The sequence below is a fragment of the Gossypium hirsutum genome, chromosome D08 (genome assembly GCF_007990345.1).
Source record: "Gossypium hirsutum isolate 1008001.06 chromosome D08, Gossypium_hirsutum_v2.1, whole genome shotgun sequence".
Lineage (NCBI taxonomy): Eukaryota > Viridiplantae > Streptophyta > Magnoliopsida > Malvales > Malvaceae > Gossypium > Gossypium hirsutum.
Genome location: NC_053444.1, coordinates 50,835,545 through 50,907,633, shown reverse-complemented (window position 1 = coordinate 50,907,633; position 72,089 = coordinate 50,835,545). Strand labels below are relative to the sequence as shown.

General features: G+C 33.1%; 5 protein-coding genes and 1 non-coding gene across 29 annotated transcripts in view; 1 reads left to right on the top strand and 5 right to left on the bottom strand.

Moving 5' to 3' along the window:
* LOC107900892 (AT-hook motif nuclear-localized protein 9) overlaps positions 1-1,746 on the top strand; it is a 3,935-nt gene extending 2,189 nt beyond the window's left edge. For all 23 annotated transcript variants that reach the window (XM_016826655.2, XM_016826667.2, XM_016826662.2 and 20 more), the window contains 4 exons: positions 26-93; positions 574-705; positions 889-1,050; positions 1,171-1,746. In XM_016826655.2, coding sequence (XP_016682144.1) covers positions 26-93; positions 574-705; positions 889-1,050; positions 1,171-1,401 — 593 coding nt within the window. In that variant the 3' untranslated portion in view covers positions 1,402-1,746. The remainder of the gene's footprint in view (positions 1-25; positions 94-573; positions 706-888; positions 1,051-1,170) is intronic.
* A 775-nt stretch (positions 1,747-2,521) lies between these two features.
* On the bottom strand, positions 2,522-6,684 carry LOC107900891 (FT-interacting protein 3). 2 transcript variants are annotated; one of them, XM_016826652.2, is made up of 3 exons: positions 6,464-6,684; positions 6,324-6,378; positions 2,522-5,758 (listed from the first exon to the last, which is right to left on the bottom strand). In XM_016826652.2, exon 3 carries the CDS (start codon positions 5,682-5,684, stop codon positions 2,709-2,711), a length of 2,976 nt encoding a protein of 991 aa, XP_016682141.2. In that variant the 5' UTR covers positions 5,685-5,758; positions 6,324-6,378; positions 6,464-6,684; the 3' UTR covers positions 2,522-2,708. The 2 variants fall into 2 exon arrangements, with proteins under 2 accessions (XP_016682141.2, XP_016682142.2); XM_016826653.2 differs by lacking the exon at positions 6,324-6,378.
* A 43,885-nt stretch (positions 6,685-50,569) lies between these two features.
* On the bottom strand, positions 50,570-52,266 carry LOC107899912 (60S ribosomal protein L28-1; the record flags this gene model as incomplete). Its single annotated transcript, XM_016825649.2, has 3 exons — positions 50,570-50,863; positions 51,467-51,630; positions 52,119-52,266. Coding segments are annotated over 3 exons (453 nt in total), but the record flags the coding sequence as incomplete, so codon positions are not given.
* On the bottom strand, positions 51,115-51,204 carry LOC121220650 (small nucleolar RNA R24). Its single transcript, XR_005917869.1, has one exon. It is a non-coding gene; the product is annotated as a small nucleolar RNA R24 (small nucleolar RNA).
* Positions 52,267-54,032: 1,766 nt separating the features above from the next.
* Positions 54,033-62,882, bottom strand: LOC107900894 (O-glucosyltransferase rumi homolog). The gene is made up of 6 exons (XM_016826670.2): positions 62,337-62,882; positions 61,708-62,261; positions 61,423-61,615; positions 55,023-55,087; positions 54,568-54,778; positions 54,033-54,486 (listed from the first exon to the last, which is right to left on the bottom strand). Exons 1-6 carry the CDS (start codon positions 62,589-62,591, stop codon positions 54,133-54,135), a joined length of 1,632 nt encoding a protein of 543 aa, XP_016682159.1. The 5' UTR covers positions 62,592-62,882; the 3' UTR covers positions 54,033-54,132.
* A 7,410-nt stretch (positions 62,883-70,292) lies between these two features.
* LOC107900895 (transcription factor MYB17) overlaps positions 70,293-72,089 on the bottom strand; it is a 2,658-nt gene continuing 861 nt past the window's right edge. The window contains exons 1-3 of the mRNA XM_041098283.1: positions 72,078-72,089; positions 71,674-71,803; positions 70,293-71,271 (exon numbers count right to left, since the gene is read on the bottom strand). The exon at positions 72,078-72,089 is cut by the window's right edge and continues 861 nt beyond it. Of these exons, the coding sequence (XP_040954217.1) occupies positions 70,644-71,271; positions 71,674-71,803; positions 72,078-72,089 (770 nt within the window). The 3' untranslated portion in view covers positions 70,293-70,643. The remainder of the gene's footprint in view (positions 71,272-71,673; positions 71,804-72,077) is intronic.

Genomic DNA, 72,089 nt, shown 5'->3' with positions numbered 1-72,089 from the left:
TGCAAATATCTAATTGTTTTGATAGGTGACTGGCTGTCCGGTTCAGCTGGGATGGGTTTTACTCCACATGTCATCACCGTTGCAGTAGGAGAAGTATGTTATTTTCTTTTCTTGATTTTATAAATTGGTACCTGGGTTTACAGCCACTAAGTTAAATACATGTGAAATCAGGATTCAGTGCCGTGTCTGGCAGCAGCCAACAGGCAATCTGTACTGTGATATGCATTTGCTTGGAAGTGACCCAGATTTGTTCATTTTAAAGTATGATGATGATGCAGATCTAGTAGACGTAGCTAGAAAATATATGAAAATATATTATGAACAGTAGTTTCCTTTGTTTCACTACCTCTTCTCATAAAATTGAAATGAAGTTTGGCATTTATAAGGAACTAACAGAGGCATAAAAGTGCATTAAGGTGTTTTCTTTTTTCTGTAATGAAAGTCGATATTGTGTTCTGAAGCATTTTTTGAGGTATAAATTCTTTAAATGTGGTACAATATTGTTCGGCAGGTTATCGTATAACCAGAAGAAAGTTCCTTTGCCTTTAAACTTTTTAAAACTTTTTCGTGCAGGACATTGCAACAAAGATAATGTCATTTTCACAGCAAGGGCCTAGAGCAGTATGCATTTTGTCAGCCAACGGGGCTGTCTCTACTGTAACTCTTCTTCAGCCATCATCTTCAGGTGGCACTGTTACATATGAGGTTTGGGCACTCAATAACCCGGTTCTCAATTTCTTGTTTTTTCTACAGGAAACACACTTGGATTGCATATATTACCTATATTTGCTATTCAATATTCCGACATTTTAGATCTTTTTCCCTCTTGGAAACTCTTTTGAAAAGAATGTATATATATTTTTTCTTGTCTGGTTTTGATATCTGTAGGGGCGATTCGAGATATTATGTCTATCAGGCTCTTACCTGCTGATCAGCAACAATGGCTCTTGCAGCCGAAGTGGTGCTCTTAGTGTTTCCCTTGCCACTCCTGATGGCCGCGTCATTGGTGGAGGTGTCGGAGGGATGCTTATTGCAGCAAGCCCAGTTCAGGTAACTCTGCAGTTGCTGTGATATCTATGGTTTATAATAATTTTCTTTTCTAAGTTACCTATAATTAATTCAACTTGTCATTGAACTTCTGTTTGAATCATCCTTTTATGAATGAACTAGGTGATTGTCGGAAGTTTTCAATGGGGTGGTCCAAAGGCAAAGAACAAGAAACCGGAAGGTCAAGAATGTCTAAATGACTCGGATAATCAGAGTGTCGACAATCTAGTATCTCCGTCTGGCATTTCACCGAGTCAAAATCTGATTCCACCTTCACCAGCAGGTGTATGGCCTGGTTCACGAACAATGGATATGCGTAACACTCATGTTGACATCGATCTAATGCGCGGTTGACTCGTTTCCTCTAATAGTTTCACAAGCAATGTACAAAGTTTGCTGCTACAGGCAGCCTGATTTTCAGCTTGATTTTACTCGTCGACAAGAGCGGCGGTTTGGTCCGATATTTGTAGCTTTGATAGACAGTTAGAACTCACGATTTCTACTGATCCCATCGGTACCATTTCATTTCTCCCATTTGAACCAGTTTTAAGTTAGACATGCTTCAGTCCTCTTTATAGGCAGCCATGGTTTTTAGTTATCTCTATTTTATTTTTCGACATTATTGACATTTATGTACCACGATCTTGTCGGCTTTAAGCCTCTACGAGGCGTTACAATATATAAAAGAAATGTTCTCCACAGGATACCATGTATATAATTTAAAAAAGAGTTGTACAAATGCCGCAATATTACAAAGCAAAGCATATCACTTTAACAATTTATAATTAATAAATTCCGACCTCAAATTTTTCATGCTCGAATCTAAAAAGAATAATATCATAAGAGGTCTAATAATTTATAAAATTTCACTTTAGCCCATCTTAAAATAGTAACTTGGAAGTTTAATCTTTAGATTTCCAACGTAGTCCTTAAAATTTATCAACTTTAAAATTATGTTTAAAAATAGCATGCTATTTAATATTTTTAATTTAAATTAAAAATTATTTCAAGAATTTAAAAATTGAAGTATTGAAATGCAATTATTTTTAAGATATGAAAAATAGAATTTAAGATTTAAATGCAATTTTAAGATGAAACTTAAATAGAAGATGCAATTTGGAGGTATGGACTATGAAATTTGAAAAAATTCAGGGATCATTTTATGAGAATATTACTTTTAACCTCTGGCATCCAACTTTGAAGGTGGGTTAGAATTTGGAGGTCGACCATAAAATCGAATTCTCAACAAAACATCTATTTTGCTAAATAATTGAAACCATTTAGTTTGTTAAATATTTTTCTATTTCATATATACGAAAAATTTGAAACTGACTCGATTTTTATGTATATTTATATTTGAACATGCTCCGGTTTTAGAAAATTAAAAAAAAAAAACAGAAAAAAGAAAAAATCACGTCTATAAGATCGGAATTTTTTGCCAGAGGATAGTGCAGAACTCATAAACAGGTCATCATTGTAACAAATATGGTTGCATTTCCTTGCATACAGTAGCCAAACTAGGGATTTTATATCGGCTAACATTGGATGCATAAAGATAAAGTAGTACTTACATTCACCAAAACATGTCAGGCAACAGCTGCAATCGATGTTTTTACAACCCGAAGTTAAGTCCACAGTTCCCAGAAAACCCCACAACCTATTTACAGCATACTATCTGTCCTTGCAGGCAGACGACGGAAGAAATTGATCGGTGCCGAAGGTGTCTTGTGGCGAAACCTGGGATGCCTCATAACATAAAACCCAGCAAGAAGAGCAATCATCTGAAAAGGTGTGACATACAAAACAATGGCAGCCACCAGACATAATAACACAAATATTGTTGTGGCACGAGGATCCCGCCAGCTTAGGAGTGCCTGAAGCCGCTCGCCTTGTGTAGCTATGTCACCAACAACAGTCTGAATTCGCCCTGCAACACTCCTCAAACGATCATACCTCATCCGAACTATATCTGAGCTTTTCGATGCAGGAAAGGACTCAAATTCTTCATCTAGCTCATCAGGAGAAACTGCATCGGCACAAGAAAGACTAGTGTTCATATGAGGAGGGTACCTTGGTCGATAACGATAGTTCCAAACCCCTATAAGGAACATGTATAAGAAAACCGTTGGTAAAATCAGCTCTGGGAAACAAACTAGCATTGCGAATAGGATATGAACCGGCACTGTTGTAATAGGGTTCTTCCACGTGCAAACTTCACCGAACCAATTTCCAGCCGAAAATAACCCCGAGAAGACTGATGTCAGTCGCAAAAAGTTTGCCTTGCTGCGCCTCATGCTCCAAAGGTGAGCATTTGCATCGGACATATATTCGACTACTTCTCTCCTGAGAGGAGGTTCAGCCCGACCAAGCCGAGCTGCCACGATATTCACGGCCTGATGTCGCAGAATGTCTTGCTGTATCACGCTCAACGGCCTTTTGTAGTGCATCTTTGGCAGAAGAGGACGCGAGTACTGAGACATCATATTAACCATCGATGTCGATGAAAATCGTATTGCTAAATGGAGTTCACCCAATTTCTTGACACCAGAAGGGTGAAGAACCAGCAGCGGGTAACAGTGTGTGTAAACACGACCAGTTTCCAGTGTAGATATGCGAATCCGTACCTTTCCGATTTTGTTATCTCTGGTATTATCGGAACCTCCAATCTGAGAGTTATCAAAGACACCCACAGTGAGAACCGTGGCTGTATCATAAACTTCCCAGGTGTACTGCTCATTATATTTCGGATTCAAGCTATTTACTATGGTTCGAGTTCGAACCCATTTATGGCCATACTTAGCAACACAATATGTATCAGATGCACCTTTTCCGTCCCTAGTTTTCATTGGCTGGAGCCCGTCGGCATTCAAAATTCCGAGTTCTAAAACACCAATTGACGATTTCCAGAGCTGCTTTGCTGTTGGCCGGAGATCACTGCTATACTGAGTTGATTCATCAAGAACATGGTATCCTCCATCAAGACAAACACAAACATGGAGCCTACTATGAAATTTATCCTTCTTTGCACGATCACTGTCCATGGCATCGGATAAAGATTTCTCCAGGTTGTACCACCGGGTACGGACAAAGCGATCATCAGCACGCCTATCAATGGAGTTCAATGCTATTACAGTCCTTCCAATGGTCTCATCCTTATTAGGACCTGCATGATCTTCAACTGTAAAAGTCAGATGATCTTCGAAGGGTTCGGCAGCAACAAACATAAACTCTTCGTTCCAGATTGGATTCATATTTCGAGTTTGGACTGGTTTTGTCTTTAAGATCTGGTTACCAATCTGAACCTTAACATATGCATCAGGAAACCTGCTCTTGTCAGCTGGAACAAGGTCTTGAGCCTCGATAACATTGACACGGACATACCACAGTCTCGGAGAGTGATAAACTTTTGAGCGGATATATGTCGGGGAAACTGAAGTGCTATCACCTGGAGCAATAGCATCCGAATGCCAAGCATCGGGAAAAGCCTCATCAGCCTGTGTGCCATACCAAACTGCAAGCATCAGTTCTCCTTTCTTTTTCTCTCCTTTCTTATCTTCTAACCGATACCATTCCGGAGCCAACGGACTATCAGGTGGAACCCTTGTAGGAACCTCGTGGAGATCAATGCGCACAAACCCAACAGAGTCATCTTTCACTAAAGCCTTATCCTTCACAACAACTTCTAGCACAGATGACTGCACTGTTTCCCTTGAAAAGGCAAACACCTGATTCCATTCTGGATTTTGTTTCTTTTCATAATGCTTCGTGATTCCTTTGTAGTTTCCTACTTTCACTTCAACATACGGATCGAGGCTGCCTGTCGCATCTTTTGAAGGAAGATCTCGGGCTTTCACCACTCGTATGAAAAGGAATCTCATCTGCTCAACAAGGTCATAGGTGCTGGTTGGTCTGTCTCCTCGTATGACTCGGCCTCCAACAATTCGTCCTCCTCCAAGAAATGGACTTGTCTCTTTAAGAGCATAATCAAATGGTTGAGATGATGAACCCGGGAACATGTTGACAGCTTTCAATGCCTGTGGTCCGGATTTCATCTCATGTACTCCATAATTCATTTGTTGTTGGGGTGGTGCTGGGGTAACTTTTTGCTGCTGCTGTTGTGGCTGCTTTGCATTTGGAAGATGAAAAAATGTGTGTCTTTTACCATTTTTCTCTTTGGGAATTGACTTCGGGACTACATCCGGATCCATGGCTGGAAGTGGATTCGAGGGTTTTATCGTAGGATCATCAGTAACAAACACTTTCAAACCAAGCTCTCCTTTCGCACGGGAGAGAATGCTTCGTTTCTCAAGAGGGTAGTGCAAAACAACCGCATCCGAGTAATTCACGAACGATGGTGCAGTGAGTCGAACCTTCCCAAGACAAGTCTTCGCGTTGTTTGCTTTGTTATGGTTGTAAACAAAAGCTTCAAGTGGGAGGCTGGACAACTTGTTTGGATCCGATACGTTGAAATAGAAACTCTCGTTCCATACCGGACTGAGATCTTTCTCTTTAGTAGTGGTCCGGCATCTCTGGCCATCAAACTCGAGCTCCACAAAGGGACAGAATGATCCCCGTCCATCTTTGGCTAACAGGTCATGCGCCCCCACCACCTCCACCCCCAACTTGAGACTACTCATAGTTTGTATCAATCAAAGCGGAACCGGAAATCACTTTATTGACTATCGGTAATTGGAGTCGATCAAAATAATACCTGAAATAAAAAGATGAATTTCAGTCCCTCCATGAACAAAAAAGCAAGCAATATCGAAAGGATTTGAGCACTGAAAATGCAAAAAGGCGCAAAACACAACAAATGAAAACAACAAGAACCCAGTATAATGAGAACTAGCATGAAACTGCAATGAATTTTGTTATATATAAATAACTATTTTTTTCAATTTAAATTATCCAAATTCTTGCCAACCAAGCAGTATATAATCTGTAATTTTATCATGTAAAATTATGAAAAACGAAAGTTGAGATTCCAGCCAGAGATTAAAAAGGGGAAATAATTCCATGAATTTTTTTCTCATACTAAAGCAAGATTCTGAGAGAAAGATACCATACTTTTGGTTCACATCAGAATATATATATACACACACAGAATCTTTTTGATCCTTTTACAAGATAAAAGCTCAGTCTATGTTTCCTTCTGGGAAACAATTACTGGGTTTTTTTTTTTTGGTTATTTAAGAAACTTATAGCAAAAACTTTCCTCTATGAAAAGCGTCAATTTTTTTTTAAGTTTGAAGAAAGAAAAGGAAGAATCAACTTACTTTTTTCAGGTTTCAAAGAACACCCAACAATCAGATATCAAGAGTAGAAAAAACCCTGAATACACAATAAAAATAAAATAAAATAATCGAACAAGAAGAAAAGGATTTAAGGGAATTTAAAGAGATTAACAACAACTGACCTCTGTTTTAAAAGCTGAAAGCTCTGTTAGGAAAGTGAAAGGAAGCTTGAAAGGACTGTATATGATAGCATCTATGAAACTTAGGAGAGAAGGAGATTAATTTAAAAAATTAGAAATAAAATACAGTTGACCGAGAGAATATTAGAGAGCCGTCTAAAACGAGTAAAATGAAATTTTTTTTTTTTGGAAGATGATGAAGAAAAATTAAAGAAAATCAAAACGAAATAAGAAGGGATTCACTGCTTAAATTTAATTATCAGTTTCCAACTTTCCCTTTTGGTTAAATTTCACGAAAGTCCCTGTAACATTTCGGGAAATTTAGTTTATGTGCTAAAATTTGCTCATTTTTAACCTCTTTGCTTTTTCAAAATGTGTATTTGTTAATTTTATTAAATAATTTCACTTGGATTATTTTTTAAAATATATGTGCTGCAGCATATATACTTTTGCATTTTTTATTTTAGTTTTGGATAAATATTATACAGTTTTCTCTTTTCTTTAAACGTGTAAAAAAATTGTTACCATATAAAAAATATCAAAATTTATATGCCAAATCATCATATTTTTTTAAAATTAAACCATTCCAAAGTATCTGACAAAATTAACAAAAAATAACCACCTATTTCGAAAATATAGGATCAGAAAGGATCAATTTACAATAGAAGGACTAAAAATGAAAAATGGTATAAAACAGGGACTTTCAAGAAATATCGACCTTTTCTTGCACTTCTAATCTTATACGACAAAGATACGGGTGTTGACGTTTTTTTTTTACAATTTCAACACTCTTGAATGTGCTCGTTAATGGCACGCGCTGTACTTTATTGACACGTGTGGTAATTATTTTCAAATTGCGTGTGGATGTCGTCTTTAGTTGACTGTTCTTTAATTTAATTTTGCGTGTTTTTCAAATTATTTTGACAACTTAACTGAAAATTAGATGATTGGTGGAAAAAAGAAACAGTAATTAAAATACGAAATGAAAAGTGAAACTCTTGGTCTCATTACGGTTAGAAATTAAGATGTTTTATTAAATTTTAGAGGTATAGTTAGGTATCAATTAAAAATAATTTATGAATAGGCCAGATAAATGGTTTTAGAATTTCTAATGTATTGCTTTTTATTAATAAAAATTATAAAAAAATTTTGAATTTTATTGTGGGCTTTCCTCCTCCATTCATTTTCCAGATTTTATTTCTGTGATCAACAGGAAATTAAAAAGCAAAATAGAATAAAAAGACCAAGAAAATAAAGCAAAACTTTTTGGTCCAAGGACTCATCCTAGACTAGTATTCATGCTTTCCTTATTCCAAAAAAAAAAAAAAAACTATTTACAGTAAAAGATGAAAACAAATTTGAAATTCGTAACTTAGTATTCTATCAAAAGAAATTCCTAAATTAGTCAAACTTGATTTTATATGTACAAAACAACTTAAATGAGTAAAATTGTTCTCATGTAAAATTAATTAGGGACTTTTTTTTTTTGCATATTTAAATATGTACAGAATAGTTGAATGAGGGTTTAATTATAATTTTTTATATGTATTTGGTCGATAAAATGTAATTATATCGTAATTTGTTATGTCATATTTGTAGTACAAATTATAATTATACAATTATATAATTCATATAAAAAATTATTAGTATGATAAAAAAATAATTTTAAACATGTAACAAAAATTAAAATCAAATTATCATATGTATTATGCCAATATAAAAAAATAGTTGATATACGATTACTAATAAAAATAGCAAGAAAATAAACATTATATATAAATTTATCTAACTGTTCTAGTGCATATTTGTTGGATTATTCTTTTTTTAATATTTAACATGTGCTCCTTATTATCATTTCAACTTGAATCTACATCATTAAGATTATCAAGATTTCCTTATTTCAAATACTATTTGCTAGAGTTGAGTGACTCGAAGCCTTGTTAAAATAAAATAAAGTGGTAAAATAAAATAAAAGTAAAATCCATATAGAACTATACTTTTTATTATTATTTTACATTGATTAGAATAACATTTTTCAACCTTACTACACTTCATCTATTTGACATTGATTAGAATAATGTTTTTCAACCTATAAATAAACTCCTTTTGTATCATTCGAATTCGACATTAGTGAATTTCTTCTCCTCTACCTGTGGTTCTTTTCCCGAAAGGGTTTCCACGTAAAATCTGTGTGTTCTTATTTTTTCTTTCTTTTTTTTTATTTTGCGATCGTTCTATATTTCCATTATCGATGTTAGTTCTACAAACTAGTATCAGAGCTTTTTGGGTTGCTTGTCTCGATCACGGTAATGGTGACAATGAAGTATGATATTCCGCTGTTGGATCGCAATACCAAATTTACATTGTGGCAGGTAAATATACAGGTAGTTCTTGAGCTAATAGATTTTGAGGATGTCCTATTAGGATTAGATAAGATGCCTTCAATATTAACAGATGAATAGAAGAGAAGTAAAGATCGAAAGGTTTTAATGCAATTACAATTGCATCTGTCGAATGAAATTTTATAGGGCATGTTGAAGGAGAAGACCGTCGTTGTATTATGGAAGAAGCTTGAGCAACTATGTTTGTCGAAAACCCTAATTAGTAAGTTGCATATGAAGCGGCGTCTTTATGCTCATCGTTTGGAGGAAGGTGCATTTGTACACTAACACTTAACCGTGTTTAAAGAAATTATCTCAGACCTAGAGGTCATAGAGGTTCAGTATGATAAAGAAGATTTATGGTTAATTCTACTTTGTTTGTTGCCCCCCATCTTATTCAAACTTTAGAGATACAATTTTGTATAGTTGAGAATCTTTCATAGTTGATGAAGTCTATGCTTTCTTAACCTCGAATGACAAGATGAAACATCTTGTGGTTGGATTTGACTCTTAGGGAGGGGGTCTCATTATTTATGGGAGACAAGAACGAAATGATGATGATAATCGTGAGAGGACACAGGAACAAAATCATCGCAGTAAATCTAAGAGGAGATCGAGATTTTCAAATAGAGGTAAAACCTATAACTTCTACAAGAAGAAAGGACACATTAAGTCTAAGTGCTATAAGTTGCATAATAAGATCAAAAGGGAGGTTGTGAATCAAAAGGGAAAACAATTAGAACAATCCGGTGAAGTTGATGTAGCAGAAAACTACAGTGATGGTGAACTTCTCGTTGCTTCTGTCAACAAATATAAAGTGAGTGAGGAGTAGATCCTCGATTTTGGTTGTATGTTCCATATGAGTCCTAATCAAAATTGGTTTACAACATACGAAACTGTGTCTGAATGTGTTATTTTGATAGGAAATAATGCTTAATGTAAAATCGCAGGTATTGGCACGATCAAAATTAATATGTTCAGTGGAATTGTCAGAACAGTTGCTGGCATACAACATGTACTAGAATTGAAGAGGAATTTGATTTCGTTAAGTACTTTTAATTCAAAAGGGCACAAGAACATAACTGAAAGTGGAGTTCTGAAGATTAGTAAGGGCTTCCTCATTGTGATGAAAGGGCAGAGAAAGACTGCCAAGTTATATGTGTTGTAAGGTTCAGCTGTTACTGGTGATGCAACCATTATTTCCTCTTCCTTGTTAGATGATGATGTTACTAGACTTTGGCATATGCGTCTAGGGCATATGAGTGAGAACGACATAGCAAAATTAAGCAAAAGATAACTTCTTGATGGAAAAGGCATTAGTAAATTGAAGTTCTGCGAGCACTGTATTTTTGGGAAGCAAAAGAGAGTTCGGTTCACTAGAGGAATCCATAACACGAAGGGAACGCTGGAATATTCATTCTGATATTTAAGAACCATCTAAAGTGCCTTCGAGGGGTGGAGCTAATTATATGTTGATCATTGATGATTTTTCCAAAAAAGTTTGGGCATTTTTCTTAAATCAAAAAAGTGATATGTTGTCCATGTTTAAGAATTGGAAAACTATGATTGAGAAGCATACAGGAAAATAGATAAAACACCTCCGCACAGATAATGGTTTGGAATTATGTTCTGATGAGTTGAATGAATTATACAAATCAGAAGGGATCATGAGACATTTAACAGTTCATCACACTCCACAGCAAAACAGTATTGCAGAACGAATGAATAGAAAAATCATGGAAAAGGTTCGACGCATGTTAGCGAATGCTCATTTACTGAAGTTGTTTTAGGCTAAAACGACCTCTACAACATGTTTTTTGATTAATTAATCTCTTTCTATTGCCGTTGAGAAAAAAAACTCCAAAAGAGGTATGATCTAATACTCCTACTGATTATTCTGATTTTAAGATTTTTTGGTGTCCCGCGTATGTTCGTGTTGATAATGGGAAATTAGAGCCTAGATCTATTAAATGTATTTTTCTTGGTTATAAGGCTGATGTTAAAGGATATAAGTTATGGTGTCCTGAAATGATGAAAGTTGTAATTAGTAGAGATGTTATTTTTGATAAAACTGCTATGCTGCTTAACTTACCTCTTAAAGACTCTTTCAATAAATACCAGAAAATTTCAAACACACATGTGAAGCAGGTGGAGCTTTAGATTGGTTCAGGATCTACAACAGAGTATACTTATCAGGTTAAAACAAAAACTCAGAATAGAGTTGCTTCTTTACTACAGTCAGCACCACAATATTCTATTACCAAGAACAGACCTAGAAGAGAAATTAAACCTTCAAAGAGGTACACTGAGGCTGATCTAGTTGCTTATGCTTTAAACGTGGCTAAAGTTATAGATACAAATCAAGAGCCATCTACTTATTCCGAGGTAGTTAGCGTGAAGATTCAAAAACGCGGATAATTATCATGGAAGAAGAGATGGAATCGCTACATAAGAACAAAACATGGGATCTAGTGAAGCTTCCTAAAGGTAAAAAGGTTGTTTGTTGTAAATGGGTATTCAAGAAGAAAGAATGGACTCTAGGAGTTGAATAACCCAGATATAAAGAAAAGCTGGTTGTTAAAGATTACAGTCAGATTCTATGTGTTGACTTCATAGATGTGTTTTCTCCAGTTGTGAAGTATAGTGTGATTTAAGCTTTGCTTGGAAATGTGGTCATGTATGATTTGGAACTTAAGCAGTTAGATGTAAAAATAATGTTATTGTATGGAGAACTTGAGGAAGATATTTACATGCAACAACTAGAGGGTTTTACAGTCTCAGAAAAGGAGGACTATGTTTGTTTACTAAAAAAGTCCCTTTATGGCTTGAAACAGTCACCAAGGCAGTGGTATAAGATGTTTGATTATTTTATGACTACTCATGATTTCAAAAGAAGCAGCTTTGACAGTTGTATTTATTTTAAGAAAAACAATGATGGTTCTTTTGTGTATCTACTCCTCTATATTGATGACATGTTGATAGCAGCCAAAGATTAAGGAGAGATAAGAAATGTCAAAACCCAATTTAGTAAAAAAATTGAGATGAAGGATTTGAGAGTAGCAAAGAAGATACTTGGGATGAAGATTCTCAGAGATTGAAAAACATGTAAATTGTACCTAAGTCAGAAAGGGTACATTGAGAAAGTTCTTTACAAGTTCAATATGCAGAATGCCAAGCTTGTTAGTACTCTATTAGTAGCCCACTTCAGACTTTCATCGGCTTTGTCTCCACAATTAGATGACAACATGTCACGTGTTCCATATTCTACTGCAGTGGGATCTCTCATGTATGCTATGATTTGTTCACGTCCAAATTTATCATATACAGTTAGTGCAGTTAGTAGATACATGGAGAATCCCAGCAAAGAACACTGGGAAGCGGTTTAGTGGATTTTCAAATACTTACGAGGTACGACTGATGTTTGCTTACAGTTTGGAAGAACTAGAGATAGAGTCATTGGGTATGTTGATTCTGATTTTGTTGGAGACCTTGATAAAATAAGATCTCTCACAAGGTATGTCTTTATTATTGGGGGTTGCACAATCAGTTGGAAAGCCACTTTGCAAACTACAATTGTTTTTTCTTCTACTGAAGCTGAGTACATGGCGATTATTAAGGCTTGTAAAAAAGCTATTTTATTAAAGGGACTCTTTGGTGAACTCAGTAAAGACCTTCAGATCAGTACAATGTTTTGTGATAGTTAGAGTGCCATCTTCCTTACGAAAGATCAAATGTTTCATGAGAGAACAAAGCACATTGATGTTCGGTATCATTTTGTGTGTGATATTATTGCTCGTAGAGATATTGTTGTGAGCAAAGTTAGTACTCATGAAAATTCTGTAGATATGATGACTAAGTCACTTCCTATAACCAAGTTTGAGCATTGTTTGGACTTGTTTAGTGTTCATTGTTGAAGAACACCCTTTAAGGGGTTTCATGGAAGAGGTGGAAAACTTGTTCATTAAGAGTTCATGGTTAAGAACTTATTCATTGAGAATTCGTGTCAGGGTGGAGATTGTTAGAGTTGAGTGACTCAAATCCTTGTTAAAATAAAATACAGTGGTAAAATAAAATAAAAGTAAAATCCATATAGAACTATACTTCTTTTATTTTACATTGATTAGAATAAGGTTTTTCAACCTTACTACACTTCATCTATTTGACATTGATTAGAATATTGTTTTTTCAACCTATAAATAGATGTAGTCTAAACTCCTCTTGTATCATTCGAATTCGACATTAGTGAATTTTCTTCTCTTCTGCCTGTGGTTTTTTCCCCGAAAGGGTTTTCATGTAAAATCTGTGTGTTTTTATTTTTCTTTCTTTTTTTGATTTGCGATCATTCTATATTGTCATTATCAACGTTAGTTCTACACTCTTCGAAGTATGGATCATCTCAATTCCACCCAGGATTGAAGTTATGAAATATGCAAAATGCTAGTACGATCCAACTTTTTTTTATGTTATACTAAAGTGATGTTGTTAATATAGAAATACATTTTTAAAATGAAAAATGTCTTCTCAATCACATTTTGAAGCATTGAATGTTTCACATTAAAGAGTCTACTAGCTGTTTGTAGTCCTTTTGTTTAGTGTCATTCTCTCAAATGGTATTATACCTATGATATTGTGTAAGAAAATTTTTTCTATTTACATAACTAGTAACAACCTTATAATATTTGTGTTAACAGTTCAAATAGCTTGTATCTTTAATAAATTATAAAAACTATATAAACTTAATTCGGAGAAAGACTTAGGCTAGGTTATATCCCTTTTTATAACGCGTAAATTAAGTAAAAATAATATAAAAATTATAATACATAACATTTATAGAAAAACTTTTATAAATTGTCCAAAACTTTTATAACCTTTCTTATAAATAATATAACTTTTTTACCATGACTTTAAAAAGTTATTTTTTTTAAATAAGTTATGATAAGAAAAAACCTATAACAAAATTTAATGAATAAGTATATTGTTTTTATAATATATAGCATGGACATATAAATAAGTTATGTTCATACTTCTTGACCATAGCTTTTTATAAATATATATTATAACATGTAAATTATTTTTTATAATAAACTTTTTGGCCATAAATTTAGAATTTTTTTAGAATTTTTATAATAACATGTGAGCCACACGGGCTAGACATACAGCAATGTGCCAGCCCGTGTCGATTTCGCAATTCGCTTCCAAAATACATGAAAAAACACTATTTTTAGGCTTTCTGAGCATTCTAAGGTCTATAAATACAAAATAGAAAAAGAGCTATGGGAGCCATCGGAGAATATTGAAAAAAGCAACTCGAAGAATACCATTAGAGTTAACTTTGAAGTAGATTTTCATCAAGATCGAAGACCTTCTTTTAATTTCTTTTGAAGTTTTCATGAGTTTCTTTGTTTCTTGTGGTTTTCTTAAATTTGAGATGTTTTTATTTAGAATTATGAACTAATTCCCTAGATACCTAGGGAAGATACACCCTATGATGAATTCTATTATTTGATTTCTGTTTTACATGATAAATACTTGATTCTTATTCTCAATTATGTGTGCTCATTTCTTATTTTAGTTCTTGGATATTAATTCATGTTTAATGTGCTTAAATCAGAGGAGCAAAAGTCCCTGTTTAAGAGTAGATCTAGCATAATTGAGTGGAGTTGCATGTAGTCCTAGAAATAGGATGACATAAATCTACCGGATTAGAGCCAAATCTAATAGGGGAATCCATAAATCGAGTTAATGCGATAATAGGGGTTTTAATTAGAAAGAAAATTTAATTAATTAACCTAGAGTCAGTTGCTCTTACTCTCGAAAAAGATATTAGCATAATTTAGGGATTTCTACGGATCAAGACACCAAGTGAATAAATCGTTTAAATTCAGATTCATAATAATAGATGAAGTTTAGGCAGATTCTTTCTTGGGTATTGTCTCTCTCATTGGTTATTATTCGATTATTTTCCTGATTCATTCTTTGTTGCATTCTTAGTTAAATTAGTTTAGTAATTTTAGTTTAAAACCCATCACTCCAAATTGTCGGCTAAATAATAGAAAAACAATAATTACTAATACTTTTAGTCCTCGTGGATACGATATCTCTACTCACCATAACTATACTATTTATCGATAGGTGCACTTGCTTTTGTTGTATTTTTAGTTAGTTTCGTGATACATTAAAAATATAAGAAATTTTGTACATAAGCATCTCAAACAGTCATGCATATAATAATTCTTTACAATTTGTATAAAAATAATTTCTAAAATTGGATTTGAGTGTAATTACGTGTATAATTACTCAAATTCTCACCCTTCTCTTAAGAATTGGAAAATATAATTGAGACGCTCCAATTACACCAAATTCAATGAAACTTACCAATTACAATAATTACTCAAACATATTATTCTTGTATAATTACAAACAATTTTATTCATATCCAATTATTAAACCACTATTCAAAACACTACGGTAATTCCTAAAAATCTGTTACAATATTAGAATTAATACTCAGAAGTTTCAAATCTAATTAACAGCGCATGTGTTAGGTGGTTTGATCAAATTAGGTTCCATATTTTCATTATGTTCGGTTTGGTGAGAATTGAGAAATAAGAAAGAAGGATGGAAATGACTAACTCCTAACTTTATTTTATATATTATTAATAAATTTAAAAGTTTTTCATACATTTTGAAGTAGAAAAATAATAATTTATTGTTCTTCTTCCAAAATCAGGGCATTATTAGTTATGTTTGTTTTTAATCAAGGTAGATTAACAATTTATATATAAATTATTTATAGTAATAACCAAAATATGGTTTCACTATATGATTGAATAATAAAATTCAAAACAATGATAATTTAAACAAAATGTAAACAGTTTTGGGAAAAAAAACTGCACCAGATTATTTTATTTTAAAAAAATTAAATTACTTATTTTAATTTTATTAATAAATTAAATTTCTATAATAATTTTTTATTTATAATTTTAAATAATTAAATTGGTATATGATTATTTCGTAATATAAAATCTTTTGAGAGTTTAACAATATATATATATATATATATGTATTTGAAGATAAAAATGATTAATTATACATAAATAATTAAAGCAATTTACATAATTCTTTTATCTAATTAAACCAGAGCTTTATTTTATTGACTAAATTAATAGGTGACAAGTAGTTTATAAATAATTTCATTATTTATTTCATAATTCTTTTTCTTTTTCTTTCTCCCGGGGACATAAGTTTGTACTGTATGCATTTATATTAGTAAATTACCTTATAGATTCAAATTAATTCCCAAGAAGGACTAATTAATCCTTCAATTTAATTTACATTTGAATAAGTTGACTTAATTATTGGTGAAGTTATTGAGACATTTTTATATTCTTTTAAAAGTATAATTTAGAATGTCATCTCTCAACTTTACAAAATTGTGAAGCAAGTCTCTCTATTTTAATTTATCAAAATATGGTCCTCGTACTTTATAAAAATTAACAATTTAATCTAGTTATAGATAAACACACGAATTTGAACTACTGTTTTTACTAATTTATTGTATATAAATTGTTGAGTTTCTAATTTTTTTTTCATATAAATGGTTGAACTATTGATTTTCGGGTCAATAATTTAACGATAAAGATTTAATAAAGTTACCTAATTGAATTGACTTCTTAATATAAAATTATGACAAATTAAAGTAAAGGGATTAACTTCTTAGTTTTCATAGAATAGATGGATGACATTCATAATTTGAAAAAAAGAGTCTAATCATAAATTTCATTATTCTACTTTATGAAAATTGAGAAGTTAGTTTCTCTACTTTAATTTATCATAATTTAATTATTATACTTTATGAAAACATAGAAGTTACTCCATTTGTTGGTAAACACGGGAACTTAAATCATTGATTTTTGATAATTCGTTGAGTACAAAATGCTAACTTGCTAGCTTTTGCTAATTTATTATATATAAATTGTCGAATTACTAATTTATAGGTCAATAAAGTTTAACAATATTACTTAACTGGACTAATTTTTTAATATTCATAAAATATAGAAAAAATATTATAACAAAATAAAATAAAGAGACTAATTTTTCAATTTTTATAAAGTGGAAGGATAAATTTTAAAATTAGATAAAAAAGTTTGCACCATACAACGTGACAAACTGACAACGGACTTCTAATTAACCCATTAATTTCCCCCCAAAAGATCTCTTATCCCCTACCTTGCTTTCTTTGTCTTTTCTTTCCCCTAGAAAATTTGTAAGGAAAAAAAAAAAAGAAGAGATACCGACCAAACCAATTGTGACGCCAGGCTCCATCATCATTGAACAAAATGTATTTCCCAAACCTTTCTCTTTCAATTATCTTTTATAATACTGTTGTTAATGAAAAGGACGGGTGTCGAAACCACTTTTTTATATACTTTGGAAAATGAGGATCGAATTTAAAATAAAAGGGGAGTCGCCACCGACCTTTTATTAAGGTGCGATCGGTTCACCATTAAAAATAAATTTTAGGTCTGCGAGATTTGAGAAAATAGGTCCGGGAGTCGGTTACGTACGAGGAAGGGTTAGCACCCTCGTAACGCCCAAAATTAGTACCGAATTGAATGTTTAATGTCTTAATGTCGAAACTTTGAAAAGATTTTAAAATACTATCTTTGAAGTTTAAATTTGAGTAAACCAAATTGAATAATAAGACAGACTCATTGTGAAAAATAAATTGCTGCACTCAGTGAGTTAAGGTGCAACAATTCGATCTTTGGAATTAAATGTGTACCCTTTTTAAGAAAATCATGTATTCGAAGAAGGATATTCGATTATTTAAGTCAATCGGGAAGTCCGAACCCAATAAGTTAGGGGTCAATTTTCTCGAAATTCTTAAACATCGAACATTGCCTTTACTTTAAAATTGAGATAAAAAAATGTCGTATCCAGTAAGTTAGGATCCAACATTTTGAAATCTTAAGAATTTTATTGTAGAAACCATGAGGTTTTTTATTACCATAGAGATGTTTAATTACCCGAATTCATCAGAAAAATTGAAGCCCAGTAAGTTAGGGCACAATTCTCTCGTGAATTATGAATGTCGAGTATTATAACATCTAAAAGGGACTTCGAAACTTGAACCATATTAAACGCAAAATTTTAATGAAAGAAACTCAATGGAATAATGTTCAATATTAAGTAGTCATTTGTAAACAAAATGCAATCTAATGATCTACGACTAATTAACAAATACAAACAAATAATACAATACACCCAAGAGCAATTCCTACATCATATATATTATGTTAACATTTAAAAACTAATAAATTTAAAGTCCATCAAAACATTAAATAAATTAATGCACATGAAAATGTACAATTTTTTAAAATAGTTTAAGATGTATGAAAAAAGGGATTATAATTCAAATAAATTGAAAATAAATATTATATATAAGAATTTGAAATAAATCACAATTGTAGTTAAAAAGTTGTCAAATGGAATAATAATACCCGAATAAATAAAAAATATCACAATTAATTTAAAAAATAACATATATTTATTAATTTAAATAAATAATATTTATAAAAAAAGGGTAATGACATATAATACATAAAATGAAATAAATGAAATACACTAAGGAGTTTTTGGAATAAATTATGTATGTTTTAAGTATAAGTAGAAAATACAATAATAAAATCAATAATATACATTCATACGCAAGATAAACATATTTGATATAAATTATATATACATATGTATATAAAATAGGATTATACTCAAAAGTATATGAATAAACATTTAAAAACGTATTATGAAATATATAAATAATAATTAACATCAAATATGTGCTAATCTATTAGAATATAAAAATAAAATAACAATGTGTAATGAAATAAAATAATGTATGTGCGTATATATGTAAAAATAAGCAACTATGTATGTCAAGAAAATATTAATAACAATAATAACAATAGTAAAATAACAAATTAAATGATCCTTAGCAATAATAATAAACAGAGGACGAAATTGTTAATAAAGCAGTAATGTAGGGGATAAATCTAAAACAAATAAAAGAATGGGTCCAAATCGCAAAGCGCGAATGACATGGGGGACCAAAAGGGGAATATTCCCCACCCTCCAAAACGCGGCGTTGAACGCTGGACCAAAATGAAATAAAAACAGAATATGAGACCAAATAAAAAAAAAAGAAAACACTTGAGTCGAAAGCACTAGAAAAGGGAAGGGGTTGGACGCGCAAATATCCCTCCCTACGCGAGAACACGCGGATCTAGCCGCGTCTGGGTCGGGTCATCGGGTCACGGCTTAAACGGAACCGTTTCAGGGCCATTGAATCCGGCCCGAACAGTGTCGTTTCACGAGTTCCCATTTAACCCACACTAAAGGTATATTACCCTAAGCAGAAAAGAAAATAAACCTAAAGAAAATAAACCTCTCCACTCAAACGGCGCGCCGCTTCATTCAGCACCCTGCCTCCAGCCCAGACTCCGATTGCGGCGGAGTGAGCTGAGATGCGATGCTCCCACCTCCAAGGTAAGTATTCCCTCTCCTTTTCTCTCTCACCCCCTTTCTTACAATAATAAAAAACGAATCTCCCTAAAAAATCGAGAATATCACTGAAAAAATATCACCTTTTCAAAAACTTTTCTTTTGATTTCTCTTTGAATCCTTTCTGTATACACTGTGTTTCTCCTTTTTTTGGTATCCCCCAATCACCCCTTACAACATTTTTTTATGGCCTTTTATCGTCCGCTTTTACAAAGTGAAAAGAAAAAGAAAAAATAAAAGAAAAATGTTCCCCCCAAAATCCCCTTTGTTGCTCCCTATTCTGCTATCCTTCTCTGTGTATTTTCGTGTGTATTTTACAGGTACAAGGGCAGAGACCAACATGGCGTGTACGGAGGCCAAAACGAGCAGTGGTGGCGCATGTGCGAAGGCGCGCACCCTGGCAGAGGCTCGGCACGTGGGGACGAAGGCCCTGGGCGGTTACGGCGTGGAGGCTGCTAGGGTTTAGGTTTAGGGCTTTGGTTATTGGGCTGAGATGTATTGGGTAATTCGAGTTTGATTTTGGGTAGTGGGTTGTGTTTAGTTTGGGCCTAATGTAAAAGGACTATTTTGGACACTTAATTTTGGTTTTATATTTATTGCTTATTTATCTTTGATTTGGGCCGGGTAAATTTGGGCTATTACAACGTGGATAATGGAAATAATTTTTTTGATAAATGAGATGAAATTGATAAAGAACTATTCTAATAGTTAAATTTTTAATTGCATGAAGATAATTTAAAATAATCATACGCATAAGAAATCGATTCCAATATACATTGACAATTATATCGGTGTTCTTTTTATTTTTATCTTGCCATAAAAGTTTTGTTGAATTGAAATTAGTGCTAAAGAACACATAAAATCCTTGATATACCATAAAAATCATTAGGGGTCCTAGTATTAGACAAAAGGCTAGGATTGACATGCCTTCCAACTCTATCTAAAGCATCATCATAGTGATTTCCTTCTCGAAAGGTATGCTAGAGACGATTGCTTAGAAATTGCATCAACAAAGTCCTGCAATCATGAATTAGAGGTCTGAGGAAAACATTATCAAAGATGAATGATTTAAAAGATCAATAATAGACTTGGCATCAAGTTCAACAATAACATTAGTAATATTCATTTTTTGCGCAAGAAAAAAGCTATCACAAAGAGCACAGAGTTCAGCCATAATGTTGGTAGTTTTTCCAAGGTAATGATGACATCAAGCAATCCAATAAACATTATGATCTCATATAATAACTCCTGAGCCTATAAGACCTAGATTACCCAAGGAGGAGCCATCATAGTTGACTTTGCACCAACCATGCCCGGGGGGTCCATTTGATTTGAAAAGAGGAGGGATAACCTTAGAATTTAGATCCATTTTAAAGAGAAAAATATTCCAAAAAAAAGGGAAATAATTTTGGATTTGATATCATCCCCATTCATAGGACTGTCAAAGATGATTGCATTTCTAGCAATCTAAATGTTACTTAGGATGAAGGCAGATAAAGTAGGCCAAGGGATGCGGTGGTTGTGGAAGGTCAATTTCAAGGTCAAATTCTTTTTAAACCAGATTGAAAAAGAAAGTAAAGCAAGGCTCGTCGCTAAGGGGGGAAAAGGAAGAGGCTCTAGAGATGATAAGTAAAGGAATAATCTCTAAGAATGTGTTCAATGGTGTCAGGGTGATTGTTGCAAAATGAAAAATTAATGTTAATTTTCGTACCTCTAGAATAAAGGAAATAGTGGGTAGGAAGAAAAAACCAACAACTTCCTAGAAGAAGAAAGAAGCTTTAGAGGAAGTTTTACTTTCCAAATCCACATCCAATCCCTTAAGCAGGTTGGGGAGGGTTGATAAGGTTTGAAGCAATAAGTTAAGTCGATTTGACAGAAAAAAACCATTCGAGGAAGTGTTCCAACACAAGGTATTAGGACCATCAAGCAATATGGATAATAGATGCGAAATAATACTATCCCAAAAGAAATTAGAGATTTCAAATGACAAAGAACACGAATTAGATTTGAAATCTTTGATCGAGAATTTTTTTTCACCTGGCATAAGGGGGCCATGAATAAGAGAACGAATAGAACTGAAACCCGTTCAACCATTATGCCAAAAACTAACTCAGAAGCCATCTTTAATGATCTATTGAATACCTTTCTCAATAATATGTTGCACACTTTTTAGGCCTTTTCAGGTAACAGAGGAATTAAGTTTAGAGTTTTCATTTCGAAAGTACTTCCCATAAAGAATTTGAGTCCATAATTCAGAGTTAGAATGAATAAGCCGACAAAAAAATTTAGCAAGATGAGTTTGGTTTTGAGCTTTCATTTGGCGAATTCTAAGTCCCTCATCTTTTCAGTATTGCATGAAATTGGAGGAGATAGATGTCGTAGTAGATTTTATAAGAACAAGTCTTTTGGAAAAGGAAAGGAGATTTGGTTTCTATCCAACAAGTTTTTAACAATTTTATTTGAAATTGAAAACATAATCCTTTTTGTTAGCTCTTTTATGGTGGATTGGATAACCAAGATAATGATCAAGGTTATAAGTTTCTTGAAAGCTTAATAGATTTGTGATCTAAGATCTTCTGGAGCTAGAAGTATTTGGTGAGAAATATTTTTTTTATTTTTGAAGACTAATTTTTTGTCCATATTCTCCACAGTAGGAGTTTAGGATTTCTCTAATAGTATTATTTGATTCTTTGTTTACTCGAGCAAAGAGTATAATATTGTTTGCAAAGAACACATGAGAGAGATTGAGACTGGCTCGAAAGCATTTGAGGGGAAACCATTTCTTTTTGGAAGTAGTCATGATGAATAAGATGATAAAGATATTCCATACAAAGGATAAAGATAAATGGAGATAATGAGTCTCCTTGATGAATTCCTCTAGTAGAAGTGAAACTGTTTAATTTTTCTCTATTGACAAGAATGGACATGGTAACGGAAGAGGTACAACTCATGATGAGATTAATCCATAGCGTTGGGAAATTGAAAAAAGAGTAAGACATTTTCTAATGAAGTCTCACTCCAAACGGTCAAAGGCTTTTTCAAGGTCAATTTTAAGAGCCATAGATCCTTGTTTTCCTTTCTTAGGTCTCATAGAGTGAATTGCTTATTGGGCAATGACAGTATTATCAAAGTCTTGCTTACTAGGGATGAAGCTAACCTGAAGGTGTGAAACTAATTAGTCAATAAATAGGTGAAGGGAAATGATCTTTTTAACTAACTAATATGTAGTATTACAAAGACTAATTGGTTTGAACTAGGTGATGAAAAAGGCCTTTGGGCATTTCGGGATAAGAGTATCATTAAAACCTTTGGGCATGTTGCATGAATCGAAGATTTTCATGACCGAAGCACAAAGTTTGGGGTGGATAATATCCTAACTCTTTTGGAAGAATATTGGGAGAAAACCATATAGGCCACGATCTTTAAGTGGTTTGAAAGACCATAGTGTTTTCTTAATCTCATGAATAGTGATCAGATAGCAAAGCTCTTGAATATTATCTTGCGAAATGAAGGGTCAAAGTGAGGGACTAGGACCAATGAGCCAATCATTTTTGTTCTTTTCAGTTGTGTAGATGGAAATAAAATGAGAATTTATCAACTTTGCAATACTGAAAGGGTTAAAGATGTTATTTCCAACTTGGTCAACAAGGTTGGTAATACAATTATTATTTTTCTTTATGATAACACTTTAGAATAACGTATTTTTATGTATTAATTATGTATTTATTCTGAGTATGATCTTGCTAATTTGAGCTATTTATGATCTTTTATCTCATAGGGACTAAATTTGAGGCAAAAGTGAAATTAAGGGCCAAAAGCGTGAATTTAGAGATAAAATAGGCCAATGTGCGACACAAGGAAAAGTTGGTGCCAAAAGTGCAAGCATGGAGGACACAAGGGTTGAAATGCAAAAAGAAGAGATTTTATTCTATTAAACTCTATTTTAATTATATTAGGATAATTAATATTGAGATAATTATTAAGGATTATTTTTAGGATTTTATTTTATCTTTATTTATCTTCAATTAAATGTTTTTATCTTTTAGGAATTTAAGTAGGATTAGACTATCTCCCCTAGCACTATAAATAGGGGGTGAAGTGACTCAAAAGGGGATCCCATCTTTTCCTGTAAATACTCTCTCCTCAAAAGTTTAGGCTTTTGTTCTTCTCATATTTCTTTTTAATAAAATCTTTATTTTTTATTTATTTATTTTCTTTTCTACCACAACCATGAGCCACTAAACCCATCTAGCCGAAGGTTGTCAAAAATCCCCAAAAGAGTTCATGAGGCTTAGAATTCACATTTAGCCTCATCGCTGAGTATTCATCGTTTCTCCGCACTATGGGGCTGACGCTTCCGTCCATGTCCCTTAAGAAGTAAGCTTTTCAACATATGCAAAGACCGCCGCTTTGTAAGTTTTTGAAAGGTTGCACAGTCGGTTCGTTAGCTTACTGCGTCAGAGGTTGGCGAGCCCAAGAGACAAAATGGCATGGGATTCGCCATTGAAAAGCGTTGATTTAGCATAAGACGATCCTACAGAAGCGATTGTTGGCTAGAGTCAGGTTCCACCACATCGTAAGTCTAAATCCATGGAGCTGGTGGTCGTAGGCGTCCTCTTCCACTATAACTGGCTTATTTGGTTTGGGAAGGATCATCTAAAAGTCGAGGATTGAACCCAAGGCGGAACGAGACAACTGGAGGCTGGAATCTCCCATAAGAATTTCCTTTCTCTCAATTCTATTTTTAATTTCTCTAATTTTTGATTCAATATTCTTAAATTTGTTTTTATTTTATTTTTCGTTTTCAAATCCAAACATTTAATTCTGTTATTTTTTTATTTTATTTTTTTCAGGCACGCAAGTTGTCTTGGGCAAGACTCTGCCTAGGATTTCACGGAACAAGATATTTTGCAAGTCCAGTCCCTGAGGATTTGACCCTACTTCCCTTTTACTATTCTTTTTCATTATTTATTAGGGATAGGATATTTTTGGTGCTTTCAACGACTGCATCAAATTTTGGCGCTGTTGCCGGGGACTGGCAACGTACTAATCTTATTTTTTGTTTATTATGACCAGATCTGCTCTAGGTACTCTTGCGTTCAATTCAAAAATTGAGAAGACTGCTAGAGCCAATCGTAAAGAGAAAAAGTTAAGGAAAAAGCAGTCAGCGGTGGTTGGAACTCAAAGTAACCCACCGCCATAAATAGAAGTCTACGACGAAGCTGAGTCTAGGGTTAACGAAAACCCAAATCGAACACTTGAAAGCAAAAAAGTAGAAGTCGACTCACCAGAAGAAGTGCTTAACGCTAGGGTTAACGAAAACCCAAATCTAGCACACCAACCAATGGCTTAAACGATTCGGCAACTGGCCGAAGCTCCGACAGAACAACCGCCATTGTGCATCGCGTATCCTACTATGGATACTGATTTTGAGTTGAAGTTAGGTTTAATCCAGTTATTGCCAACTTTTCGTGGGTTACAAAATGAAAATCCCCACAAGCATTTGAAAGAATTTCATATGGTTTGTCTTAGCAAGAAACCTCAGGGGGTAACTGAGGATCAGATTAAATTGCGTTCTTTCCCTTTCTCCCTAGCAGATTTCGCTAAGGAATGGTTATTTTATTTACCCCGTAGATCTATTACAATTTGGGCTGATCTATCTCGTTTATTTCTGACAGATTTTTTCTAGCGTCTCGAGCAGCTGAGCTAAGAAGAGAGATCGTTGGAATAAGGCAAAAAGAAGCTGAGTCCCTTTACGATTATTGGGAGCGATTTAAAAAGTTGTGTGCAAGCTGTCTACAACATGGTATAACAGAGCAATCTCTCCTCCAATACTTTTACGAAGGTTTGAAGCCCATGGAGATGAATATGGTAGACGCTGCTAGTGGAGGAGCATTGGTCAACATGACTCCCCAACAAGCGACAGACTTGATCTCTACGATGGCTGCAAATTCTCAGCAGTTTCGAGCTAATACTGAACCCCCTAGAAGGGTTCACCAGCTAAGTAATTCAACCTTAGAGGATAAAGTTGATAGACTTACTAATATGATGAACTCTCTTATTGCAGAAAAAGTGAAGACAACTTGATTATGCGGAATATGTGCTACACCTGATCATGCAACTGATGCATGTCCCAGTTTGTATGATGATACCACGGCCCATCTGGATGCTGTGGGAAATTTTCTTGGGCCGCTACAAAGGCAGTATGACCCCTATGCTAATACTTACAACCCAAGGTGGAGGGACCATCCTAACTTAAGTTATGGGGTCAATCCACGAAACAACCAGCCATACCAAAATCGGTTTTTGCAATAGCCGCAAGGTTTAGGTAATTTTCTAGAAACCATGGTCAATAAGTTAGCAACTAATGTTCTTGATTTTCAACAGCAAAATCTTAATTTCCAAAAAGAGATGTAGGATTTCCAACAGAAAATCGAGGCGTCCATCAGAGAGTTGACCACATCGATTGAGAAATTGACCTCTCAAGGGAAGCTGCCGTCACAAACAGAACCAAACCCTAGACAAAATGCAAATGCAGTGACGTTACGAAGCGGAAAGGTACTGGAATCGATTCTTGACAGGAATCTTGCCCAAGAAATTGCCCAGGAAAAAACTAAAAAAGACGAACAGGTTCGACCGAAGCCTCCATTGCCTAAAATTCAACCTCCATTTCCAGAACGATTCAACCAGTGTCGAAGAGGTAAAAAGGACAAGGAAATCCTTGAAACATTTAGGAATGTCGAGATCAACATTCCACTGTTGGACGCCATCAAGCAAATACCACGATATGCCAAATTTCTTAAAGAGCTTTGCACCAACAAGCGAAAATTAACAGGTAATGAAAGGGTGAATGTTGGTGAGAATGTATCTGCAGTGTTACAGCGGAAAATGCCAGTAAAATGCAAGGATAGGGGCATGTTTGCAATACCATGCAAAATAGGCCATCTAGGAATTAAGAAGGCTATATGTGATCTAGGGGCTTCTATAAATGTAATGCCGTATTCTATTTATGAATCACTTAACGCAGGTTTTTTGACAAAAACAGGTGTTATAATTCAATTGGCGGACAGGTCTGTTGTGCATCCAGAAGGAGTTCTTGAGGATGTTTTGGTAAAAGCTAACGAGCTTATTTTCCCTGTAGATTTTTATGTGATCAAAATGGAGGAGGATAGCACTCTTGGATCTTCAGATCTCCTGTTGGGTCGACCATTCCTTAGTACAGCAAGTACTAAAATTGATGTTCGAAGTGGAACTCTTACGATGGAGTTTGATGGGGAGATCGTAAGTTTAATGTCTACAACGCCATTAGCCATCCAAGCGAAATCTTGAGCGTAAATCATATTTACATAATTGACACTTTGGTGGAAGAAAATTTTGAGTCAATTTGTGGAGATAATTCTGAACTTGATGAAATTGAATTTGTTAATGAATTATTATCTCCAAATACTAAACTGTTACATTCTGTTATACAGGCACCAGAGTTGGAGTTAGAACCCCCAAGAAAGGCTAGGAAATTAGACATCCAAGAGTTAGAAGAAATTCGCAATGATGCCTACAAAAATGCTCACATTTATAAAGACAAAACAGAATTGTTTCACGATAAGAGAATAGCTTAGAAGCATTTTTCGGTAGGATAAAAAGTTTTACTTTATAACTCCGTGTTAAAGTTATTCCCAAGTAAGCTTCGATCACGATGGCAAGGACCTTTTATTGTTACTAAAGTGTTCACACATGGAGCAATTGAAATAGAGAGTGAAGAATTTAGAAAGTGGTTCGTAGTCAATGGCCAGTGGTTGAAGCCATTTTATGAGAATTTTCAAGCCCACACGGTTAAGAAAATCCATTTGGAACCACCATAGAACCAATAACGAGGTCGAGCTAACGACGTTAAACAAGCGCTTGTTGGGAGGCAACCCAATTTTTATTTTTATTTTTTTACTTTATTTTATTTTATTTTACTTATTTGGATATTAATATTTTTTTCTTCTTTTGCTTAGATAAAATAGAGTGAAAATACGAAGAAAACCGTTGAGTAACGCTTAGAGCGCATTAAGGCCTGACTTGAAACCTTTGGCCAGTAACTAACTAAGCTCATTGCCATCATTTGCGATCGACAGTAACAACCCGGGGAGTTTTTCTAAACTTTTCTACCTATTTATTTCTTTTCGTCCACATTGAGGACAATGTGCTTTCAGTAGGGGGAGATACTCTTCGTTATTACTATCATTTTCTGCTGTGATTTTGGTTATTGTTGCTGGTGTTGCTGCTTGAGGCTTTTTTTTGTCCATACTTCTTTTTGGAATCTCCTGCCTCTTTTCATGCCCAAGATTTTTACCAAGAATTGCCTACTATTTGACCTACAAGCATGATTCTTGTTTTCTGAGAAAATTACGAATTTTCTATAATTGATGCCATCTCCACTTTTTTATTCTTATTAGACTAAAAATAATTGTGATTCATAAAGTTAACTTTATCTTGCTTTTCGTAAAATTGATCAAGTTTAAATACAAAGTGGACACTTAATATGTTTGCATGCTAAAATATGTTGATGACTATTAAGGTAAATACTGAAACTTATTTTTGACACTTGATTATTATTATTTCTCTAAAGTCCTCATAAAAAAGTTATTATTAATGCCGTTTAATGTTTCTGTGGTTATGAGTGCAGCTTAAAAACGTGACTGACTGAGTAACCGGGGTAGGGTGCTTGGGTTGTCATCCTATTTCGCGTCAAAAGGTTGTGTGACGTGTTAGATAAAACTCCGCTAACCGGAATTAATCTTTAAGAACATGTTGGGCTGAGTAACCGGGGTGGGGTGCGTGGCTGTCATCTCTCTTCGCGTCAAAAGGTTCGATGTGTTCTTAAGAAAAAATTATAATAAATTAGGAGTCTGCTGGGCTGAGTAACCGGGGTGGGGTGCTTGGCTGTCATCTCTCTTCGCGTCAAAAGGTTCGATGTGTTCTTAAGAAAAAATTATAATAAATTAGGAGTCTGCTGGGCTGAGTAACTGGGGTGGGGTGCTTGGCTGTCATCTCTCTTCGCGTCAAAAGGTTCAGTATATTCCTAAAGCACAAAAAAAAAGAAAAAAAATAATTTGGGGACTAAAGGAGGAAACAAATAGGGTGTCTTTGTAGGTTTGGTAATTTACCTAATTTTCATTAAATAATTCAAGTCGATTCTAATTTTTGTGTGTATTAATTGGAAAACTTTTTCTATTTTACTTAAAGCAAGCTTAGGGTTTTCTTTATTTTCATATGCATTTTTGACTGATTTCTATAAAACTTTGGAAATGGTATTTCTTTTATGGCAGAATCTAACTTTCACAGTAGATAAGAACCATACTTGAAGGCAAGCATGGGCTAAGTAGGGGGATTTGATAACACTCTAGAATAACGTATTTTTATGTATTAATTATGTATTTATTATAATTATGATCCTGCTAATTTGAGCTATTTATGATCTTTTATCTCATAGGGACTAAATTTGAGGCAAAAGTGAAATTAAGGGCCAAAAGCGTGAATTTAAAGATAAAATGGGCCAATGTGTGACACAAGGAAAAGTTGGTGCCAAAAGTGCAAGCATGGAGGACACAAGGGTTGAAATGCAAAAAGAAGAGATTTTATTCTATTAAACTCTATTTTAATTATATTAGGATAATTAATATTGAGATAATTATTAATGATTATTTTTAGGATTTTATTTTATCTTTATTTATCTTCAATTAAATGTATTTATCTTTTAGGAATTTAAGTAGGATTAGACTATCTCCCCTAGAACTATAAATAGGGGGTGAAGTGACTCAAAAGGGGATCCCATCTTTTCCTGTAAACACTCTCTCCCCAAAAGTTTAGGCTTTTATTCTTCTCATATTTCTTTTTAATAAAATCTTTATTTTTTATTTATTTATTTTCTTTTCTACCACAACCATGAGCCACTAAAACCACTAGCCAAAGGTTGTCAAAAATCCCCAAAAGAGTTCATAAGGCTTAGAATTCGTACTTAGCCTCCTCGCTGAGTAATCATCGTTTCTCTGCACTACGGGGCTGACGCTTCCGTCCATGTCCCTTAAGAAGTAAGCTTTTCAACGTATGCAAAGGCGGTCGCTTTGTATGTTTTGGGAAGGTTGCACAGTTGGTTCGTTAGCTTACTGCGTCAGAGGTTGGTGAGCCCAAGAGACAAAATGGCATGGGATTCGCCATTGAGAAGCGTTGATCTAGCATAAGACGATCCTACAGAAGCGATTGTTGGCTAGAGTTAGGTTCCACCACATCGTAAGTCTAAATCCTTGGAGCTGGTGGTCGTAGGCGTCCTCTTCCACTATAACTGGCTTATTCGGTTTGGGAATGATCATCTAAAAGCCGAGGATTGAACCCAAGGCGGAACAAGACAACTGGAGGCTAGAATCTCCCATAAGAATTTCCTTTCTCTCAATTCTATTTTTAATTTCTCTAATTTTCGATTCAATATTCTTAAATTTGTTTTTATTTTATTTTTCGTTTTCAAATCCAAACATTTAATTCTGTTATTTTTTTATTTTACTTTTTTCAGGCACGCAAGTTGTCTTGGGCAAGACTCTGCTTGGGATTTCACGGAACAAGATATTTTGCAAGTCCAGTCCCTGAGGATTTGACCCTACTTCCCTTTTACTATTCTTTTTCATTATTTATTGGGGATAGGATATTTTTGGTGCTTTCAACAGCTGCATCACTTTAGATAAGAGTTGAGATGTGAAAAAAAAATAGTATTTCGTTCTCCCTTAAGAATCCAACCAACTCTTGACTTCATTTCCCATAATATTTCCTCTTGATTTCAAATCTCATTATAATTGCAAGAGAGAGAGAGAGAGAGTATTGTGAAGGTTGATAAAGAAGTTACAAGGTCTTAAGGCAAGTTCACATTGAATTTCAGTAAGGCGAGCAATGATTCTTTTTTTACGAGCAAAGAAATTGCCAAAGGTATTCTTATTCTAATCCTTGAGGTCATTAGAGAGGTTCACAATGGTACGATTAAGAGGTTCAGTGTTGGTATTCTAACTTTTCAAAACAATAGAGGGAAAGGTTGGGTTATTGAACCACATGGGTTGGAATTGAAAAGGTTTAAAGCCAAAATGGATTCTTGGGGTATTAAAAGATAGAAGAATCGAGTAGCAATCAAAATGTGTTCTAGGAAGATGATTGACAACATAGCTTGGAGAAAGAAGTCTCCAATTAGAGTCTGCAAGAGCAAGGTTAAATCGTTATTGGATAAGATTAGGACAATCCAACATATTTGACAAGGTAAAATGAGGCCCGAAGAAGCCCAAATTAGTAAGGTTACAAGTGCAAACAACTTTGAAATTGTGGAATATGAGTATGATTAATAGATAGACCCTTTCTTTTATCACAAGAAGACAACACTTCATTAAAGTCATCCACAATAAGCCAAGGTAGAGTGAAATTCAGCAACTTTGGTTAAATTATCCTAAAGAACAATCTTTAATGCAATCTAAGACTAGCATAAATAGTAGATAAAAGCCAATGTGTGTTAGAGGAATGTACTGTCGTGACATTATAGAATGATGTGCTAGTGTACACAATCGTCAATACGTAATAAATTAGTACATATAGAGTATCGTCTCTATAAGGACTATATATGAAAGAAAAATATTGTGCAGTTTATTAAATGGCAAGTTGATGATAGAAATAAGGAAATGTGAATTGAGTTAACTATTGACCTAAATTAAATTACTAAGTATGCTAAAACAAATGAAAGTGTAACACAAAATAATAAGCAACAAATCACAAGATTAAATTACTATGACATGAAGAAGCTAGATTAATTGTTTTATTTAACTTAAAATTGTTAAAACAAGTGTCATTGATGTTACGTAGAACAATGGCAATTTGGATATTTACTAACCTAGAATTTATAAGTTATGAAGCCATACTTTTTACCCTTTAAGTTTTTTTAGCATACTTCTATGTTCAATTAACTTTAATGTTTCATAAGCAGACATCATATTTAGAAGTTATACAATGTAACAATATTGCTAAATATTATTACTAATTTAATCATTAAGAAATCAAACATGCACCATTAAAATATTGTGTGTCACACCCTAAATTAGGCAGATCCGAGAAGAAGGCGTGTAGATGTGAAGTTATTTATTTGGCGTACGATAGTAGTATAGTCCGTCAATTTAAAAACTTCTGGTGAACTAAAGTTTCTCGTAAAGTGTCTGCCGTAGAAGTATCTAAGGATTTATTTTCGTAGTATTATTCAATTGAAGAAAGAGTACTTCAAGCAAAGAGTACACCAATCGAAGGGTTACGCCCTAAAATTTTGTATGCTGAGAACCTATCAGAATTACCATAATTTTATATGGTAAGAAGGGAATTCTGGGATGGTTTTCTTCCTTCCGTTTTACGCTTTAGTTTTTCATAAGATTAAATATTCTCTTCTTATTCATTAACTAGAAGCTGAGGTATTTGGGGTAATCAGTGGATGTTTCAACCTCCTAGTAAATCTAGTAACTCTGCATGTTAGGATTTTGAAAGAAAAAGGGTGTTAAGAAGCATATAAAAAGTAAGATATGAATAAGAGGCCCTGCATAAGGGTTGTTTGTAATCAAGATGACGGTAAATTGTTTGTAAATGGGTTTTTAATGGTGATTCTATGTTCTTTTAAGCAGTTGTTGCTACTAGTTTGAAAATGACAATTGAATTTAGAACTTCGAGTTACAGTAAAGGTGAGTTTTAAGTGAGTCTTCGTCCTGACTCATGCATGTTAATTGACAATGAAAATCGTATGTTGATGTCATTTCGAATGTTTGGTAAGTGTAAGTGTGTGTGAAATATCATAAAGTTACTACATGTTTACAAATGAAATATATAAGTTACCACATGGACAAGAAGATGTGTGGTATTTATGTCTATGAAATTAGGTATGGTAGAGTATGAATTAGTCAGCTAAGTGAATGAATTTGGGTAAGTATATTCAGTGGTAAGTAAGTAAAACATCCATTTGTGATGCCTTTGGTAGGGTAGGTACATTGCTAACTGGATAGGCAGATCACAGTGACAACGAAGACACTCATGGTGTAGCCTCTGGTGAGATGTATATCGGACTGGCAAATCACGACATGAAGATACGTATCAGCCCATGAGGGAGAAACCTATGACACTTTTTGAGCTAGTCTGTCGGGATAGTAAATACGTAACTCTCTATGAAACCTTTGTGTCACATTTTGTAACACCTTTGTAGAGTACTCGGTAACGCCTTTGTGGCGTATTCTGTAATGCCTTTGTGTGGCATATTCTATAATGCTCTTGAGGCAAAATCTGAAGAACTACTATTGGGGTAAGGATCTGAGTAAGTTTAAGGATATCTCAGTTGGATAGCCTTATGATGAATTTTGATATTGACCTAAGGGTATTTCCTGAAATAGTTCTTAGTTGTGTTTCTATAGAGTGAATCTGCCATGGTAGTCGTTAATATAGAGAATTTTGTGTATACGTAAATGGTCTAAGTGTTTGCCATATCTAAATTTGTCTACGCTATGAATGCAAGTTATCAAAATTCTATGGTATTCACCAATCTGAGCATTTTCATGTTACGTATAGAGGTTATCTAAAGTCTAAGCTACCCGCCAATATGGGCGTTCTCGTTATATATATAACATGGTTGTTTGGAATTCTTGTAGATGACTTAGATCGTTTCATTCATCAGAATAAGTTATGGTTTGGGATTGTTTTAAGATATGATTTTATTGGTATTCTGATAGTTTCCAACTACAGTATAAGAGTTCGCCAAAGGTAGGATCCGTATGAAGGTCAACCTAAAAGATCAATTAGTATAAGTATCTGCCAATAATAGTATCTGTGAGAACATCATCTTGAAAGATCTATGAGAACACCCTCCTAGGTGAAGTATTCTACATCCGTCTGAATGAGAATTCACTGAAGGTAAGTTATGTATGGATATCCTTCCAGAAAGTACATTTTTCTTTCTAAGAAGTAAATGAGATCTGTACCGACTGGTGAAATCTAAAATTAGATCAAATAGTGACTTGTGAGTGGATTGCTCAAGTATGGAAGTTTGTGTATATGTATATGTCCAATATTAGGAAAGTATTCACCAAAGAAAGAGATGAAATCCAAAAACTTCAAGATGAGGAATTCAACTAGAAATGCCTCAAGGTAATATAGATTCAAACTCACTAAGTTTGCTAGAACTTACAAATGTTTGTTTATGTTTCAAGTTCTGGTGTAATAGTGGGTACGCCAAGAGGGGTCAAGCCAGGATTGTGCCTTGGTAGTAGTGCGTGTTGCAATATTATGCATATAAAGGGCATCATAGGAGTATGGCATGTAATACACTACACCAAGAAGAGTCTGCTATTAAAAAAGTTTTATGTTGTAATGTTGCACGTTCTTTAAAACTTCAATGTAATTATTAAACATACTCTTTTATATTAAAGAACATTAGTAAAAAAAATAAAAAGTATATTTTAAAATATTTGTATACTGTAAAAATTTCTGATAAGAGTTTGTATTGTAACATTCGATATTTGGATTCGGTGATTCGAGTCAAATAGAGGGTGTTACATTGTGTCTACTAATTACCATCTTGTTTGGATTAAATAACTAGTTCATATGCTTCCTACATTAATTATAAATGGTAAGCATGTTCATTATTTTATTTAAATGAATAAACAACAAAAACACATAGCAACATCAACAGATTATTAATAATATAGGCTAATGGATTGCAATCAATCTAGCATCAACAAAATTAAGTCGTTATCATTAAATTGAAAGAAAAAGTGTAACACCCTAAAATTGGGCCTAGAAGTTTTGAGGGTATTTTGGGAATTTTATCCTTAGAGTGTTCGAAACTTTGTGTTATGATATTTCGATAATGTTTTCGAAAATGGCTATTAGGAAATTAAGTCAATTTCTAAAAATAAGTTTTAAATACCTTTAATTTTGAAAATAGAACTGATTTGTAAAAAGGTCAAAGTAAAGAGTTTTTATGAAGCAATGTAACTAGATTTCAAAGTCAACCTAAAAACCCCATTCTCCAGTTTGTTTCATGATAGCTAGCCCCTCTTCTTGCTTGTTCCATTTCTTCCATTCTCCCAATTCTCCCAATCGATTTTTACTTCCAAATCTTAATCATTTTGATTTCCAACATTCTTTGAATCACAAATCTCTATTGAAACAAAGAAAAACACTAAAAAACCTAACTAATCCTATCATCTTCTTCAAGAGTGGGTTTTCTCAGATTTGCGTCAAAGTCTATTTTTCTCCTATCAAAGGTAACCATTTGTCTTCCTATTAGTTTTAAGTGAAATCTAGTCTCTTAAACTGAGTTCTTAGTCATTAAAATGCATGTTTCAAATAAAAGCTAAAAATTTGGTTGTTAATGGTGGATTTCAGGATTGTGGATTAAAATATGGTTTCAAAGTGTTTTTCAACTTGTTTTAATATGATTAGAAGGTTTCTAAAGTTACTTTGAAGTTTTGTTACAAATTTATCGAGTTTTAATTGAATTTTCGTCATAATGGCTAAAACTTGTGGAAAAATGTCGATACCATGAATTGAATAATTTTGTGTAGTTTAAAGGTTGGGAATTAGTTGTATATAAATATGTAGATGAACTGAATTTGTTTCGTGTGAAAACATTAAGTTCAGGCCGAGATATTCAAATTTAAATTTTTTTATGTCGAAGATTTTGGTTAAAAGGGAACGTAGCTTAGGCTATTGTTTTTGACTATTTAAGGTGAGTTAATGACTGGTTGCTGATTGTATGTTTGTGTGGTTTGTCTTGTTGAAGTGTTAGAGTCAATAGGATCTTCAATGAGTAGAGACAAAGGGAAAGAAAAACTTGTTTGAGCTTTCGGCTTTTCGGCGAAAGCATATTTTGGTAAGTGTTTTGGAATCACCGCTCATAGATGATTCATTGTGTAATTGGGAATTTAGAGGTAGTCTAAACCCCTACTCTAAATTCTGAGTGTAAGTGTTCTCACGCCTATGACTAAATGTGATATATGTTTGTTTGTACAATTGTGAAAATATGAACATATATGAGATGCTATGACATGTGCCATAAGCTTGTGATGATTGTTGTGAAAGTGAATATGTGGGTATGTTATTCATGCCATGTGATAGTAAATATGTGGGTATGTTTTCATACCATGTAATAGTTATTATAATGTACTAACAATGTGAATATGAAATGAATATGTGAGAAAAATCGATAAGTGAATATGTGATAATAATGTGGATATTTTGGCCATGTGATTTTATGAGATCGTTGGATATAGTTGGCATGCTATAGGATTGTGAGTAATCACTTTTCTGATATGTTTTTGGGGCGTTGAGGCCAGGGACAATTTTCAGAGAGATAAGGGAATGTGAGCTAAGCTCCATTCACCGGGATATGTGTGTTTGGTGTATTGGAAAGTGTTAGCTATACACTTTATTTACGAGACATGTTCGACTTTATGAGTTATTTTGGTGTGTTAGAAATCCATGTATATGATGTGTGGTGATAGAGTCCACATTATGTTTCATAACCTCAAGAGCCAAACTATCATAAAATGTGACTGAATGTGATTAAATAGGATTTATATGTGTTGTGATATAATAGGATTTATATGTGTAGTGATATATGCTTAAATAATCACGTGATTAATGCGATAAATGAGTAATAGTATAACTGGAAGATGATTAAACATGTTAAATATGATATTAGAGTTAAATATGTTATGAATATGTGACATGTCTGCTTAGTCAATGCATAATGACTTGTTTGCGTAGTGGTTGTTTTGAGCATTTACTAAGCTCGTTAAGCTCACCTACTCATTTTTAACCATTGCAAATAAGTAGTGCCGATGTGAACAGTGTGGTCTCGAGGGGTGATCCAAGCCAGAAACTTTAGTTGCCATTAGTAGGTGTTATTTGATTATTTTTGTTTTGAGAATAAAAGACAATGTGGTAGATGTTGTGTTGGCTTTACTATGATTTTTATTTGTTTGCATGCCTATTATACTTGGAAATTTTGGGATTGAAATATGATGTTGAGACTGATATTTGGGACATTTTGGTGCTAAATTTGTCTGGTATTTGATGCATGGTGTTTTGAACTAGTTTGGAATGATCTATGTGATGATATATGTTATATTTTTAAGGTCTGGAATAGAGGTATCGATATTCGGGTTTTAAAAATGATACCTTTGTAATTTTGTGAAGTGCAAGAAGTTAGTTTCGCTAATTTGTATCAATATTCTGTCGGGAGTATCGGTACTCGGGATAAAATTATCGATACTTTTTCAATGGTACTGATATTTTTTGAAAGTTGGGTTTTTTAAATGAGAAATAGTAAGCTAATTTGAAATCGATTTTCCAAGTGGTATCGATACCACTTGAGAGAATTATCGATACCACTCTACCAATATCGATACCTATGTAACAATTTTGGGATATTTTGCTAAGTGATCCTAATGCCTGTTTGGTGTTTATTTTATGATGGTACAATGTATGTTAGCACGTTTTATACACCCTAAAGTAAGTATGACTACATATTGTATGAATAATAATAAAGGAAACAAAAAGATGTATGTTTAATAATGTGTCGACTTATGTTGTATGCGATGTGAGACGGTGGTGTAGTATCCTGTTCTTGGGCTCGGCGACCGAGCTGAGTTTAGGGTGTTACAAAAGAGTAAATGGAAATCATGTTTATCAACTTTGAACAAAATAAAAGATTAAAGGGAAATAAACTTGAAGTTAATTATGGTGAATTTCCATGGCATTGCTTGTGTTGCTTTTCCTCATTTCTTCTCCTTTGCTCCTATGCACGACTACCCTTAAAGTGCTGAATTTGGTTGCTCTAAAAAAAACTTCTAAATTTCTCTCTCAAATGTGGTGTGAGCGAATGATAGGTGAATGACTAATTGATGAGTGAATAACCCTAAATTATTGCCCCTATTTATACTTATTTAAGCCTCCTATTTTTTGCATGTCATCCCTTGAATTTCTCTATGTAAGTGGCCGGCCCTTGATTTGTGGAGAAGGAGTGGACGACATGCTTGTTTCAAGGGGAGAAAGTTGCTTTAATTTTGGAGGAGGGAGATCCTCGATTCTCTCTATGTTGATTTGGTTGTTAAAGTAAGTGAATACCAAGTCCTATGGACAGTTTGGGGACCTCAAGTGGACGGTTGGGCTCCTTCCTCCCTTAGTGGGTTGTCCAGATTTGTTAACCCACTTTAGAGTTGGTTTAAGAGGAGTTCTAAGGTTCATTAAACATATTTGGGGTGTCCAAAGATGGCACCACATTAACCCAATCCCGTAGAGTTTTTACTACAGAGATGTTGCAACACTGAGCATCCATAAGTGAGTTTGCCTATCTTTCCTTCCAGTGCACCAACTATCTTCAAAACTGCAAAAATCATGTGTTTAGCATATAAAATGATCAAGATAACAAATTTACCTTAACATTATCCAACAGGACAGAATTATAATAAAAACTATGAAATTTATTATCAATCACTCAAAATTTGCATGAATTATTAGTCTAAGAGTACTGAAGTTCACTTTATATTCTAGAGTTATCATGTACCTTAACAGTCATGTGTATTTCCTATTTAGTGCTCCCAAGTGTTGACGGTGATGTTAGAGCTCCATAGTAGCCATATACCACCTTTCAGCTCGATAATCAAGGTATCCTCCCAATTTATTAAATGCGATACTTTCCTTAGCATACCTGTTTTCTTTCTAAATTGAAAGGGAAAGAAGCGAGAGTTTAATCACCCCTAAAAAAAGGGAAAATTAATATGAAAATATGCTTTAACATTTTATTACATCTGGATAATAATTTTTTTTAGGTTGAGCACCACACAAATAGAATGTTATTTTTTTAGGAATAGTTAAAGAAACATTTCACTTTCAAAAATTTTGTTTTCTAACTATTGAAACTAATCCCTCTTAAATATTTTTAGTAATTTACCTTAGAAAATTGTGTTGGAATCACTTTGTGCTTTTGACCAAATTCAAGAGACACTTCTAAACTTTCTTTAAAAAACAAAAGCACTTTATTTTCTATTGGTAATTTTATATACCAAAGAAAAATAGTTTGTTTCATTAGAGGTTGATTTCACATATTGCATTTATTAGTATGCATATTTATGGTGGTATGATTAAATTAGACAAATTTATCATCTGGAATGACCATGAGTGATGAGTGCAAGCTCAAGTTCTTGGAACTAAAAGCCAAACGAAACCATTAGTTCATTGTGTACAAGATTGACAAAATGACATAATAGGAGGTCGTAGAAAAATTAGAAAGTCCTCAAGAAACTTACCAAGATTTCACCAACGCCTCGCCTGCCAATAAATGTCATTATGTCATCTTTGATTATGATTTCATTATTGACAAGAATTATCAGAAAAGCAAGATTTTCTTCTTTACACACAAAACTAAATGACACGCACCATTGTCTTTGTCCTTTTTGCTACTATTAAATATAAAAAAATGGTGTTCATTTTTGTGTGTATATATATGTAGGGTCCTTGATGCGTCAAGGGTGAGAAGTAAGATGCTTTATACAAGCTCAAAGGATAAATTCAAGCGATAATCAAATGGGGTTCAAGTTGAGTTGCAAACAACTAGTCCTAGTGAGTTAAGCTTGGACATCATCAAAGCTCAAGCTTTCTAATTTCATTAACTTAACTTCCCCTTCCAAGGCATTTCCTATTTAGTCTTTTTTTCCTAAAGATACTTTTTTTGTGCGAATTGTGAAAAAATGCTTGTAATTATTTACGTGAAGTTAAATGCCTATATTTAAACATAATAGCCTATACATATGGCCTTGATAAACTCCTATAAAATAGGATCTATAATACAAAATCTTAATTAGTATAGAATATTAGTATTTTAGGTAACTAATCACCTAAGAATTAGCTATACAACGTGATACAACTAATTACATTCCTAGATTGATTTCCTACACTTCTATTCAAGCTATGCAATATATGTTCTCCAAACCAAGTGTAATAGTTAGTTTTTCAGTGGTGTCAGAAATAGTAATTTTGGAACCATAATTTCGACTAGTTAGTCTGTAAATATTATTATTTAATATTTACAATTCAAAGAAAGTGTTATAATGAAACTTGATCTGGTAAATGTTGCTAAGAGAACGATTAGTGGTAGTACAAGTGGTTTGGTCTTCAAGTAAGTGGTTTTAGAAAATAAGATATCGAGACCTCATTTTTGTAAACCAAGCTCATAAATATTTCTATTGAGTATTTACAAAGCTAATATATGGGTGAATTGAAGTTTGGTCCAAAAAATTTGGTGTTTAGATAGTTAATTAAGGAAAAAGAACCAGATCGTAAAAATTGTAAAAGTTAATTGTTATTGAATTTATTAGATAAAATGCTTAATTAGTAATTTTTTAAGGATTAATTTGGCAAATAGGCCCTTTTCAAAGATGGTGGATGGTTAGTGGAGCCTTTTTGTCCTTTTATTTGTTAAATTTTAATTAAATAATTAATAATAAAATGTTAAAACATTAAAAAAACTAAAATTATCATCCTCATTTGGTTTTCTTCATCGAAAATAAAAACATCAAACATCATTGTTGAAGCTAAGGTTCGACAAAACTTGGATGCTTGCATGTAAGTCCATTTTAAGCCCATTTTTCATAATTTTTATATTTTTGAGATTGTTGTAAATCGATTTAGCTAAATTGAACCTCCGTTTTCAAAATTGTTAAAATATGTAAAAGTTACCATTGATGAATTTTGGACGTTTTTTATATAAAATGGTAGATTTGTAAGCTTGAAGATGTTTAAGGACTATTTTGTTAAGTGAATTTTTGTTAGTTTTGAGCATAGGGACTAAAGTGTAAATATGTCAAAATTTAATATGAAATTTTTGTAAATATTGGTTTTAATGGACTATAGAAGGATGGAGTTGAGATCGATGTTGAAATCGAAACTCAAATTCAAGAGTTATGGTATTTTTATTTTAGGGACTAAATTGAAATAAATGCAAAAATTGAGGATTTGTTCCATAGGTGAAATTGAACTATTGCATAATTGTATTATGTTGTTAAATGATATTTGGAATTGATAATTGAGTTAAATTATGATTTAGATCAAGATTTTCACCAATCGGAGGATATACGGGGGAAAAGGAATATTCCCTGACACCTAAACAGTTGCCATTTGCCAGTTAAGTTCATACAGTATAACTAAGTTTAAGTTGTTGTTGTATTATGTTTAAATATGTATTTGTGTTCTATTGAATGTTTGAATTGATTATGAGTAGTACACAAATTGAGGATTAAAATTAATTGAAATTGACTGTTACAAAAAGGGAAATGTTGAATTAATCCCAATGAACTTAGTAAAAGTCTAGTACACGAGGTTATAGGTTGATGTCTAATGATTCTGAGCTCCAAAATTTTTTTCAGATTCGAAGATACATGTGACACAAGTTTATAGCTCAGACAAGTAACTTGATGTTATTTTATAGGTTTAGCCCAGACGGGTAACCTTAGATGTATATTAAGCCCTGACCAGGCTATTTAGTGTGTCGTTAAAGGTTTAGCCCAGACCGATAACCTGAAACTGATGTATACGATTAGCTCGAACAAGCACCTGGTATTATTTTCACCTGTGTACTGAGCTCTTTTATAAGTTCTCATCTGGTAAGTTAAAGACAAGAAATGTGATCATATGAAAGTGAGATTGGGAATTGATGGATATTAAGTAGATATGTGATATGTATTGACTTGAGATTGATATGGTATTATTTAAGGTTATAAGTATGGTTATGAAGCAAAAGTCTCACCTATTTTGATGTTTGTTTTGTTATGCTATGATAAGGAAATGTTATGCAATTGATTTGTGTATTTGTTAAATGATTAAGGTAAGCCATTTGTTTATATTGTATGAGCTTACTAATTATTTATAATACTTACCCATTGTTACTACTTTCTATAGATTTTGAATGTTTGGAATGTGTCAATCGGATCAACGAGAAGCTCACACCTTTCGTCTCCCGATTCAGTAGACTTTTGATTGTTTCAAGCTTGGTTATATGTGGCATGTACATAGGGTTGTCAAATAGTTGTAATGTAAAGTATGCTTTGGTATTTGGCATATGCAATTATGGATGAATATGTTCAATAGGTATCACATGTATGTATTTGTGGCATGGAATTAAGGAATGGCATGAAAGGGATTCAATAGTTATGGAATGGTAGGTAATGGTTATGATCATTATTGTGATTTGGTGCCAAATATGGCATATTGATTTTATGAATTGATTATGTGATTAGAATTTGGTATGGAAATGGCATGTTTTGAACATGTTTTAAATGTTTCAAAAAGCATACATAGGCATATTTGTAAGTTGAATTGAGTCAAGCATTAAATGAACATATTTTGGCCAAATCAGGTTCTCGTCCTGACGTCAAGCTTCTTTCATCGCAATGTCGGCCAATAGCTTGTGACGTCTCAACGTCAAGTGGTCCAACATCTTGACATGAAAAACTATTTGGTGAGGTCACCATGTGGGAAGTACCTTATCACGAAGACAACCCTGTATTTTGCAAACTGTACAATTTGATCCTTATTCAATTCTAAGTCAATGTTAGAGCTCACGTAAGCTCGTTTTAAGCTCAAAAAAGGTTTAAAATTCTCTTTGAATGGCTTATAACATGATTTTTCATGATTTTCATTTTGAATTATCCATTAAAGGTCTGTAACTGTTCCATTTTATACTATAGCATGTCATAGCTTAGTCCTAGCGATTGGGATGGGCTAGAGGTGTTACACCAAGTATAGTACTTAGTTCAGTGGTATCAAGCTAAAATAGAGCTTTGGTTAAAATGTCTGCTACCTGTAGCCTAGATGGAATATAGATGAGTGACATGCTTATTTCGATAACGATGGATTGGATTTCTGGCAATTACAACTATTGACTAGTTTTCACACATGATATTGAGAATTTGAAGTTCCTATCTTAAATTTGTCTACTAGTTGTGGTAACCAAATTCCTTCATAGATGCCCAAGGCTAATGCACGAAAGTCGGCCTGGGCACTGTTACATGCTACCACTACTTGTTTTTTACAACACCATGTCACTAGAATTTCCCAAATAAATAAACAATACCCAAATGTAAATTTTAGGTCACAAGGAGATCTAGCCCAATTAGCATCAGTATAAACTTCTATTGTCTGATTGATTGTTTTTCTAAATATAAGCCCCTTCCTAGGATCCTTCTTAAGTATCTTAGGATACAATTCACTGCCTCCAAGTGATCTACTGATGGGTTGATTACTACATTTAACGACAAGTCAAAATTTGATGCAATCGGCTAAGCGTTTGGCTTCGCATTGGTCATTGCAAACCATTCCAGTACCTTATCAATGTATGAGGCTTATGATAGAGTTACCATTTTATTCTTTTAATCCCTAATGATTCGAATTCCAAGATATAACTAAATTTACCCAAGTCCTTCATGCTAAACTGTTAAGATAACCACAGTTTAACCGATGACAATTCTCCTACATTGTTTCTGATAAGTAGAATATCATCGACATACAGATCGAGGAATACCACCTTTTTGTCATTTATATGCTTATAAACATAAGGTTCATCAGCATTTTTCTCAAACCCAAAAGTCTTAGTCATTTGATCAAATATTTTATTCCATAAGCGGGGCGCCTGCTTAAGTTCATAAATGGATTTTAGTAGTTTTCAAACTTTCTGCTAATTTCCTTTGACAACATAGCCAGTAGGTTGAGCCATGTAAATGGTTTCATTAATATAGCCATTTAAGAATGCTATCTTGACATACATTTGCCAGATCTCGTAATCGAGAGTCATGGCATTGGATAAGAGTATGTGGATAGACTTGAGCATGACTTCTGGAGAGAATGTCTCATCATAATCGACGCCTTCTTTATGTGTGTAGAATTTCCCTACAAGTTTAGCTTTATGTGTTTTCACTTTCCCTTATGCACTTCTCTTCTTTTTGTAGATCCATTTCCACCCTATGGGTTTAATCCCAACCGATAAGTCTACAAGTTCCCATACCGTATTAGATTTATAGAATCTATCTTGGCATCTATGGCTTATTTTCAAAGCTTGAAATCAACATCCTACATAACCTCCTCGTAAGTGAATGGATCATCATCCTCATAATTGTCTTTTGTATTATAAATACTACCATCATAGATGAAGAAGTCTGGTTTCTTAGAAACTCTCCCACTACGACAGATTCCCCTATATTGTTGATTGTTTGCAGGTCTTTCTACAAATTTCTCAAAAACTGAACTTAGTGATTGTTCTACACCTCTCGAAAGTTCCTCGAGTACCACTTTACTTAGAGGCTTAAAGTTATCCATTTAGCTTTTCTCAAGGAAAGTATCATGAGTAGAAAATTTAATCGTATTATTTTTTGGATTGTAAAATAATCCACCCTTTGTTCTTTTCGAATATCCTACAAACATTCATAATTCTATCCATGCATCTAACTTCTTTACATCCTTATTCAGAACGTGTATTGGGCAACCCCATATTCTAAAGTGATTTAGAGTGGGTTTCTTTCCATGCTATAGTTCATAAGATGTCTTACAAGCAGACCTGGTTGGCACATCATTCAGAATGTAGCAAGTTGTTTGTATCACATATCCACAGAATATGGGTTTCATTCAGAATGTAGCAAGTTGTTCATAAGGTTTTGTTTTTTCTCTCAATTACACCATTTTTCTGTGGAGTGTTTGACACAGTCAACTAGGATAAAATCTCATTATCTATAAGGTATCCTAAGAACTCGCCAGACAAGTATTCCCCACCTCAGTCAAACCAAAGATTCTTTATGGATAAACCTAATTACTTTTCCATTTCTGCAAGAAACTCTCAAAATTTATCAAAGGTTTCTCTTTTGTGATGCATTAGATACACATATCCATATCGAGAATAGTCGTCGATAAAAGTCACGTAATAATCATAACCTCCTCGAGCATGATGCTCATGGGACCACATACATCAATGTGTACAAGTTCTAAAGGTTGGTTGGCCCTTGTACCTTTCGCATTAAAATACCTCTTAGTCATTTTACCTTCCAAGCAATATTCACATTGTAGAAGAATAACTTCCTTAAGCATACTTAAGGGACCATCTTTCACGAGTATAGTGATTCTTTCTTAGTTAATATGACCAAGTCTTAAGTGCCATAGGTACCCCTCATTAGAGTGAGAAGTTTTAAGCTTCTTATTTACCATTTCAGCTTGAAGCATCCAGTAGTTATTTGGTTTGATAAAATAGATATTGTTTTTCATCCATCCATTATAGGTTAAAAAACAATTTTTTTGAATAGTAATCTCTTTATTGAATGTCACGGAATAACCGTTATTAAATAAACATGCTATAGAAATTAAGTTCCTCTTAAAATGAGGTACATAAAACACGTCCTTTAAAAAATTTTCCTAAAATTATCAAAATGTAAAATAACTTCTCCTACTACTTTGACTAAAACATAGCTTTCATCTCCGGTTTGTAACGGGAGGCTTCTGTCACGTAGACTTCTCGTTTCTCTGAACCCCTGTAAAGAAACACATACATGGTTAGTGGATCCAGAATCAATAACCTAGTTGTCAATTTATTCTTCCACTAAGCAAGCTTCAACCACAAAGAGTTTCGTATCTTTGCCATTTTCTGCTAAGTAATTCAAATACTCCTTACAGTTTAATCTGAAGTGTCATTTCCTGTTCCAGAAGAAACATTTGATCTTTTTAAGATCTTTTGAGTTCTTAGTCTTCTTCCTATCCACGCGAGGTGGAACTGAAGAATAAGTTGGTTTCTTCTTTCCCTTAGTTTTCTATTTCCCCTTAAAGTACAAGGAGCCCACAACTAAGTTTGCCTCAGGTTTCTCCTTAATCAGCTTACCACCATTCAGTAGCAACTCATAGGATTGTAATTCCTTCGTAAGCTAAGTAAAGTTCAACACCTTGTTCCTTAAATTTGTTAGCGATCTTAAAGCCAGCAAACTCCTTGTTCAAATATTTGAACACTATTTAAATATGAGTGTTCTTGTCTAGTTCAACCCCATCGTCTTTTGCTTTCGCAAAGAATCTCATAAGCTTAAGCTTATGTTCTTTGACCGGAGTGTCGGGTTTCTACTGAGAGTTCATCAAATTTGTAATAGCAAATTGTCGAGCCAATGCGACTTGGCCTCTGAGCAAATCCTCTGAATTTTTATGATCTCTTTAGTAGTACAGAAATTATTGTATTACTTTTGTAGCACACTAGTCATGCTCGTTAACATATAACATCGAGCAATCGAGTCAGAATCTCTCCATCGATTTCTCGTTTTGGGCTAAGCTTCAAGTGGGCAAGGTTCGTCAAGAACAAATTTGTGTTTCTTATAGCTGAGAACTATCAGCAAGTTCCGTTTCCATTCTCGAAAGTTATCCCTATTCAATTTATTCTCAATAAGAATGTTAATAAGAGGAGTTAGAGAAATATTTAAACTGAAAAACAATAAAGATTCACTAATTACTATCTTTGTATTAAGCAAATATTTTCATTTCATCAACATATCAAGACTGCAGTATGATGCATGCATCTTATATTAAAACCTTGTAAAACATTTTTATGTTGCTACGATCATTCTCACACCCATCAATCATGTCGCCTTGGCTACCCATGATTAGCTAGCAAAAACATAGATTGCATCCAATCAGTTCGTGAATCTTAATTCTCAAAACTCCACATGAATCAACAATCGTTTAATGTTTGGTCATCATCTCTACCTTAAATATCGTTTCTTGTGAAACTTTTAATAAGAGACAATATTGAGTGTGTATGTAACACCCCCTAACCCCAAACCATCGCCGGAACAGGGTTACGAGGCATTACCGGACATACCAAGCAATTTAAAAATAATTCTTAAATAAATAACCAACCTATTAAAATAATTCATAAATTGTTATAAATTTTACTAATTGATTTCATTCATTTTTAGAAAAATTTCGGCAGCATTTCTGTTTATTTTTACATCAAACCCCCTACAATTTAAAACCATATCATTTTCAAATATAACCAATCAACCAATTCATTTCACATTCACATTTTCTATTCTAAATACTTCTAATCAAATTCAATCTACATGATATTAATTTAAATTTAATAAAACAATAAATAAATCAAATTAGGTAAACTTCATTCATTATAAATCTTAAACTTATAATACTAACATTTTTAACCATTTATATTAAACATAATAATATTTATACACATCCTATGTACATGCCACATTTACCAAAGAAAATATACATCACCAAAGTTACGCTGAAGTCGGGATTAATCTGGATGCTGAATCGGGACCTTTGACTTCTATCGACCTGCGCACGGAAACAACCGTACGCTGAGTATTTCATACTCAGTGGTATTACCATAATTCAAATTATAACAATAATAAACATGTAATGCATAATTCGTATATACAATTTAAATTCAATATCTCAACAATAGCAATTTATCAACCAATATCATATATCCACAATTTGAGTTTAAACAAATCATGAACCTTAGGTTCATTTCTCAATCTCATTTCACATTTCAATTCGCAATTCAACTTTTTCATTTCATTTCAATAGCTCATTTGACCAACTCGTTCGGTTTATCATTTCATCATTTACCCTATTAACAAAACTCGGACTTTGGCGAATACACGGATCCAACCAAACACACCAGAATGGCACCCAGTGCCTCATCGGATAGTTCGAAGCAATAGTTGACACCCAGTGTCTCATCGACCAAGCCGAAGTAAGTTGGTACCCAGTACCTCATCGAAACTATCCGAAAAAATATTGTGACACCTAGTGTCTCATCGACTCGAGGTCGAAGTATCCCTGAACTCTTCCAATCCTATGGCATGCCAACTATATCCGACTCAGCCCGACTAGTTAATAGGGTATTTAAATCACATATAATCTCAATTCAATCACAATTTCTCACATTTTCAATTCAATCATTTTTCCACCTTTCAATCAATAATTAATCCACAATTCACACATTTTCACAACTCAATACATTTCCATTCAATTTAATATCGGTCACTATTCGATTTAAATTCACTTCCCACTTTCAATCAACAAACAATTCAAATATTAATTCATATCAACTATTCAAATTAATTCCCACTCATCTTAATAATAATAATAATAATACTAATATTAATACTTACCTCACATTTCATTTACTAGACACATAAATTAAAATTTAATATTTAATAATAAATAACTTGAATTATAGTAATACAAACCGTGAGTTTCTCGAGTTTACTCCTCGATAATCTTCTCCTTTCCCTTTGATGCTGATGCCTCGGGTTCTTTGTTAGCTACAAAAATAATAATAATTTATACTATTAATTTCAGCACTAATTTTGATAAATAATTGAATTTCTATTCAATTTCTTCCTTATTCTCAATTTAATCCTAACTAAATTCACTTACTTTCCTAATTCAATTCACACTCTATTTCTATTCAAATTCCATCCAAACTCAAATTTAACTATCAAAATTTCAGCATATTTTTCCTAATTTCGAATTTCCCTCAATTTAGTCTCTAAAACATAAAATTTATAGTTTCTTTTACAATTTAATCTCCTTATCAATTCCAATCAAAATTTCTATCAAATAAACCCTCAATTCCATCATTTATTCAACATAAACCCTATTAAAAAATCTATTAACTTTCTAAATATCAATTTAATTCCATCAAAACTTTGTTTTAAAACTTCTAAAACATTAGAATTAAGAGAAAAGGGCTAAATTGACTTACCAAATTAAATTTCAAGCCTCAAAAACCTTATTTTCCATATTTTCTTCTTTCTTTCTTTCTCCCCTGTTTCTTCTCTGTTTCATCACTTCTATTCTGTTTCTTTCTTTTCTTTTGCTTTGTTTTTATTTCCTTTTATTTCATTTACTTTATATTATATTAATATCTATTTAATATCAATATTCATTTTACATTTGGTCACACTTATATTTTTACATTTGTGCCAATAGTTTTATTACAATTGTCATTATTTAATTTGTTTACCAAATAAAAATCTCATGATATAATTAATTAATTAATTAATATCTTTTACTTAAATTTTAAATAAATAACAATTATAATACAAGTGTATATATATATGTTATTACACTTGTACCATCCTATCACCACACATTTGTCTTGATTTTAACTTATTCCATAATAAAATAATATAATTAATATAAATTACCATTTAAATAAATAATTATAATAATTATAATAATTATATACATATAATAATTATATATATCTTAATTAAAATCTTAGATTTTAAGCGTTTATGTCGCCTCATTTCATATAAATGGCTTAATTGTCATTTTAGCCCTTTTCACTTTCTTTTAATCTATAATTAGACTTTCACTCTTTATTCAATTTAATCCTTTTTACTAATTACTCATAATTAAACTAAATTCACCTATCCAAAACCTACTTAAACACACAACTAGCCTCATAAATATTTCTAATAATTATTTCTGAACTCAAATTACTAAGACGGAGGCCCGATGTTATACTTTTTCGATGCCCGCGAATTTTGGGTCATTACAGTGTAACCATTGACTCAACACCCATCATGAATATGTTTTCATTTGTGATTCATCTTGGGACAATCTTACTGAGAGTCATGCAAGACTAGTTGTCCTTAAAAGGAAATCTCATCCAATGAACCCACATGATAAAGTTTACCTTGGGGTGCAACCAGGGTAGGAACCGGTTCAAAACTTGATTATGCTAGCACTTAGGGACCATCAATAGAGGTTGTAAGTCTTGTTCAATGACTTTCTCCGACTCAATATTTTAAAACCATGCAAGGTTTTTATCCCAGATTTCAAGAATGATCATACAATAGTCCTAGTAGCATTCTTACCTAATCTATATGACATGCTTTCAATATATGCTATGGAAATTTTATAATATTCACATTCATTTATTCATAAGAATCAATCAATTATAAAAACGAACAATTTTGATTCTTCACAATTTTTCTTTTAAGGGAAAAATCGAAGAAGTGAATGTGAACCGTGCACCAAATAGGATCCCAAGAAAGGAAGGTGAGTCATATTTAACCACTTAAAAACTAAGGGCACATTTAGTTCGCTGTAATGAAATAAAGCTGTAATAGAATAGAGGCGTAATAGTAATTCAATTGTTTGGTTGAATGTAATGGAATAGAGGCGTAATAGTATTGTTGTGTTTGGTTGAATGGAATGATGTTGTAATAGCATAAAGAAAAAAACTAAAATGACTAGAATACCCCTTAGCAGAATTTTTTTTAGGTAGATGATTATTTTAATAAGATTATTAATATAAATAATAAATAATTTAATCATATTTTAACATAATTATTATTAAATATAATTTAATAAAAATATATAATTTAATAAAATTCTTAATATTAAATATTCTTATATGAATTTAATAAAATCATAATATATAATACTATATAATATAATTTAAAATAATTATTATTAAATATAATTTAATAAAATTCTTAATATTAAATATTCTTAAATGAATTTACTAAAATTATAATATATAATACTATAAAATATAATTTAAAATAATTATTATTAAAAATATAATATTAAATATTCTTATATGAATTTACTAAAATCATAATATATAATACTATAAAATATATAATACTATAATATATAATACTAGAAAGATCAATGATGAATGTTCAAGTTTCCATTAATCAATCAATTCATGATTGTTTTGGTTTCGAGAACTTCCTTGCCCTGGTTCTTTATTTTCGTTCTTTGTTTCACTTGATCCTAACATTAGCATTCTACTTTCTGGTTTTGGGGTCAACCATTTTCAATCTCCACCTTAAAATAATCTGACAAATTCCAAGGAAGAAAAGTCTAAATAATAAAATCGACATCTGAAATTATATATTTTATCCCAGTTATTATGCATCATCCTTTTGTTATATACTTCACAATCAACAGACACTTGCAAAGTTCCACTGCTGCAGGATTATCTTGGAAAGGGGATAATAGTTGGCTATAAAATTGCGATGGCAGAAGCAAATGTCTCAATATCAGGGGGGAAATAAAGGGTAAATAGCTCCAAATCTCTGTTGTTTCAAAATCTATCTAGATATAAAATTCAACAACTCAGTTCAAACCATGAAAAATAAGACAAATTCAAAAAAGGGGTAAAAAAATGTTTGGGGCAATGAAAATAGCAGAGCTCATACAACCTGAAAGGTCTAGCTCACTTCCTGCCACGAACCTTCAATGCTTGCCTATTCCTCTTCTTGAAACTAGACTTGGCTACCTTTAGACTCCTGTGCACAGTACTCAACCTTGCAAGGGCTGCTTTTGTTAAATCTGGCATGTAGTAGTTGTATGTCACCTGAAATGTTGGAGAATCAACTTAATTATAAAAGCAGACTAGAAAAGCACCTAAAACTAGATTATCTGAATATCTGTATATCATAGAAAGATACATTAACAAAATCTCAGAATATCATTGAAAATCTATAGTACTAACAGCACAAAAACAGTGCACACTTGGCAAGTTCACACACTAAAATTCAGCATAAATATACACATTATTGCCCAAAGCTAGCAATATAAGCATTGAAATGACATTTTATAACATTCAAAGCTCAGAAGCCAAGCGTAACAAGTAAATTTCATAGAAGAACCCAACAAATAAATCCTTCTTACATGTTATTGCTTCATCACTGCAAGATCTTCCAGGAAAATTTATGCTTGAATGGCAAGTAACTACACCTTTAGAAAAATCATTATTTAACCAAGAAATCCAACAAATTTTACTAGTTCATAGACTACACATTAAATATAAAAACCCAACATAAAAAAAGGCTTCCAACATGATCTTAGACAAACAATTTCTTTCCACACACAAGACAACCTAATTATTAGCAAATTACCAATAGCAAACCCAATAAAAGAGTAGAGAAATGAGTTTCAGAAAACACTAACTATTTACCTGGTTTTTGACTGCCTTGGCCATCCTGGGGAACTCCTTTTTCATGAGTGACTTGTGAAGCAAGGCCGAAGGCTTGTTCTGCTTCTTAGTCTTGGTGGTTGCTAGCAGCACAGACTGGTCTTTGCCCCCACTTTGAATGGTGACTGTTTTCTTGTTTGCCAACCCTAAAATTACAGAGTAACTCAATTAAAAAACAAAACGTACAAAAATGTGCAGAACATGAGAAACGGAGGGGATTAAATACAATATATTAGACAAACATCATAGCTTGTTAGTCATAAATTATATCTTCTCCGATTTTGACCATTCGGAAGATAAAAATAATAATTTTATTCTACATTTCGTTAGATTTCTAAATCAATTAGGATTCCCCAGAAAATCCTAGAATTTACTTAGATTAAGTTAAAATCCATTCAATTTTTCAAGAAACTAGATCCAATTCTAAGAAATACCCAATATTTCCCTTCGCGTTTCCTCGATAACTACGAATTCATATATAAATAAGCTGCTGCTGCACATGCAGAAAATACCATTTCTGCCTCACTTCTAAAGAAACGAAAAAGAAATGAAACAGAAAATAAAACTTCAAATCAAATATCCTCAAATGAAAAATAATAGTAAAAAAAATGAAACTTTTGGATCAAAAGAATACCAGAGTGTTTGTAGGAGTGTAGGTTGTAGAGATTGTTGGGCTCTTTGCTGAACTGAAGGCTAGCAGTTCCTCTTCCAAACTGCCTCACCAAAAAGCAATTGTTCTTCTTCACTACCTCCCAAATCAATTGTCCGGGTGCCGATACAAAAAATCAAAGAAAATACCAAAAAAAAAGATAGAGCATATAACCTGGAGGTGGCATTCGGGTTGGGAGGGTAAAACAGGGCTTAGAAATCAAGAGGATTAAACGGAAAGCTAAACTGAGCTTTTGGAAGGGAATAGAAATCAGAGAATTTTGGGAATAGAAGCGTAATGTAATAAGCCCGTAATAGGGCATTACACCCAACCAAATCGGAATAGGTGGGGCCCACAGAATAGGGCTGTAATGGCATAGCCATTACACCCAACCAAACGTTACCAAGTCTTTTCTTTTCGGAGCCAATCTTAGACATGCAGTTTCTCATTATCACACTTCTCATAGTAATCGAATAACCTAAAGAAGTGAATAGAACAATACAACATGTATTTTCTCATTATCACACTTCTTTTTTTTTAATCAATCAACTGTGGATCATCTCATACATATATTTATCAAACTTATAATATAACATAATATAATTATTATAAACAATTATAAAATAGATATATATAAGAAGATGGGTAATTAAAATAAAATTGGCAGCCAAGGTTTCTATAGTTCTATTTTTAGAAAATAAATGAAAAACAAAAATTACACCGTCCACAATGTGATACAACTAATATAGAATATCAATATTTTAGGTAATTAATCTCGTAAGAATTAGTTATACAATGTGATACAACTAATCACAAACCTAGATTGATTTCCTATAGTATTAAACAAAAAAAAGTCATAGACCCGAGATAAGAAAATGGATTGTAAATACTAAGGTTTGAATTTGAACTTAAGTATTAACCTTTAAAAATGATTATATGAATTAATTGGATCAAATCCTAAATTTATTTTTTATACTAAGCTCCGAAAACTCAAGGTTATCTTATATTTCTCCTTTAAGAATTCCCTTTGCTTTTTCTGTTTGAATTATAGTCCAACATTTATGGAAGATTATAGCTTTTATTAGGCTCACTATTATATATATAATTATATATATATCACAAGTATATGTTAGGAACTCTCTAACTACATTCAAGCTTAGCTTCGAGCTAACAAACGAATTTGTAAATATTGAGGTTTGAAGTCTGGTACACCCTTTACGAATTTGGACACGTGGCAATATAACTAGCAGCTTGAGGAGCATTCGCAAGCAACTCTCTGCTCTCCATTGCCGGGTTAGTCATCGGATTACCAGCGCCTTGAAAAGTCTACCTCCATTCAATCTCTTGACCCATCCAGAAGGGTTTTGGCCACCGAGTTACTAGTCCTTGTGAATAGACTACCCATTACCTTTAGAAGAGTATTGTCCATCTGTCTTTGTGAACATGCCACTCGTGTCCCATGGCACCCCAACTTTTCTAGTGTGAACACTCCCTCCACTATGGACATGCCCTTTAGGCCATCAAACCTTACCTGAACGTAACAATCTTGTCTGGATAATTCGGCCTTTAGAACCCCACATTATCCTCCTTATCTCCTTCCTTACTGATCCTCTCATAAAAAATCATATTTATAAGATGGCAGTTTTTAAAAAAAAGAATATAAACTCGAGAATATCTTATATATCTCAAGTACATATATATTAGGAGTTGGCTTTGTTTTTTAGTTTTCGCTATTATGTGTCCTGAATTGTAGTCCAACATTATGGAAGATTTTGTATTTTTTATTATACTATGTAAATTACTTTATCACCTATGTATTTAATTTTGTTAAACCAAGTTGTGAATTTTTATATTATATAAGAGATGTGCCAGTGTGATTATTGCTCTATTCAACTGGAAAAAAAAAAGGTTTGGATGTTTTAATTAATAAAGAAAATCCTAAAACTATTGCATATATGACCACCTTTTGAGGTCCAAAAGTTAGGCATTTTCATTGCTTTTAATATTGACTAAGCCAATATTGGTCTTCCCACATCTCCACTTGCCTCGTTGAATTAGCCTTTGTTTCTAGAAAGTCTCGCAGCTCTTGGGGTTCATAAGGTGGAGGCATACGGCATGCGGTTACATCGCTAGCAGACATCACCAAGGATTCTACCATAAACTTCTTCCACGTACCGGTTGTCGGGCAAGCCATTGTTTCCGAACACAGCTCGACTGCTCCCGGAGGAACTGTCGGTTCGAATTTCAAGAGCTTGGCGTATTCATTTAGCAAATGAAACATGTAATCATACACATTGTCCATCTTTAGATCCTCATGTATGAATTTCCCAGCAGCCTCCCCAATTGCCTGTGCCTAAACAAATTTTAAAAATGAAAAAAAAAATGAACTCCCATTTTCTTGATATATATACAAAGTTTTAGAATAAAGAAATACTTTTTGAGGATGAAGGTTGCCCCATTCCACTGCAAATTTGAGAGATTTACATTTGGTGTTTTCACTAATGGGCCAATAATGCTGCAGTGGTAGCATGCCTCTGATGAAGAAGTCGTAGAAACGAGACCTTACATATAAGGTCATTGAATCACAAGCTAGGATATATTTTTCGCTTACAGACCACGCCCATCCTTCCGTATATATCTTATATCTGTAGCATTTAATTGAAATCAGAAAGAATATAAAACATAATGAAATTGAATCGAATTCATCTATTTTTATAACTTTTAAAAATACAAAATTTTATATACTAATTTTAAGTTGTTTTTACTAAATTAAAGATAAAATATTTATTTTCACTAAATACATTCAAATAATAATAGAATCAAACCAAAACTAAAGTAAACATACCGTTTGATTTTATTTTCAATTTTCTCCATTTCTTTAATGATTACCTGTGGCTGCATTGGTCCTCTACATTTGAGTGCTTGAACCCTTGTTTAGATTCTCGGTCCCAATCCTGGAATAAAACATATAACAAATTTACAATACAAGGACTGTATATTGGATACCTACAATCTTTGACTTTTCAAAGATGAATAGTGGCAGAAAGTTGGCACCGAAAGGCACCGAAAGTAGAAAGTAAGATTAGTTGGCATGGGATAATTGCAATTTTGGTCCCTAATTGTATAGGGACATTGCAAGTTGATCCTTAAACCTCAACTATAAATAGGCCTAACCATTTCTTACTTTCTTCATCCCACACTTGCCATTCTCTACTTAAGGCAATTGTTCTCTCTCCCTATTTGTAAACTTTCACTTGTATTTTTGGAGTGAAATATATTTGGTAGTGCCCGAGGACGTAGGCAAAATTTGCTGAACCTCGTTAAAATTCTAGTGTTCTTTATTTTTGTTCTGCATATTTTGCAAGTGTCATTGTAGTGATTTATTGTGCTATTAAATTACGATAGAGGGATATTCTGGCTAGGAAAGATCTGGTATGTAAGCGATCCTCGTGATCCACCTCTCTTTCCTGGGAATTGAACTTAGTGTGATTTTTCAGTACAATAATTTTACTCTTTCACACGCTTCCGCGCAACAATTGGTACCAGATCCAGGTTCGTACTTGGGGAATACGACCGTTTACGGCACTATTCACGTATACAGTACTATTCACGTATACGGCACTATTCACGTATACAGTACTATTCACGTATACAGTAGTTGGGATTGAGGAGAAAAATGGCAGCAACATCGTCATCAGCAAGGACTACTGTGACAAATGCAAAATTTGAAGTAGAGAAATTTGACGGTACCAATAATTTTGGTATGTGGCAGTGTGAGATCCTGGATGTCTTATGTCAGCAAGAGCTGGATATAGCCCTTGAAGAAAAACCTGACAAGATGGATGACAAGGAGTGGGCCAAGATCAATAGACAGGCGTGTGGTACAATCCGCCTATGTTTGGCCAAAGAGCAGAAGTACTCCGTCATGAGGGAGACATCAGCGAAGAAGCTGTGGGATACATTGGAAGAAAAGTTTCTAACGAAAAGTCTTGAAAATAGGCTTTATATGAAAAAGAAACTTTTTCGGTTCATGTATGCACCCGGTATGTCGATGAATGACCATGTGAACTCATTCAATAAAATTTTAGCAGACTTGCTAAATTTGGATGAGAAATTTGAAGATGAAGACAAGGCATTATTGTTGTTGAATTCCCTTCCTGATGAATATGATCATCTTACCACCACATTGCTTCATGGGAAAGATTCAATCACATTTGATGCAGTCTGTAGTGCGTTGTATAGATCTGAGACTCGAAAGAAAGATAAAAGAGATCACAGAGATACAACTGCAGAAGTCTTAACAGTAAGATGTCGTTCACACAGCAGCAAACCTGGTAGAAGGGGTAAGTCCAAAGGGAGACCCGCCAAAGATGAATGTGCCTTTTGTCGTGAGAAAGGGCATTGGAAAAAGAATTGTCCTAAGTTACAAAAGGGCAAGTCTATTTCTAATGCATGTGTAGCGGAGCATGATGAGGAGTCAGACTTTAGCTTGGTTGGCATGGCAATGGCATGTCAAACGGATGAGTGGATATTGGATTCGGGATGTACTTACCATATGTGTCCTAATAAGGACTGGTTTTCTAGTCTTGAAGAACTAGAAGGTGGAGTTGTTTTTATGGGCAATGATAGTGCCTGTAAGACAATGGGTGTAGGTACAATCAAATTGAAGAACCATGACGGCTCAATCCAAGTTCTGACAGATGTTCGCTATGTACCCAGCTTGAAGAAAAATCTCATCTCATTAGGGGCCCTAGAATCTAAAGGGCTCACAATCACTTTGAGAGATGGATTACTAAAGGTAGTAGCTGGGGTATTGACGGTGATGAAAGGCACTAGAAGAAATAACTTGTACTATTTAAATGTAAGTACAGTTATTGGATCAACATCAACAGCTTCTGCGAAAGATGCAGATTCAGAGGCTACCAGGTTATGGCATAGGCGATTGGGACATGCTGGTGAAAAAGCTTTGCAGACTTTGGCGAAGCAAGGCTTGTTGAAAGGTGCAAATTCTTGCAAATTGGAATTCTGTGAACATTGTGTTCTGGGCAAGCAGACGAGGGTAAAATTTGGTTCAGCAATTCACAATACGAAAGGAATTCTGGACTATGTTCACAGTGATGTGTGGGGACCTACCAAAGTGGCTTCTTTGGGAGGTATGCACTATTTTGTCACTTTTCTTGATGATTATTCAAGAAAAGTATGGGTGTATCTAATGAAAAGAAAAAATGAAGTTTTGGATGCATTTCTGAAGTGGAAGAAGATGGTGGAGACTCAGACAGGTCGAAAGGTCAAACGACTTCGATCAGATAATGGTACTGAGTACAAAAATGATCCATTTCTACAAGTATGTCAAGATGAGGGCATTGTGCGACACTTCACTGTTCGAGATACACCACAGCAGAATGGGGTGGCAGAACGCATGAATCGGACTATACTGGAGAAAGTTCGATGTATGTTGTCTAATGCTGGATTGGGCAAGGAATTTTGGGCTGAGGCAGTTACATATGCGTGCCATCTAATTAACCGATTGCCATCAGCTGCAATAAATGGAAAAACTCCTATGGAGATGTGGACTGGTAAACCTGCTACTGATTATGATTCTTTACATGTTTTTGGTTCCACTGCATATTATCATGTAAAAGAATCTAAGTTAGACCCAAGAGCAAAGAAAGCATTATTCATGGGTATAACTGGTGGTGTAAAAGGATACCGTCTCTGGTGTCCTGATACAAGGAAGATTGTTTTCAGTAGAGATGTAACTTTTGATGAATCAACCATGATGAAGAACGAGGATTCACAAAAGGATGACAAAACCAGTAGTACTTTGCAGCAAGTGGAGTTTGAAAAGGTTAATGATGATCCAGCTAATATTGAAAGAACAAATGATGAAGAAGTTTCGACCCAAGAACTTCTACAGCAACAAGATTCAATTGCATATAGGAGGCCAAAAAGAGAGATTCGTAAGCCTACTCGCTTTGACGATATGGTGGCCTATGCACTTCCAATTGCAGATGATGATGTTCCTTCCACTTACACAGAAGCAATAAGTAACTCTAATGGTGTAAAGTGGAAGCAAGCTATGAATGAAGAAATGCAGTCTCTTCATAAAAATAGGACTTGGGAGTTGGTGAGACTGCCCAAGGGAAAGAAGGCAATTGGATGCAAATGGGTATATACAAAGAAGGAAGGATTTCCTGGTAAAAATGAAATTCGATACAAGGCTAGATTGGTAGCAAAGGGTTACGCTCAGAAAGAAGGAATAGACTACAATGAAGTGTTTTCTCCAGTTGTGAAGCATTCGTCTATTCGAATTTTGCTAGCCTTGGTTGCGCAATATGATCTTAAACTAGTTCAGCTTGATGTGAAGACCGCGTTTTTACACGGTGATTTGGAAGAGGAAATCTATATGACTCAGCCAGATGGATTCAAGGTTGCTGGAAAAGAAAATTGGGTTTGCAAACTGACAAAGTCGCTTTATGGATTGAAGCAATCTCCGAGGCAGTGGTACAAGCGATTTGATCAGTTCATGAAAGGGCAAAGGTACACAAGAAGTAAATTTGATCATTGCGTGTATTTTCAGAAGCTACAAGAAGGAACTTTCATATACTTGCTCTTATATGTTGATGATATGCTAATAGCATCTAAGAGCAAAGTTGAGATTGAAAGATTGAAGACTCAACTCAATCTCGAGTATGAGATGAAAGATCTAGGAGAAGCTAAAAAGATTCTCGGCATGGAAATATGTAGAGATAGAGCTCATGGCAGAGTTAGCTTGTCTCAGAAGCAGTATTTGAAGAAAGTACTACAGCAGTTTGGCATGAACGAGCAGACCAAACCTGTAAGTACCCCGTTGGCTTCTCATTTCAAGCTTTCTGCACAACTATCTCCTTCGACGAATACGGAACGAGAATACATGTTGCAAGTTCCGTATTCTAATGCAGTGGGTAGCTTGATGTATGCAATGGTATGTACAAGACCCGACATTTCACAGGCAGTTAGTATAGTGAGCAGGTATATGCATAATCCTGGAAAAGGACATTGGCAAGCTGTGAAATGGATTCTACGGTATATTCAGAAGACCGTGGATGTTGGATTACTGTTCAAGCAGGATAATACACTTGGTAAATGTGTTATTGGGTACGTTGATTCTGACTATGCCGGTGATTTGGACAAGCGAAGATCAACCACCGGTTATGTGTTTACACTTGCTGGAGGACCAATAAGTTGGAAGTCTACACTACAGTCTACAGTTGCATTGTCAACCACAGAAGCCGAATACATGGCTGTAACAGAGGCTGTAAAGGAGGCTATTTGGTTACAAGGTATGGCTAAAACCTTGGGGTTGGTTCAGGAGCATATTAACGTGTATTGTGATAGTCAAAGTGCTATTCATTTAGCAAAGAATCAAGTCTATCATGCACGTACAAAACATATCGACGTACGATTCCATTTTGTGCGGGAAATTATTGAAGAGGGGAAAATTTGTCTTCAGAAGATCAAGACTGCAGATAATCCCGCAGATATGATGACCAAGGTGGTAACAACAACCAAGTTCGAACATTGTTTGAACTTGATCAATATCTTGCAAGTTTAACAGTTGAAGAAGGCACTATCAAGTATTGTTGTCAAAGGTAGAAAGAATTGTGTGAAGATAAGATTATCCTAATCAAATCTTCAAGGTGGAGATTATTGGATACCTACAATCTTTGACTTTTCAAAGATGAATAGTGGCAGAAAGTTGGCACCGAAAGGCACCGAAAGTAGAAAGTAAGATTAGTTGGCATGGGATAATTGCAATTTTGGTCCCTAATTGTATAGGGACATTGCAAGTTGATCCTTAAACCTCAACTATAAATAGGCCTAACCATTTCTTACTTTCTTCATCCCACACTTGCCATTCTCTACTTAAGGCAATTGTTCTCTCTCCCTATTTGTAAACTTTCACTTGTATTTTTGGAGTGAAATATATTTGGTAGTGCCCGAGGACGTAGGCAAAATTTGCTGAACCTCGTTAAAATTCTAGTGTTCTTTATTTTTGTTCTGCATATTTTGCAAATGTCATTGTAGTGATTTATTGTGCTATTAAATTACGATAGAGGGATATTCTGGCTAGGAAAGATCTGGTATATAAGCGATCCTCGTGATCCACCTCTCTTTCCTGGGAATTGAACTTAGTGTGATTTTTCAGTACAATAATTTTACTCTTTCACACGCTTCCGCGCAACACTGTATCTCTACATGGTTAAAATTTTTAAGCTAATAGGTAAAACGGCAAAATAAGCTTAAACTTTAAAGAAAATTGCAACTTTTTATAATGATACAATAAAAGAAAAGTGAATAATTTAGTTAGTATCATTTAAAATTCATAATTTTTTCTTCCATATTTGTTTTGTGATCTATTATTAGAGTTCTTGAATCCTCTTCCCTATAATATTATCTTTTAACGTTTAAATTTTCCCTCTTTCATTGAAGCACACTCCAACGCTTTTTTTTTTCTTTTCTTTTTCATGTCACTTAAAAACATTGTAAAATATGCCTTCTCAATTAAGGATACCAATCAATATTTTTTAATGTGTAAAGTTATTTTTATTTAGAATCCCAAATTATAATTTTGTTCATTAATTAATCTATAATATAAGGCGGGCCAAATAATTCTACCATTTGTAAATATTACGTCGATAGACGCATCGTTTTTCTACTAAAATTAGTTCGTATTGATATTGGTCTATTTCGAGATACTGTTTCGAATTTATCAATATTTTTTAACAATTATAAAATAAATTATATTGAATAAGTTTCAAATGTAAAATAATTATTAATTATATAAAATATCCTTAAGAAACTCTACAAATAAAAATTTACGATTCAATAAATTCAAATTTAATAAGAAAAAAAATTCAAAGGGTGAGGGATTTTTTTATATAGAAGAAGTTGGATGATGAGTAAGGATTTTTCTTTTTTTTTATAATCGGGTAAGTGAATTTTTTATTATATTTTAAATGTAAAAATATTCACTAGAAAGAAATCTAAAAATATTAAATTTTACCTTTTTTAATTAATACATTTCAATTAAATCTTTAATATAATAGGAAATAGTATGCATCGGCGGATACTATCAGGACGAACTGGTAGATCAATACAGGCTAAAATTTTCCCAATACAGAAAAGGATGTTGTTTCTTCCGCTTTAACACGGAAACAACGCGCATCTAGCGGTGGAACCCAACCGAAGGAAATTTCTATGACAGTACACATTTAGAAGGGAGAAAATGGTAAAATCTTTGACTGACCTGAACGTATAGGAGGGTGTTCCAGTAATTTTTGTCGGTAGCATTGCATTTCATAAGGTCCTTCCTAGTAGGGGCGACGCTGGGGTTCCCTCTCCAATAAGCATAAGGCACCCTTTCCTTCCACTTCCTCCTCTCGTTGCCCTTCTTTATCTCCTTCAATACATTTCTCCACGGCCTTATATTGGTCTCAGCCCTAATAACAAATTAACCATTTCACACTCTTAGTTTCATAAACACTAAAAAGAAAAGCAATCGTATATATTTTGTAAATTAATCCATTATTACCAGCCCCAAAAGGACCAATCCGGGAACACAATGTCCAAGCTCCATTCATCAGCACAATACCGAAACAACGGCGGTGGTCGGGCATTTGGACCCTGAAAATCCCTTGAACGAACCACCGGCCGATCATCACAATCGAACATCAGCTCCAAGTCCGGCAACCTTCCAGGGTACATCCTTAGAAGCTGCAATATACCCCACAAAGTGAACTTATCTCTAGTCTGTATCGAGTTCCTGTATTTCTCTACGTATGCTTTTCCCTTCACTATCACCAGTCTGAAATGCGCCGTCTTGCGTGCACCCTCGATCATGTCTCGGCTGATCCCTGTCTGCTTCCAGTGCCGTAAATCTTCATGGATCCATCGGAAGAACGACGGGCATTCAACTTTTGATGTGTTCATGGGTGGAATACCGGTGGTGGTAGGATAGTCCTTCCGACATGTTTGTGTCTGGTTTTCAGTGGAACATTCGAGTGGGAACTCGGGCTTGTGTCTTGCCGTTGTTGATTTGGAACCCACGACCATGTTTTGATATGAAGAAACACCTGAAAAGAAGCACTACATAGAAAAAAAACAGCTATAAACATACGTATACATATACATATATATAATTAAGGGTTGTGCAAGACTTACAATATCAAGCCAACCAACGGAAACCATCAGAACGGTAATGAGAAAGACAGCGATGATTGTGGAAGCCGCCGCCTTCTTGACGGGCTGACAAGGCGTATCGATAATGGGTTTTTGTAACTCCAACATGGACATAAGACAGAAACCAGTTTGATGGTTCTGATTATTATTATTGTTCCTTTTCATTCTTCCATGGATGGAGGGCTTGTCATCGTCCAATTCTTGTTTAACATAGTATTTCTTCTTTATACCTAACATTGTTAAGCTCAAAGCCCCTTCAAACTTCTCCACCTCGACCAAACCAGGATCGATCCTTTATCAGCTAATAGACCAAATTAAGAAGGGCAGGCCAAGGGCGGAATTGAATGTCGTTTAGGTTTATGTATTAAGGCCAAATGAAACTTTCTTAATGACTTAAAAAGTTTGGTTATGTGGGGAAAGTCGCGGCTAGAGGTAAACTATAGGTTTAATTTTGTTATTAGTCCCTATGCTATGCAAAAATTATGGATTTAATCATTATACTTTAATATGATCAAATTTAGACTTGTACACTTTAAATTGGTCAATTTTAGTCCTTATACATTTTGAATTTTAAAATTTTAGTCTTTGGACAAAATAGTAGAAGTTAAATTTGTTCTGTTAGATTCAATTACTAGTCTTGTATTATATGTACAGCTGTAGACTTAGCTCATATTCTTTAATTGGATCATTCTAAGTTTATATACTTTTGAAATTTTAATTTTGAAATAAATGATAGTTATTAATCTATTAATTGATTTTTTTAGTGAGTAATATGTGAAACTAATAAGCTAACATGGCATTACACAATGATAATATGTTTGTCGCATTAGATTTTGAAAATAATAGACCTTAATCAAATGAATTTAACAGTTATTATTTGGTGAAGACTAAAATTTAAAAGTTTAAAAAGTACAAAAACTAAAAATGACAAAATTAAAATACAATAACTAAATCCACAACTTCGTAGAGTACAGGGGCTAATAGCAAAATTTATCCAAAACTATATATAAATCTCTGGCCTATATTTAATAAACAATATCAAAGAAGGCATGACTTGGTGGCAAATAAACATGTGGTAAGGCACAGAGTCTCACATTTCGCATGGAGGAGAAGGTTAATTTTGGTTAATATTTTTCTTGCTTTTAAAACGGAGATGGATGTTATCACGTTTTCATTCACATTTTCTTTTTGCTCCTTTAAACAATACATCATACTCGTGAGCAACGGTTCTCGAATTCCAGTCTAAAATTTTATTTATTTATTTTTTGCGTTAGTTAAAATTATTCTAAACCATTTTATATGATCGATGCATTTATTTATAGTTAGTATAAAAATATCAATAATTATAAAATTAAATAAATATTATAATAATATTATAACGAAAAATAAAAAAAAAATTAAACACATCATACTAAAAATAAATATGGATAGAAAACGCCCTCCATTAAAAAATGGATGAACTATTAGTTCATTTTTCCTAGTGCTATTCTACCGAACAAAGGATTACAACCAAACACAGAATTTAAGGCTCTGCTTTGTGTTGCCTATTACCTAAAACAAAGTTGACATTTTTTGGGTATTAATTTCTTTTGTCCAAATGAAACAACATATTAACATAAAGAAGAAAAAGGAAGCAACTTTGATTTGCTTAAATAAATGTAAATCCATAACTTGTTTTGGGTTTAATGCACTGTCACTCAAATCTAAGTAGTAAGATTTTTTGTGGGAAAGAATTATAAATCAGAAGCTAAATAATAAGTGTAATATATTGAAATGGGTCTTGTGATAATTTTAACTCAATTCTTCTGTTACGTATATCCTTAAGGTTCTATCTGTAATTTTGTTTTCTTCATGAGGGTTATGCTGAATACTCCACTGACTTAAAAGCTTCAAAAGATAATGAATTGATCTCGGTCTCCATCTTGAATAACATTAACTGCTTCGATACTATCTATCTGAATTAAAATTCTTTCAAATCTCTGATCAAAAGCGAGTTTCAACCCGTCAAGAATGCCCCAAAGCTCAGAATCAAAGACAGAACAATTACTCAAATACCTAGTAAAGCCAATAATTCATCTTCCATTATGATCCCGTAAAAACCCTCTAACTGTAGCGAACTCGTCTTCTGTTCTTTAAGTAATAAGACTTTTGATGTGAAGTAATAGACAAGTTATTTTTTATGGAAAAATTTGTTAATTTTAAATGAAAAATGTATATATATATTGTCATAATCGACAGCATAAGCCACTGCATTTGAATGTGAATGACAATAACAATAGCCCCAACCATAATCCACGCCACAAATAACTCTGGGAAGATCTAAGGAAATTATACAAGTCAAATTCAACCAGACACGGCAACACCAACGGTCTATATTTCAACTTGTCCTCTTCAATTAATAGAGTTGTACATTCCGCACAAATAGTTAATATTAATATAGAATTTTAAATCTCCTTTGTTTATTTTATTATTTTTAAGTGAAAGATCTAAAGAGCATTTAGTAAAAAAAATCAATTGAATCTTAAAAAAAATAATTTAGATTGAATTAGTATTAAAAACTTTGTTAAAGGGATATCGACGGTTAATGATTGAGTCGGATAACTTAAGCGTTGTTCAAACGTTGAGGAATAGAATCAAAGGACCACCGGCCAATGCTATGGCTCAAGCAATTCAGGATATGCTAGGCGACGGGTCGATTGGCTAAATTGGCAGTGGGGCGAGAGATAGGGCTGCAAATACTGCAACATCCACTAGAGGAGCTGCTACCTGTGATGCAAGAGGATAGGGATGGTTGCGCTATAGCTCGTGTAATTGTGCAACAGTCTTCACCTGTTCGGTTTTACGCTTTCTTTTCATTAATGAAAGGGTTTAAATATGCAATAGGTCCTTGTACTCTTCATAATTTAGAATTTAGTCCTTATATTTTTGTTTCCAAAAGTTTAATCCCTTTGCTTTTTAGATCAAAATCAAGTTCAATTGTTAAAACTATTAATTTTTTATGTTAAATATGTTGGTGTAACATTTTGAAATAAAAAAAATATTCACTTGATAGCAATGTTATTAAAGAAAATGAAGTTGTAACAAACCTAAATTAACTTTAATTTAACAAAATAATCATAACAATGTTGGACCTAATTTTTAAAATCTAAAAAGTAAAAAGACTAAAATCCTAAAAATGAAAGTATATAGACTAAATTCTAAATTTATAAAGAGTACATGGACTTATAACATATGAAAAGTATTTATAGACTAATTTGATCAATTAGTGAAATATAGAAACAATTAAAAAAATCGATATGTGGCATGACAAAAGCCATGGGAGAAGAGAGAAGAGGCACAAAATCGGCTCGATCAAACCTTTTCCCAAAGAGAGATCGTCGCCTACGAAAGGTTCGGCATAGCCATTATGGAAGGCAGTTTTTTAGATGTGACTCAAATTTTATAAAATAATTTGTGGGAAAGAGATTGATTTTTTGGAAAAGTTTATATTTTCTAATGTATGGATGATTCTGCATAAAATATTTTATGTTGTTTGGCTAATTTTTTCTGAAACCATTTTCTAAAAGTTGTTTTTAGTGAAACAAACACAACACAAAAATATTTGTTACAAAAATATCATAGTATAATTTCTTTTGTTAATAATTAATATCATATATAAACTTAATAACAAATAATGTCTAATTAAAACTTAATTTAAATTACATATATGAAGGTGCATATTGACATGTTAAAGTTGAAAGGGATAAATGAAGTTAAGCATAATTTAAACAAATACTCATATTTATATAATTAAAATATTCATATTTTATACTATGTTAAAACATGTCATAAGTCCCTATACTCTTCTTAAATTTGGAATTTATCCCTTGTACTTTTATTTTTGAGAATTTAGTCCTACTTTTTAGATTTCAAAATTTAGATCCAACTATTAACACTATTAAAATTATTTTGTTAAATTCAGGTTTATTACAAAGTTATTTTTTAGTTGCATGGTTACCAAGTAAGTATTTTTATTTAAAAATATCACATCAACAAATTAAAAAAATTAATAGTATTAACAATTGGACTCGAATTTTGAAATCTGAAAAGTAAATAGACTAAATTTCTAAAAATAAAAATACAATGACTAAATTCCAAATTTATGAAGAGTACATGGACTTATGGTATAATTTAACATTTATATTATAAAATATTTATTACTAATATAAATATTTTTAATAATATATGAAGAATATTATTTAAACTTTAAAAATATTATTTTTAAAATTTATTATAAAATAAAATTGTAATATTGAATAATTTATTTAATGATTTATTATATTATTAAATATAAATAATTAAATATGTACACTTACTAATATTGAAATTATTAATATTTTATATTAATATTTAGGAATAACTTATGTTAGAATCATTCTAAAAACCTTAATTTTTAGGCACCAATAAAATTTCGCCATATCATCATATTTTAAGGGTTTTTTACTAAAATAGGCCAAAAAAAATTTTTTTGTACTGGAATAGGTCGTCAGAAAGATTATTTACAAAAATGGTATACTTTTTGTATTGGCCCTTATCTCAGAGGAGCCAATGAATTAAAAACTATTAAATTTTTTTATAAAATATAATTAATTTTTTCTCGGGTCAGTATATGACCCAGTATAATACAAAGTAGTGACGCCTATCTTAGAGGCGGCAATGGTGATGCCTATCTGAGAGGCGCCATTAGTGGTGCCATGTTGAGAGGCACCAATGGTCTTATTTTTCCCTATATATACCCCCGAAACACAGACATAATTTTTAGCAGAGAAACGGAAGAAATAAGAAGGAAGGTAGAAGAAAAAAAAGAAAGGAAAAGAAGAAGGATAATGTATTTTGATTTATTTCTTTTTAAATAGAATGTAGAGTCTTGTTAGTAATTTTATTATTTGAAAGTTATTTTGTTAGGTTATTAATTTTGTTAGCTTCTAAATGAAAAATTTTGCATTAAAAATTTTATGTAATTTTTTTACATTTCGAAACTGTTTTAAGAAATTTGAAATTTTTTTTAACAAATCTAGTATTGAAGATGGAGAATCAGTTTTTTGTATGCGTTTATTTCGATGGAGAAATTTTGACAACAACCGTGGAATGTATATTTGAATGTCGCAAACAAGTAGCAATGAGATTTAATAGAAATATCTCGTTTGATGATATGAAGGAAAAAAATTAGTGAAAAAATTTATAGACGTTGTGGGAGAAGGATATCAAAAGTTTTCTACAAGTTTCCAGTTTCGACAGATCCAATAAAATTTACCGAAATGGAACTTGTAGGCGATGAAGACGTGGAGACAATGGTCGCTCTTTATTGTGGGACTCGGAGCAACAAAAATGCACCGATTTAGTTATTTGCTGAGTTAGCCGGTGTGGAAGCAACTGAAGATCCCACTCCATTAGGTGAAGAAGATGGAGTTCAAGCGCCGTGTATGGTGGTTCCGGTATCGTATGTTAATAGTCAATCAACTATACACGGGATCGATATTGATCTTAATGCTGCAGCCGAGACTGATGTGATTGGTGATGATGTATACTATAGTAGTGATCGCATTCCTGTCTATGGGAAGCCCAAGCTGTACTGCAACATCCTCTAGAGTGACGGTACACTCTCCGCACGGCAAATGAAATGTGTGGGTCTCCGGACGCCATCGCTCGACTAAAGTCGAAATCAAGTCGTATCGCAGATCAAAAGTCTAGATCAATGCCGCTGATCCGAACCCGGCTAACTCTAAGTATGGTATTAGGCGTTCATCTGGCAGAAACCTTGCACTATTAACACGGCCCCTCAATACACGGTACGGACCCGGACATTATGAAATTAGCAAAATAGTTAATACAATATAATTTAATTCAGCAAATAACATGAGTATCAAATAAAAATTTTATTATCATCTTATTAATAGTACTTGATATGTGATTATTATTAATCAGAGAACCCATTTCCTGCAAATCTACAACTAAAAAAATGAATTCATTTAATTTGTTTCAAAAAATTAATAAATACTGTCAAATAAATACAAAATCAAACAAAATTACATTATATAAAAGTTACATTATATAAAAATTAAATGAGTTAACAACAACTATATGATTAAAAAAGTCAGTTATAATTAAACTTTTAATAAAATGATTTTTAATTTTTTATAAACTTATATGTTAAACTCACCAAATACTAAACTAAACACAACAATTTATAGCTTAATCCTAAATTACTAATAAATTAAATTTTAAATAATTACAAACACAAAATTTATAACATAATCCTAAATTACTAACAAATTAATTATAAAATAATTACAATATTCATACAAAAAATTACAATATTCATACAAAATTACAATATTCATACAAAAAATTACAATATTCATACAAAATACTAATCCAAAACTATAAACACTAAACATAAATAATTTATAATTAATAATTAATAACAAAAAATTCACAATATCTTAATTAAACTCTTTAAATTATAAACAAAATTATTTACTAAAATAATACATTACTTTTTTTCTTTCTTTCTTCTTCTTATTCTCTTCTTCTCCTTTCTCTCTTTTTTTTCTCTCTACCGTCCATTGCATGCTTGGGGACCATTTACTTATAGGCTGAAAATTATGGTGTTGAAGGGACAACACCATGCTGCTCTTGCAGCGGTGCAGCGGTGGGCAAAAGGCCACCCATTGGCGCCTCCCTATGAGGCAGGTAGGCGCCACCCGACCCATTTTCCCCTTTGACTCGTTGACCGTATTTTAACCCGTATTTTTATTTAAATATTTTTAAAAAATAAAAAATATTTTATTCAAAAAAATTTTAATAGTTTTTAATTCATTGGTGCTTCTGAGATAGGCGCCAATACAAAAAGTATACCATTTTCGTAAATAATCTTTTTGACGACCTATTTTAGTACAAAAAAAATTGGCCTATTTCAGTAAAAAAATCCATATTTTAAAGACCTGAAATTCTTATTATATACCAATCCATATTCAACCTGCTCTAACTTTAGTTTTTTAAAATAAAAAAATAAGTATCTAAAATAAAAAAAATCAAAATGACATAGAAATTTTAAAATTTACACAATTCTTATAATTGAATATTCAATACAATATAATTTTTACTTTTAAAAAATGTATAACATGAAATAGAAAACAATTTAAAAGAAAAAAGAAAAAATCCATTATCTAGAAACTATTTTTTTAAATTAGTTGTACAAAAATAAAAAAATATTAATTCCTGAAAGAAAACAATTATAATTTTAAAAATTAATTATTTTAAGCACTTTAATTAAAGTTAAATTAAATTGGAAAAGATAGTAAATATAGATGAGTGTATTAAATATAGATGAGTGTATAATAATATTCTATTATCTTTAAAATTAAATGATGTGATACTATTTTATTGGTGCCTAAAAATTATATTTTATATTCAAATTAATTTTTATGTAAAAATATAAATAAGTTTGATTAATATTTTTAAAAAGGTAAAGATTTATTTTCCGTTAAGTCATTTCAGACGCTAAATGATAAGTTAGGTTTTCACTCCAATTGTTGTGCTCGTTGACTCGAATTTGAGGTCAAGGAAACAGAAAAAAGATTGAATGAAACTGTGATTCAACGTAATCCCTATCTCTTTCTAATAGGAGAACGACAAATCAAATTTTTCCTCCTGAAAAAATTCAAATTCAACTAAAAATGCTAAAAAATCAGGAGGAAAAAGTTGATTTGTTATTCTCTCATTGGAAAGAGATAAAGATGACGTGAAATTACAATTAATCCATTCTCTTATGAAACTGTAATTTTACGTCATCCCTATCTCTTTTCAATAGAAGAATGATAAATTAATTTTTTTCTCCTAAATTTTAATTTTTTCATCTAAACAAATTTAAATTCAACTAAAAATGCTAAAAACTAAGAAAGAAAAAATTAATTTATCATTCTCCTATTAAAAAAAATAAAGATAACATAAAATCATAATTTCATAGCAGAACATTTAGTAAGTATTTTTATAGGGGGTGAACGTCATTGGATACAGTTACGTGTAATGCACGCACTGAAATAACTTAAGGAAAAAAGCATCATTTGGCTTTCATAATAATATTCATATTTACTACTACCATATATAATATTAATAAACTGTCTTCAATGGTTTAAATCACCTAGCATACCAAAAAAGTTGAGCCACTAGGCAATAACCTACCTTTGGCACTATAAGCCAAACCAAAATTCAGGCAAACATTCTATCAATCATATCATGCCTTCACTATCAACAATTTTCCAAGAAACTCATGTCATTGTTAATGGGGAAATCCAACAGCAATTGCAGTGCAGTGTCGGATGAATCTTCGGACTCGCTCGAACACGACGAATCCGATGGTTCCTCAATGCAAGACTTGATAAAGCTCTTGCACTCTGTTTCCTCGATTGGATTGCTTGCAGGGTTCAATGACCCTGCTATGTTGGGGCAAACATCCATCGTGACGGCCGAAACCGATCCACATTTTGTTGATGAAGATGTCTGCGATATTGGGCTTGGACAAGGATACACAGTTTTATATTCCGTATTTATCTTCCGGAACGATTCACCGACTTCCGAATTCCATAACCGTAGAAAATGATCAGAGTCCGGTTTTGCAATTGGTGGCGAATTTGTTTGCAATGACTCCTTAGAAAGGCGAGCCTCCGCTTCGAGCCTAGCGCTCTCCCATTGAGCCATGTGGCGAGTGGCGGGAGACGTCGGGGCAGCTACGGTTGGACCGCCGCAAGGGGTAAAGGGCTTGTGAGTTTGTGGATCGAGACCCATACAAAGCAGTCGTTTCTTGAGGTGAGTGTTCCATAGGTTCTTAATCTCATTATCCGTTCTTCTCGGTAACTGAGCAGCAATGGCCGCCCACCTGAAATTCATCATGTGCTATTCAGTTAAAAAGCCACAAATTCACCACCCGTCTTGCATAGATTTCATTATTTTTTTTGCTATATGTTATTAAAAAATCATATAACAAATACATATAAAATAATATTTTAGCTAAAATAATAAATGTATTTTTTTAGATTTTACATGAAATTATAAAATGATAAAATATGTAATAATATCTGGTATTTTATACAAAAATGAATCCGCAGTCATTTCTTAACTGAGTTGCCATCCATCTCTAAGTATGGATATTAATATTCGATTATCTGAATATCCCTAAGTATACTCAAATTTAACCCAATTTTACTCTCCCGATTCCTACAAGTCTGTTTCGTATTCTAAAGAAGGCTGATAAAATCCCAACTATAAAAGAAAGAAATACCTATTTCCAAGAATGGCATGAAGCTGAATGACAAGCTTCTCCTCTTCAAGGGTAAAGGGACCCCGTTTTATGTCTGGTCTTAAATAGTTCGTCCATCGAAGCCTGCAACTCTTGCCGCACCGAAGAAGACCTGTAAACCCCCATGAGTTTAAACATAAGCCAACAGAGAAATAGCACACCAAGTTACACTTAGCTCTAAATCGAAACACGCCCATCAACTTGAAATATCAGTAAACTCAAAAAAAAAAAAAAACGAAACCCAATTATATACTAGTGTATAGGAAATCCGAATGAACTCCCCTTTGGTCCTGAAGGAAAACTTCCAAAATGCTTTTAAAGAAGAAGAATAAAAAGGGTTTTCTTGGTACTCAAGTCATAAGGCCAAAAAGGTGAGCAAAAAACACCTGCAAGTTTAG

Bases quoted from the DNA above. Each gene is read 5' to 3' on its own strand.
- LOC107900894 (XM_016826670.2), bottom strand. From the start codon at position 62,591: ATGTTAGGTATAAAGAAGAAATACTATGTTAAACAAGAATTGGACGAT. The intron at 62,262-62,336 runs GTAAGTCTTGCA...TTTTCTATGTAG, and splicing joins CCGTTGGTTGGCTTGATATT to TGCTTCTTTTCAGGTGTTTC. The intron at 54,487-54,567 runs GTATTTCTTTAT...AAATTTGTTTAG, and splicing joins GCAACCTTCATCCTCAAAAA to GCACAGGCAATTGGGGAGGC.
- LOC107900891 (XM_016826652.2), bottom strand. From the start codon at position 5,684: ATGAGTAGTCTCAAGTTGGGGGTGGAGGTGGTGGGGGCGCATGACCTG.